Source organism: Vidua macroura, chromosome 1 (assembly GCF_024509145.1).
Source record: "Vidua macroura isolate BioBank_ID:100142 chromosome 1, ASM2450914v1, whole genome shotgun sequence".
NCBI lineage: Eukaryota > Metazoa > Chordata > Aves > Passeriformes > Viduidae > Vidua > Vidua macroura.
In genome coordinates this window covers 139,907,166-139,979,254 of record NC_071571.1, presented here as the reverse complement: position 1 = coordinate 139,979,254, position 72,089 = coordinate 139,907,166, and the positions used below count along the sequence as shown (strand labels likewise).

General features: G+C 40.7%; 1 protein-coding gene across 1 annotated transcript; it reads right to left on the bottom strand.

Moving 5' to 3' along the window:
• Nucleotides 1-19,703: 19,703 nt before the first annotated feature.
• On the bottom strand, nucleotides 19,704-39,833 carry SLC30A8 (solute carrier family 30 member 8). The gene is made up of 8 exons (XM_053986936.1): nucleotides 39,754-39,833; nucleotides 31,452-31,660; nucleotides 27,503-27,649; nucleotides 23,783-23,936; nucleotides 23,077-23,266; nucleotides 22,592-22,697; nucleotides 20,862-20,996; nucleotides 19,704-19,849 (listed from the first exon to the last, which is right to left on the bottom strand). The coding sequence occupies exons 1-8, from the start codon at nucleotides 39,831-39,833 to the stop codon at nucleotides 19,704-19,706; spliced, it is 1,167 nt and encodes a 388-aa protein (XP_053842911.1).
• Between the last annotated feature and the right edge of the window lie 32,256 nt (nucleotides 39,834-72,089).

The following is a 72,089-nucleotide window of genomic DNA, read 5'->3' as shown; positions in this document are numbered from 1 at the left end:
CTAAAGGTTTCTCTGTGTCTACATAAGTTATCTTGCAGAGGAAGATATTTTGTTTCATGTGAGCACTACCATAGGCTTTGGAGTTTAGACTTAACTTCTTAATAAAGACATTTCATGGCATATAGAGCAGAAGGTTGCCCCAACAGAGGAATACTTTTTTCCATCCCCATTATTTGCCAGACAAGGGCCAAGGTGTATTTTCAGTGATGTTTGTCTCTCTCCAAACCAGTTTTCAGTTTTGCTGAAGTGAAATACAGTGGTGTGCTGATGGAAGGAAAGCGTTTCAACTCACTCCACATTCATCTATTAATCTCTTACTTTTACATTTCTTTGCTTTATTGTTATTGGGTGCTGGTCAGCGTGCCTGTGGCTCTTTCAGAGCCCTGGTGCTGTGCTGCAGCAGGAGTTTCAGCTGAGCCCCAAGGTGCAGCTCTGCGCTGCGCCGGCAGCGACACCGGCTGAGCACACGGGTCAGTCAAAGGGCACGGCAGAGACAAAAGGTTTATTAAAGTTTAAGTGACATGGTTGCTGTGATGATATCTTTTACTTTTTCTGACGTCTCCACTGTCAGCGGGAATGACAAAGTGTTCATCACTCACTCTCTTTCTGTAGAGCTGAGGCACATGGAAATCTGAAAGGGTTTAGCTGGGGCATCCAGTCAAGAAGAGCTGCTGAGTTTGATGGTATTACAGCAAACATTAACGAACAGGCAGGGCAAGGGCTGCCAAGAGAAAGTTTAAAGGACACCAAGACAGCTTCACTGTTGATGTCCTCAAGGTGCCCTTCTTAGGGAAACTTTGTGGCATGTGGTGAGGGTCTCCAAGCAAGAATATGTTTTGGACCTGCCAGAAGAGAATGGGCTCTCAAAAAGGCAACCAGGTCCTTAATATTCAGTGAAATCTGCAGCTCCAAGGATCAAAAACTGAATTCTCAGTACTAGGAGGATGACTGACTGTAATTGTGACAACATAAAACAACTTTGTTTTTTTTCACATCCTTTTTATGCTTCCTCAAATTCTCAGTTACCTTTGTGTTACCTCATTCTCACCCAGTTCCTCAACAAGAGGTTTCCTGAGGTGCTCAAACACATTCATCAAGCTTTCTGAGGTAGAAATATAATACTGAATGTCAGCATGCCCTTTAGGCCATACCTCCTCTGAACTGAAATGAGCATTTGTAAAAGAAAAATTATTCTGCCTTCTCATTCAAGCTCAGGGGCTGAAGAGGAATTTTCCAGCTTTACCCCCAGGCTTTCCCTTTTCCAGACTTTGCAAGTCAGTACCACACTACTCCTAGCCCAAAAGTGTTTGCTACATCAAAGCAAAGACATCTAAGGACTAGTAGGAGTTTCCTTGTCTCTAGCAAAAGATGCTTCTTGCTCTCAGTCATACAGAGCAGCTGGCAAAAACATGTATCTTCAGTAGATGGCCATCCAAATGCAGATGTCAGAGACAGGGTCTTTTAAGGCAGAAATCTTCATTATGGGCTTTTCTCTTGTTTCTTGCTAAGTGCCAGCAGTGAAACTGCAGTCTAAAATTTGTTGATATTTTGCCATCACCTTGAGGAAAGTAAAGACTTCACCTTCAGAATTTGAGACTTTTCTTCTCTGCTAATGTGTACAGAAAGGGCAGGGTAGACTTCCTGGGGAACCAAAGTGAAGAAAGGTTTTCTTTAAAAAAAAACCACTTTAGTTTATAAAGCTAATTTAACCTTCTGTTTCCCTTGCCATGGAAAGGACAAAGCAGTGACTACTCTCTGTTTGATATTGTTAGGTTAGAGCTGAAATAATTTTTATTAGAAGTGACTTTAGGCAAGGATTTTTACAGAGGTAACAAAGCACATGCTAGTTATTTGGGATGTCTTACAAGTAGGTCAGACAAAAAGGATAATCTTGGATCTTGAACCTTGTAATTTGGTATTGTAAGAGTTAAAGACTTTAATACTTATTCTGTTATAATAAATAATTAATATTTTGTATCACATCATAGTTACTGTTTGAGTATTTTAGATGACCTTTTATTTCTGTTCATTAAGACATGGCATATTTGACTGTAACTTATTGAGATCAATAAATGCTTAATGTGTTAACTTCTCAGTCTAATTTTATGTGACAGCTTGCTGAGCCAGCAAAAGGAATGGAGGACAGATTGGGATGTGCAGTGATATCTGAAGGTATTTATATACAACAGCTATGGATTTGTGGTATGTTTACCAGGGTTATTAAACTATTTTCACATTACTAAGTCCTCTAAATACCTATCCATAACATGAAGAAAGGGTCATTTTGCAGTTCAAATGCAGATTTCAGTAGATCATTATTTATTTTCTATCCATACTATAGATTTTAACTGTGACCTTGGGCAAATCACTTATTCTCCCTGCCTCTCATTTCTCTGTTTGCTGGAATAGGGATAATAACTCCTTAAAGGTGAGAATGAATATGTCAGTGTTCAAGTGGCATTCACACTGTTATTCAGCTCAGGTTCCTACCTCTGCCTTCAGCTAAGACAGAGCTGATCAAATTGTATTTTACCCACAGTTTGTTTCAAAGTAAATTTCTTGCTCTTGTAATTTTGATACAGTCATAGATGGTGATTGGCCTGAGACTGTTTACAAAATGTTCAGTCTATAGCCTGACAGACTGAAAGACCTTTGTCTACCCTGCCTTTGGTGTGGAGTCTCTTCTCCTTTCCCAAACCTTAAGCCAGATTCTAACACATTTCAGAAGCTGAAGACTTTCTGGGTGCTCAGCACTGCCACAGAGCCACAAGTAGGACTTCATTTCATCAGTGTAAAAGGCATAGTTAAAAGGAAAAGACAATCCTGGATTTGTTGTTTTTTCTTCAGTGTAAATTATTTACATTATTCAGTCTGGTCAACAGAATGCCAGGGCACAGGTGTGACAGTAGCTCTCTGGCCACAGAGAGCAGGCACAGACTTTCTCAGGATTTTCCTGAGAAAAGCAGAGAAGAGAATCAAAACAATTGTTATCTCTGCTCTTTGTTGTTCTCATGTGGATTATATTCTGGAGATTGTTTACCCAAGGTGATTGCTTGATTGGATTCTGGTGATGGTGTTTAGATTCAATGACCAATCAGATGCACAGCTGTGTCAGGTCTCTCAGGAGAGAGTCAAGAGTTTTTCTTGTTAGTTAGTTAGTTGTTAGTGAGAGCTCTTGCTATTGTAATATACTGTAATATAGAAATATAATACAGCATACTATAAGATGATATAATAAAGCAATTGAGCTAGCCTTCTGAACCATGGAGTTAATGCTAATTATTACCCAGCTGAGGACCTGTGGCAACAATTGGCATTCCACATGAGAACAACAAGGAGCAGAGATAATAATCATTTTTATTCTCTTCTCTGCTTTTCTCAGGAAAATCCTGACAAAGTCTGTGCCTGCTCTCTGTGGCCAGAGAGCTGCTACCACACACAGGTGTCTGCTTATCTGGACAGCAGTTAGCCAAGGCAGTCAGCAAACACAACACAGTTATGTTTTGCTGTCAGTGAAGACTGAATTATCTCCCTGAACATTCAAAATGCCCAAATGTTTGCTGTTGGAAAGATTATCAGAAAGCCTTTTTATAATTGTAGTGTGTTATATATCAATCACTGCAGTGCACGTGCTGTGCTTCTCTGCTATGGTCATTGTGGGCTCATCTGTTTCCCCTTTACACAAAGTCTTCTTCATAATCTTATGCCTCTGGCACAGGAGTTGTTTCATGCCACTACATCACAGGTTGTGGAAGAGTTCTAAGAAGGTCATACCTGTGACCTTCTCTCCTTTTCTTTTTCCATACTGGATAAATAGCTCCTATAGATTGCTTCTTTTTTTCCTTCTCCAATGGACATGTTCCAAAAGACATTTAGGTAAAATTAGCAAAATTTCTCTATGGTGCCAAGGTCACAAACCCCAACCACATGATAACTACATGGTTTTGCCCCAGAGAAACTCTAGATTTTCCATATGCCATTACATATCAGTCATCCTTAGATGCAGTGATAAAATAAATAATATTTTGTTAAGTGTTCTGCTTTTAAAATCCCAGAAAGCATCCAAGGCAGCAGGAAACATGCTGCTCTGATCTTGTGAACAAAGTAATTTCTGTCTTCTCTCCATCACAAATGCCAAGCCACTCTGGTTACCCATTGAGTCAGCCCTCATGCTACCTGAGATATTAGCAATTAAAATCTGTACACTCTGAACTGAAGGGATTTCTCTTAGTGCCAGGGAAAAGAAAAGCTCCAAAATTGCAAAAGTCATACTGAATCCATCAGCCTGCCTTTGAATACAAGTACACAGAAAATTCCCAGCTGACATAGGATCAGTGCAGAGACCAACACTGGAATTACAGAATATAGCTGGCAAATTATTAAAAAATGAAAAACTGGAACCAGTTCTGCCTGCTTTATCTCAGATGAAATGATATTTTCTATTGGGGAAGCAAACTATCTTAAAACAAAAACAAAGATTAAAAAAGAAATTTTGGATAAGAAATGGGTACAATTCTTTTAGGTCATGTCAAGCATACTTCATCCTGAAATAGGAACCATGATTTATAACTGTTTGTTACTGGTGGCTTAAGTTTTTTAATTAGAATTAAAATCCCATTCTTTTTCTAATTTCATAAAGGGAAACAGAGACCTTACAGCTGTCCTGGGGCACCTCTGTGGTCTAGAGTGGCTCAGGGGAAGTCTTTAAAAGTGCCCTTAAAATTAAAGAGAGGGGGTTTTATGTCAAAGGGGACAAATGGCATGTTGAAACTGTCCAGATTTACACAATGCAGTGTAAAAGAAAAGGTTGTGAAAACCAAATATGAACTAACAAGCACAGTTTTCCAAGTGTGAACCAGATGTTTGGTCAGCTCCAGCCTGTGCCAACACTCTCAGAGACATAATCCCTACATCCTTTTGGGTTTCAAAAGCAATAAGAGGAGGGCCAAGGAGATTCTCCATCCTTTATTATATGGTGGGGGGAGTATGGTGACAAAGGATGAGGGAAAGGCTGAGTTATTTAATGCCTTCTTTGCTTCAGTCTTTAATTGTAAGAACAGGTGGTCTCCAGGTATGCAGATCCCTGAGATGGAAGAGAGAGAAAATGCCATAATCCAAGGTGAAATGGCCAGTGACCTGTTCCATCACCTAGACACACACAGGTCCATGGGGCTGGATGGGATTCACCTGAGGGTACCAAAGGATGTGACAGAAGAGCTCACAAAGCCACTCTCCATCATTTATCATCAGCCTTGGCTAACTGGGGAGGTCCTGGTTGAGGTTGACTGGAAGTTAGCAAAAGTGACACCCATCTACAAGAAGGGTCAGAAGGAGGATCCAGGGAAAAACAGGCTGTCTGACTTTGATGCTGGAGAAGATTGTTCTGAGTGCCATCAGGACAACCAGGGGATAAGGCCCAGTCAGGATGGGTTTGGAAAGGCAGGTCCTGTTTGTCCATCCTCATCTCCTTCTATAACAAGGTGACCCTCCTGGTGGATCAGGGAAAAGCTGTGGATGTGTTTATGTGCACCAGTAAAGCCTTTGACACCATTTCCTGGAGAAACTGTCTGCTCATCACTTGGACAGGTGAACAGTTTGCTGGGTAAAAAGCTGGCTGGATGGCTGGTCCCAGAGTATGGTGGGGAATGGAGTTAAATTAAGTTGGCAGCTGGGCCCTGAATGTTCCCAGTGCTCAGTTCTGGGGCCAGTTCTGTTCAGTATTTTTATCAATCATATGAACAAGAGGATGGGGTTGCCACTTTCAATCACCAAACACCAATTTGGTAGGAGTGTTTCGGTCTGCCCGAGGGTGGGAAGGTCCAAAGGGATCTGGACAGGCTGGATTGATGGGAAAAAGCCAGTAGTATGAAGTTCAACAAAGGGAAACGCCAGATCCTGCATTTGGGTCACAACAACCCCCTGCAACACTACAGGCTGGGGAACAGTGGCTGGAAAGCTGCCCTTGGAAAAGGACCTGGGAGTGCTGGTCAGCAGCGGCTGAGCATGAGCCAGTGTGTGCCCAGGTGGTGAAGAAGACCAGTAGTGTCCTGGCCTGTGTCAGATAGAGTGTGGCCAGCAGGACCAGGGCAATGATTTTCTCCCTGTACTCAGCACTGGTGAGGCCGCACCCCAAATCCTTGGCTCAGTTTTAGACCCCTCACTACAAGAAGGACATTGAGGGGCTGGAGCACGTCCAGAGAAGGGCAACAGAGCTGGGAAGGGTCTGGAGCACAAGTCTGATGAAGAGCAGCAGAGGAAGCTGGGGGTGTTTAGCCTGGAGAAAAAGGAGGCCCAGGAGAGACCTTATCAATCTCTACAATTCCCTGAAAGGAGGTTGTAGCCAGGTGGGGGTCAGGCTCTTCTCCCAGGTAACAAGGGACAGGGAAGGAGGAAATGGCCTTAAGTTGCTCCAATAAAGGCTTAGATTGGATATTAGGAAAAGTTTCTTTATGGAAAGGGTTATCAAACATTGGAACAGGCTGCCCAGTGGTTTAGTTGTCATCCCTGGAGGTATTTAAAAGATGTGCAGATGTAGCACTTAGGGACATGATTTAGTGGTGGACTAGGCAGCAATGGGTTAGGGGTTGGACCCAAGGATCTTAAAAGTCTTTTCCAACTGATTCTATGATTCTGATGTAACATATAACAGTGACCTTGCTACTTGCACGTAAGTTGTGTGCTGATGAAATTGCTAACGGTATTAGTGAGAAAAGTCAAAACAGCTTCTTCTGAACAAGCTCCTTCAAAATCAGCCTTTGCCTTACAAAAACCATCCCACCTGCATCAGGTCCCCTCTAGTCTTTTCAGTAAATTTGTGTCTGGAAAAGGCTCTGACCTCATCTGTGAAGAGTTTGCTTCAGTTAAGCTTGGAAGAATAAAGATAATGAAACACTTTGTGTGTGTTGTGTCCCCTGAGGAAGAAGGACTGATACTCATAAGAGAATTAGAGAAACAACTTCAGTGAACTGATGTGGATTGCATTCATCTTTATATTAAAATTTATATTAAGGCCCCAATTTCAGCTTCTAATGAGAATTCATGAGTAAGGTTGGTGCTTCTTGGAAGTTTGTACTCCAGACTGATTCATCTTAACCTGTTAAGATCTTAATGCTAAGATAGGCATGTCCTGGTATAAGACCGAGGAAAATTTTGATACAGGTTCCCAAAGCTCCTACTGAATGTTTTTTATTCTTTTATGGCTGATTCCTTTGGTCAAAGTCTTGTTTACAATTATAATTTCAGACTCCCCAGTACAAGAAAGGCATTTACAGACTGAAGAAAGTCAATGAACAGAACACCAAAATGGTTAGGGGTTCAAGCACATGACTAGAAAAAAGGCAGAGAGGGCTGGATTTTTTTCAGCCTGGAGAAGAGATAGCTTAGGGAGATCTTACTGCTATCTGAAACTGCTTAATGGGAGGGTGCAGAGAAGACAAGACAGCTCTTAGAGCTGTGTGCAGAAGCAGGATCAGAGGGCAACAGACTCAATATGAAATTTGGGAAATTTTCCTTTGATATAGGGAAAACTTTTATTGTGACAGTGATCAAATATTGGAATAAGTGGCCACAAGAGGAGTGGATGGACCATCCATCCTTGGAGACATCTGAAACTCAGCTGGAGTTGAGCAGCCTACTGTAATTAGGCCTGCATTGAACTGTATGTTGAGCTGGGTGACCTCCACAAGTCCCCTCCAACTTAAATTATTCTGTGGGTTTAAGAGCCAGGAAAACAAGATGTTTTCACCGGCTAATTCAAAGGCTTTTGGCTTCCACACCTGGAGATTCTCTGTTTCTGAAGTGTAGGCAGAGTGCAAATCCAAGGGGAAAGTGGTAAGCCTTGCTCCCAGCTTTTGCTACAGTGGGCACTAGCATGACCTGCTTGGATCTTCACAGTCCTGAGCAACCCGACCACCTTCAGGCAGAGGAAGGGGCTGAATGGCAGGACCATGGGTGATAGCTAAATTCAGCATTTGGAGCATAAAAGCTTTGTTCATTTTGCCGTGCTATACCCCTTAAGAGTTTTTATTCAAGTGGAAGGATAAGGTCTTTGGAAGTCTTGTAAAATGTTGCAGGTTTCAGCTGCAGCTGCTGGTTCAGAGGACAAAAGTGATTAAGGCTATTTGGTATAACTATAAGAAAATAAAAATATATAAATACTCTGATGTTACCAAGCCTGCTTCTTTAGAAGTCTGAGGGAAGTAAGCCAAGTGAGATAAACAGAGTAGATTAGACCTGAGAGCATTTCACCTTGCTTTTCCCTAAGAACCAAGCATTACTCTGTTTTTCAGGTTAATCTTGGTCCTTCATCTCATTCCACACTGGCATGCTTACAGATCAAGGAAATATTTATACAATAGAATAATTCACAGCACTCTTTTTCTTCCTTTATGAACCTACTTCTTTTTTTTTTTTTCCTTTTCTCCACACTCCCCATACATATTCACCAACCCAAACTGTGCTTGTTACATAAGCTGTCAAGTTATCGGTATAATATTATGTTAAGGATTTAGCTGGAGAAACAAATTCCCTTGGTGTGTGAGTAAGATTAGAACAGCAAGTGTATGTGATGGATTTGTGGACTGAAAACTCATTCCATTTTATTTTGATTATAAAGGCAAGGTTAAATATGAATGATATTAGCAGAAGTATAAGCATGACTTCAAAAACTCATGAACTTTAAAATCTCTGCAAACCTGTGTTTGGCACAGCAATATCACATTAAAATTGGCATGTACTTCCTCACTAGTTTCCATTTCTTCCCTTAAGCAACTAAAATTGCTAAATGCTTCAAGAATCAGCTTTCTAGTCCTACTTACTTTTCTCAAAGCCAAATCTTCTGCACACCCTCACAAGAAGAGTCAGTGTGTGCTTTTTTGGAAGACTAGAGAGGGCAAGACAAAAGCCCTCACTGATGCTGCAGCTTGGTTTCAATGATACCATTGCCACAGAGACACACTGAAACTTTCCCAGGAGTGCCCCAAGCTCTGGAAATGGCAAAAACAAGCACTGATGCAAGAGACTATGCAGCAGCAGTGACTCTGAAGCCCATTGAAAATGCTCTCAAGCCCCTATCTACTCTTTCTGCCTTTGAAGCAGACAGAAAACGTAAGTCAGGAAGGACAGGCTTAATGTCATGTAATTTATTGCTCACAGCCATCCCCAGCCCAAAGGCATCCTAAGCATCAAGAGGCCACTAGTGTTAGCTATGAATGGGGCACATATGACTGAGTGAAACACACTTCCCATCCTAATGTCAGGTTTATATAGGACACCAGTATAATTAGGCCTGCCACACCGCATTTCATGGTGATTTCAGATGCAGAAACTTGTCAGCTGGAGTGGTCTCCTAAGCCCAAATTCCCCACAAGTCTGCATGTGGGGAATTAAACTTAGAGAAAAGTCTGGATTTGATCTCACTGTAAAAAGTAGATTTTGATAGTAATTTTAAATAAACACTTTCATATTGCCAGAATCAATCTAGTCTGCTGGTTGTTGCTACTTAGATGACTTTCTGCAGGTGTTTACTTCTAAATAGAAAAATACATTCCTCTGTTAGAGAGCAACATGACCACTGACATGGACTTCAAACCTCTTTCATATTCCATTACAAGAAAAGTGAGTAAATAAATCCATGCTTATGACCTGTGGTGGCCTATTGCCTTTCTTGTGTGTGCTCTTGTTAATGATCAACAGAATGATGAAAAAACATTTAACAGGCAAACTGAGACTTGAAGTCTTCTCCTTGCAAATCTTCTTCTCTAGGTTTCTGTAGGAGCTAGACTGCATTTTGCTCTTTAGCTGTTGGAATAAAAGCCTTCCAACCTAAAAGCCTTTGCACTTTGAACACCTCCAGTCAGAGGAGACAGCAAAGTTGACAACACCGCAGTTTTAGATCTGTTATAACCTTTTCTATCACCTGCTTTTGTGGTACAAGGAATTGTTTTCAAATTGGAATTGAACACTGCCAGCCTCAAAATTTCTTCCCAATATGCCAACTGCTTTGTCTCATTATCTGTATTCTGTGGTGGCAGAGATTTCAATCCCTGTTACTTGTCAGAAAGTTTGGTCATCTGCAGAGGAGGAAAGACATGATGTATGCTTCACTGTGGATTTACTGTTATTTCATGTCACAAAGTGCTCTGTTTTGAAATACAACCTTTTGGTCCTGGATTAAGGGCAGATTCATATGCCTTTATGCTCCAAGTTATGTCCAAGTAAAGCAGCTTTGTTAAACACAGTTTTTAAAGTAGATAACAAGTAATTGGTGACACCTGCAGCTGTTCTAGGAAGTGGGGTAAGTGTTAAGCATCAAGGGAGCAAAGTCTGCACTGAAACAACAGCCTGTCCCCTGGCATCAGTAGGTGCAACTGATGGAAGCTCCTTCAAGTTCTGGTACACACCTGGGAGACACTAAAAGCAAGAGAGAGCTCTGCCTGACATCTCAGATACTGGCAATTACAAGACAAGAAAACCAGATTTTCCAGGCTGCTTCTGACTAAACCCTAACAGGTAGCTTGACACATAACTTGAAACTTCAGCACCATCAAAAATGAAGCTACAAAAATGTCATTTTGAGCAACCAAAGACCTAGAATCCACTGCTTCTCATCAGTATGTTCTCTCCATATTACTAGCAGAGCTAGTTCCTGCTGTGAACTGGTCAAAGCTTAAGAAATATTGAAATCTCAACAGCTATGCAAGATATTAGCATATAAATATGGGTCATGACATTTTCAGCTTCTTCTGGTCAGCCTTATATTCCAGTAGGAGTATGAGAAGTGAAGGACTTAGGAGCAGAGCCTTTTGACAGCAACCATGCTTGTTCAATATCTATGACTTTGAGTATCACAACAAAATTTAGAGACACAGCCTTTTTTTTTTTTTTTTTTTTTTTTTTTTTTTTGGGTGGTGGTGGTGTTTGTTTGGGGGTGATTGTGTGGGTTTTTGGTTTTTGTTTGGTTGTTGTTGTTATTTAAGAAATGAGAGAAATATTAGGTTGGACTTTCTCGGTTTATCCCAGGGTTTCTAAACCTCAGAGAATTAAAGGCAGAGGTGTTTCTGGAATACAGCAGATTTTTTTCCTTATCATTTTTTTTCATATAATAAAACAAAACTACAGTTTGAGCTAAAACTGCAAGTAAAAATTATCCCTACCTTATTTAACCAAAGCTGTCTCCTCTGGTACTAGCAATATTATAATCCTGTTTATTCTCCAGTGAGTTTGGTTTGTAGGTTCTTTCAGGGGAAAAGACTTTGCTAAAGCAAAATAAAACACTGAGGGAAAATTCCACATTTTTATTCCTTAAGGAAAGAAGATAAAACCCCCGACTTCTCCCCTTTTGCAAATCCTCTTTGAAATAGCCCAATGAATTCAAATGGTTTAATGGTTCAAACTGAGAACAAACACATACCCACTTACTCTTTTGAACAAACACGTAAAACATAGAACTATGGTGATAAGGTTAGGTTACTGAGGCACTTTGTACTTACCAGAGACTTAGCCTCTCTTATTTGATGGACTCCTAACCAGCTTTGACTTTTCATTGACTTTCCTCACCTTTAATTTAAGACTGCATTGACTTTTCCTGTCACCTTAATCCATTTCTAGCATTAAATTGCTGCACAGCTAGCTATAATGCTACTCAGTATTGATTATATTCTTTTCTCTCAATAATGTTTTGCTACATACATTGAAAAAGAGTCCAAGAAGGCTTTGCTGGTTTTTAGTAGTTAATAATTCCACTCTTTTTTTTTTTTTTTTTTTTTTTTAAATGTTTCATTGCTCACTTAAACCCAGGTCAGTGTTTTGGGGAAAGGAAAGCTCTAAATTACGTGTGGTGCAGTGTCCATACAGAATGTATTTGATCTCTGGGGTTGGCCATAAAAGTGAGCTGCTTGAAAGTAAATCCTCACCAGGTGCCAGTAGTGGCTTTCCAAGACACCGAAATCTTGTTCCCATGGCTGATGCACAGCTGGTGTCCAAGCTGGCTCACCATAGAAGGAGTGGGTGACAAGGAAGAATGAAAGCTGTCTCAGCCTTGGGACTTCCCAAATATATAACCTGCCAACAGGAAAACACAGCACCCCTGGGGATTTGAAGTTCAAGCTTAAGACACTTGGAGGCCCCTCCACTACTGAGTAGCTACAGACCAGCTTCTCAGGGATGCAGCAATGCTAGAGAAGTGAGACCTGTCCATGTGCCAGGTTTGTACAGACAGTGCCTGCAAAGCCAGGACTAATCTCCTCCATGTCCTTGCCCTAAAATGGTGGCAATAGTTCCTTTTTATGCGTGCATTTTTTCATGTAGGTTTTTACGCTAAGGTAGGACCTTACCTCCATTACAATAACCCAAGCCTGATTAGTAGGCATTTAGTTCTTACGAAAAAACTGGAATTACAGAAGTGAAAGGTTGAAACAAAATATACTATTCTGCAGACAACTACCAAACGGAATAACACTGTGTTAGTTGAGGCTTGAAATACTCTCTGGAAACTTAAAAGTTGCCTGAAGAATTACACAAAGAAAGATAAAATATTTTTTTCCAGCTCCAGGATTTAAGCCTGAATTTATTGTTCCATGACAGGGTGTCTCCTCTCACCATTTGTGGATCATAAAAAGAAAACTTAATTTTTCTTGTAAAAAAATGACTCATGCTTTCAGCCAGGCTCAGTTATGTGTCTGGCTGGGTAAGTCTTCAATGCTTTTTTGGTAGAGAAAGGATGGGACATATCCATGATAAATATAAAATTGTTTTTATATTTTTTTGCAGGAAGAAAAGTACTGTGTTCATTGCTGTCTGTATCCTTGACTGTGCTGTCACTATGCAGATCATTCCCTTTCTTGGACATTATGCAGGGGATGTAACATAGGGCTCATGGAGAAGTCTGCACTCTCCCAGGGCAAAAAGGTGCACCTTTGGTTGTCCTCAAAGTCAGCCTGCTTAGGTGGACACATTGCTAAAAAATAAAGTAACATGAGGTGATATGTTCTAATACACCTTCCTTAGCACCTTTAAAAGAAGCTTTTGGCTTGTTGGTTTTTTTCCTTCTTGTGTCATGTGTTTGGTATCCCATTTTTTTTATCATGGACGTTAAGTCCTCTCTGACTTTCCTTTCTTCTTTCCCATAATATTAACATAGCTGTCTAATGCAACCCAGTCTATACAGGTAAGTGCTGATAGGTATTTGTGGTTATGTGTCTGTTCCTGGGCAGACACATTCAGAGAAATCTGGTTTGCTTAACAGCTTCACCACAGACCTCAGATATGACCTCACAAAAATCACTCTGACTTCCTTCATTATGTTCCCTCTCCTGTCCCTGGTCTCTCCAGCCCTGGTAGGGCAGAACCCATCTCTGAGCATAAAAACCTGAGCTGTGCCTGCTGCAAACTCTGTGTGCTAGGAGAATACAAATTAATGACATTAAACTACTGTTGAAAAGCCTTATTGACTCACGTCTTTTATACAATATTGAAGCCTATATGACTCTTAAGCCTCTGTCACAGTTAATACCAGCTTTCAGTCATATCTTTGCAATTGAAACTCAGCAGGGGACTAATGGATGACCAGCTATTTTCTGCTAATACACCATAGAAATGAGTGTGCCTGATCAATTCTTGAAAACACTCAGTGCAGAAAGTGCTCAGAGAAAGTCGAAACTATTCTTTTTAAGAGAACATTTTTTATGCTCCCTGATTCTGCATTTAATTCTGTAAGTGTAATTTAAAGGGCAAAGGGAGTTTTTAAATTTCATTTCACATTCAGACTCTTCTCCTGTCGGCACTCCTGTGGAACTGTTGCTGCAGCTCATGCATATTGAGGGGCAATGTGCACCTTTGCAGGCAGAGTACATCTCTGCAGCTCATTCCCAGCCATTTCCCAGGTGCATGGTACCGTGATAACATTGCAGCCCAAGGGGTTCCCTGTTTATACCCTTATAATTTTTTCTTCTATCCTACAAAGGATTTGCTTTTGCAAAAACTGTCTGTATGGTAGAGAAGAGCTGGATGCAATGTCCTCAGCTCATTGGCATTTTGTGCTGCTCCTTCAAAGTGCACCACATCCTTCAAAGCACAGCATGTCTTTCAAAGCACTGCTAATGCTTGCCTGTCAGCAAATGAGAAAGCAGGGCAGGAGCCAAAAGTTAAAAACCCAGGTTGCAGGCTGCTGCTGGGAAACACACTGTTTCCAAGCATTTTGATATCAGAATTACTACCTAGACCAGGAGCTAGCCCACAGTGCCTTGTGCCTCTTTGTGGATTAGCAGGTTGTGCCATGATTAATGAATTCCAGCTCTTTCTTATTTAGACAGAAGGTACAGGAACTGTTCCAGTCAGCTTCAGTCTCCAAGAAAAAAATTAGTGCAGAATATAATGACACAGTAGGAAAAAAGAAGTCAGTGCTTCACCAAAGCCTGGGTGATGGTTCTGCCCTTGCAATTCACAAGGAGTCCCAGGAGGTGGGAAGCTCGTAGCTGGAGCGTGCAAGGAGTCACATGGCATGTGTCCCAGCAGGACACCTTTCACTGCGTGCCATGGCAGTTTCTGTGTGTGTGGCAGGAGAGACAGCACAGCTGGCAGTTTGGGAGGCAAAGCTACAGAGCCCTGCTGTTAGACTGCAAGCCATGGGGTAAAATGTCTCTGCTGCCACCAGGAATGTGTCACAATACAACCTTTCTAGCTTCTGTTCATTCATTTCTTTTCATCTTTTTTTTCAATAATTGGAAGTCCATCCCTGAGACTGTAGTGAAAAGCAGACATGTCTCTCATCAACATAGCACCAGGGATGAAAAATCCTGAATGTGCACCAGCAACCATGTTAAAAACCCTCTGTTGTGCTTCTGTTCCAGACACTGTTCTCACCGGGCTGCTGTCCAAAACTTCCTTTGCTGCAGTGCACTCTTGCTAGACACTGAATGTCTGACACAAAGTCCAAGCAGAGAGAAGTCAAAGGAGGCAGTTAAGCAACTGGAAGTCTGTAATTTCTTTCTTGATTGAACTGTGTGTACTCAAGTAAGAAAGGATTTTATTTTTTTTAGCTGGAAGAGATTATCAGAAAGCTTGAGAACATGAAAGGGTACCTTAAGCTGGAGACAGTTCAGATAATTTTTTTGCTATGAACATTCTAAATCACTTTTAGTACAAAGTAAATATATAGCAGTACTACTGGACATGTGCTAATATGTGATGTCTGGAATGGCTGTTGCTCTTTGTTTTTATTAAGTTCCTGTTGTGAAAAAAAGATAATGTCATTATGCCACATTTTTAACAAACATGGAGCAAAAGGCAGTTTCTTTCTGAGGAGCTTTTATCTACCCACAAAGCTTGAAGAGGAATGGGAAGAGTTGTAATTAGAAAGGATATGCTCCAAGTAGATGTTGGCATCGAAATGCGAATAGGTGGGTAATAGAGGCATTGATGAAAAAAGAGAAATGGGCAAAAATAGAAGAGCAAAGAAGAAGGGAGCAGTAGTCAAAGGGGGTGGAAAAGGAAGAAGAATGTATCTGCTGTGGCTGAGGGGAAGGCACTGGGGAATGTGTGTTGAGGCATGCTAGCTGTTACAACACAGGAGAAAATGCTCCAAGACAAAATTGATATAACCTCTGGACTTTGGAAAGAGACATATTGCAGACCTGCACAGTTCTTGTTCCTTAGACCACCATTTGCTGCCATGGACAGGGATATCTGTTTGCCTTCCTCTGGAGTTGACAAATTACTGTTGTGATTTCTCACACTAAGTGGACAATATAATCCTTGATTTCATATACAGTTCTCATAATAACATCTCAGGAGAACACAGAACTATGTCCATGTTGCAGTAAGACACTTTTCTATTGGTGATGAAAATAGATTTGTTCCTTAACTGCTCCCAGTTTTAATAATTATAAATACTTCTGTCAGTGTTTGGTGGTCATCTCAGTGCACTATTGGCACTTAAGCTTTTTTTCACTGCTGAATGAGGAAAATTTTGCTTTGCATTTGACTATTTCAAGATTTCTACTCCAAAATGTCTTGAGTTCCTACAAACTCCTTCTCCTTGTGGAAAGTGAAGCAGAGAGAGTACTTTTAGGGAATCAGAGAAATACATAATTTACAAGCTGCATAATGACTACTTTAAAACTTAGAGGAAAATGAGTGTATATATGTTCATAGAATTTCAGCATGAGCTACCTAGTAAGGTCTATGCTTGCCCATATGAATTGAACTCCATCAGAAAACAGTCAGCCATGGAAAACAGACCACTTACATGAGAAACACTTTTCCATTTCTCAGTGGTTCCAAGAATAATTTGGACATAGCAATTTTTGATCAGTTTTTGTATAGTTATTCTTCTGACAATCAAAAAGATGTAGAGTTAATAAAAGCAGACAAGTCTAGAAATTGTCTCTGACCTCTGCATATCTCAGTAGCATTTCTGCAGAAATCCTCCCCAGTGAGTCAGACAGTATTCTGAAGACAACCTTGTACCAAGATCATATCCCTGAGGATCAGACTAGACAGGAATGAAGAACAAACATACATTTTACATTCATATGCATAGGAGGAACATTAAAAATTCAGTTCCTTATAGCAATATTTATAACTACAAGTAAATATTTTCTCCAAATTCATCTTCAATCTATCATATTTAGCTAAAATTCCCTTAGGTCTCTAGCTTTAGCTAAAGGCATGTGGTTAAATTATTTTTGCTTGAAATAAATTTACTGCTGCTAACAAACCCAGACTTCTCCTCTGCCTCCCTAATCCTGCCCTGACCTTTACCATTCACATACCCAGGTTACACTACTGTGGATGGAAGCTGCTGCCTCACCTCCTTAAAACTTTTTTACCACTTTCCCCCCACTCTCTTTCATTACAGATCATTATATCCTACGAACTCCTTCTTTCTTTACATCCCTATATTTCACTGTTCCTTTTTCCAAAACATAATGAAACACTTTCCCACTTTCCCTTTCAATTAATTTGCCTGATAGCCTCAGCAGTTCTGGTGCCGACTGCTGAATCTTCTTTTTTCCAGCCCCTCTTTTGTTGTTTCCATCCAGACTTCTCCCAGCTGTACTACTCAGCATAACTTTCTTAGTGGACCATATCACTTGCCTGTTTAAATCCATTCCAAAATCCACTCTTGCTCTTAAAATTCTGGTCTTTTTCCCTACCTCAACCTTAATCTCAGAACTGAATCTATGTCCTATATGGATGTTTCTGTCATCCACACGTTATCTTTTACAATGTCCTTGACCACAAAACTCTTCCTCAGAATTCCCTATTATATTCAGGTCTATGTCCTCCTTTTATTCCAAACACTTGAAAAGACATTTTCTTTTACATGAAGGCCAAACTATTAACTTGTCCTCTTTAAGTAATGAGAAGAATACTCAGGTTACCTGACAAGCACAGCTGACTTGCCTTTGGAAGGAGGCAACCATGCTAAATTACACCAGCAGAGAAACTGGCTGAAATACAAGTTAACTTCGTCATTTAGAATTTCTTACTGTGCTTTGATTTATTTGTGTCTTATCTTCTGGAGTTTCAGCTGTGAAGGGCAAGAATTGTCTTTATCACTGTACTGAATATCACTGCCATAGCCTCAGCTCTTTCAAGCTGATAAATAATGAGATACTCATGAAATTCCTAGCGGGTGTTTTGTTTTAATACTTCATCTGATTTCAGTGGGAGGTTTACCTGAGTAAGATCTTCCACTAAGCAGAATAATTTCTTGTTCCCCCTACCAGGTAACAAATGCCAGCTTAATACATCTATCCATCATCACATAGTTATGTGTTATCTGTAGTCAAAAGCCCCAATAAAAAAAATTTCATCTCCTTAGAATTATAAAGGAGAAAACTAATGTGAACCTTTTGCTAATAAAACTGAATTTCCTAAAAAGCAAGGCCTATTTAAACCTTAATAACACAATGGTCCTTCCATCTATCAGTCTGGAAAGTCAGTACCACTTGGTATCACATAATCTATTTTGCTCTAACAAACCTGTTAGTAAAGTGAGCTCTACAGCTGTTGGAGAGAGAGCTGTGGAGTGGGAAAACATTATGTCTAGTTCTGCATGGTAAGCACTGTTAGGGCCAGGGGCAGAATAGAAGTTGGTTTTTGGAGCACTGGAGCATGCATTTTGAAGTGCAACCATTGCTTTTGCCAAGAGGTAAGAGTTTAATGCAGTTGGTTGGACAAAAATAGAGCAATTGCAGAAAGACCTGACTCTTTGTTCTCACTTCTGCTGTAAGCACTGCCAGGTGTGTAAAAGAGGATGATTTAACACATTCTCCTGGTTCTGGCCAGGACAGGGTTAATTTTTGCAGGTGCCAGGAGGGGGCATGGCCAGGACCTGGAGGTTTTTCTGTACCACCTCCTATAATTTCCCAGGGATGGGAAAGGGTCACTTTGGAGTCATGCAGTGTGGCAGCAGGGTGGGATATTGCCAGGGGTGAGCACTCACATGTGAAACATTTGCCTCTTGTATACTCTGTCATTGGTACTGCTGCTGTAATTGTTCATTTTCTTCCTTCATTGCTGTTTCCAGTAAATGGTTTTTATCCCAACCTATAACCTTTACCCTTTGTGCCTCCAATTCTCCTCCAGTCCACCACAGGGGAAGGGGAGGGGGAATGTGGGAGTGAGTGAGCAGTGGTTGGGAGTGCTTTTGGTGGAAATACTCAACTGGGGAAGCCATGACTTACATCTTGTTAGGAAATGCGGGAATTAGTTACCTAAAGGAGAGGCACGTCACTTCCCTTTACAATGAATGGCTGTGTGATGTGCCAAAGGCTTTTATAAATTATCTGATATAACTTCAGGGATGTAGTGTCACTGGTAACACCCCACAGGGCATTCTGAACTGCGACACCAGCTAGTAGGTTCACAACAGGTCCCAGTTTTTCCTTTTCTAACAGACCTGGTCTGTTTTATGGTCATGACTCAGTGGTACCTTGTGACATGGACACACAGAAATCTTCAAATTCTCTCTCATAACTTATCATGGTGCAGCACTATTCAAGATATGGGTTAATAGTTCAGGCTCATGCCTGGCAGAAAAGAGGTTGCCTGAAGGCTAGCTGAAACATAAATAGGGCTAGCTAAAAAAACAAAAAGCTGTTTGCCAAATATGAATGGAATTAACTCTTTTGTGAGCCATTCTCTTGAGATCCATGGTACCTATTTGATACTTCCCTTAGTAGGCAGGAAGAGGAGTGTCTGCCAAAAGACAGGGAAAGCATCATCACTTTCTTCCCCAGATTTCTTCAACTCTTGTAATAATTAAATTTTTCTCTTTCATCCTGAGTGAGTGCTGAGTTTGCTTACACGAAACTCACATTTCATTACACCTGTGATAATTTGTCCATTGGTAATTTGAAGGTTGATTAGTTTTTTGTTACCTGTAATTACAGACAGGCACTCTAAATGTTGCTTTACTGCCAATATGCTGGTCTAGTCAAGAATAATTTAGATATTTCTCTTGTAATTGAAAGAAACAGCTGATGGACAAGCAATCTAGCAAATGGCTGGATTTAATACTTGTTCTCTCATTGTAGATGATACCAACAAAGAAAGGCCCATGCTCTGCTTGCAATGGCAGGGCTTGTTATGTCAGCTAATTACCATTTGTTGTTAATCAATTACATTCAACCAGCACATATAGTCTCCATTGGCCTGTAAGAGGGGTGATGGTTATTTGGCATAGCACACTGCTGCCTTTAATCCTCGGGCTCTTGGCAGAAGACACAGTCTGGTTTCTGATCCTCTCCTGATTCAATCTGAATGGTGATGGAGTGGAAGCTGTAGTGCTCAAAGAGGGCTTGGGTAACATCTCTCAAAATCTTCTGGCTGTCTGTTGAGTCTGCTACAGATAGCAAGCAGAAAGTAGTCAAAACATACATTTTGATAATACTTTAAAATATTGTATACTTCTAATATAGACATTGATATCTAATATAGATATTGTATACTTATAGGATAGAAACTTTTAACAAGAGGTTTGTTTGAAAAGTGTTTCTTGTCCTTTTTATCCTCCTTTCAGGAACCTCCATGTCAGTAAACCTTTGTTCATTCAAATGTGGTTGGAATATGCAATTTTGGCAAGAGTTAAGCTAAGTTAAATAATCACCATAGAAATTCAGTTTGGCAAAAGACTGGAGGAAAGCAGAAATACTTAATAAAGATTAGTTCATCCAGTCAGGGAGCAGCAGCAGTGTCAAGTGATTTGGGTGGCTGATAGACCCTCTGTTTTTGGAAAGTGGGGACTCCATGGAGGACTTTACCTCTAGCCCTGTCCTTGGCCAAACACAGCTGGCTTTTTTTTTTTCTTAATACATAAAAAGCTGACAAATAGATAAGAAAATTGACCTGAGTAGTGGACAGTTTGTCAACTGGAATAAGAACTACAATTTAAAATAATATTTTAAAATATGAACTGGAGCTACCTCTAAACTTCATTTATTTTTAAAGATTGTTTTACTTCTGGAGATACATCAGGAATGCATATTGGCCCTGTAAGAATTTCTTGTAGAGATCAACAGTTTTCAAGTTTGATAAAATTGTGATAAAAATCCGGTTTGAGTCTAATTCTTTTAATTTATTTTAAATATCTTGTCATTTACTTTGTTGTCCCACAGCCTCTGCAGTTTTCAAATTTTGGGCTAAGTAGAGGTCCCTGTTGTTTAGACAAGGTTTCTGGGAGGAGGATCTGAGAGCTTTATTTGTTATTATTGTTGATTTTATTTTTCCAACTAAATTATGACGATTTTTTTTTAACAAGCAACAGATATACAGTCATCTTAATCTAAATCAAGGAAGACTGACCTTTGCTAGACAGCAGCTGAATAGTTACTCCCTGCTTACAGAAATTTACTGACCTGTGGCAATGTGAGCAGAGAGAGCAGTTTGATTAATTGTCAGAGACCAAAGATGAAGGTCGTGAACAGACTCCACTTTGTCAACTGTTAAAATTCTTGCTTTTACAGCATCATAAGCAAATCCTTTTGATGTTCCTGGAAAGGAGAAATTGATGTAAAAACAATATTTTTAAGGGATAAGAATTGTGATCAATAGAGGAAAATGAATCATGAATCTTTATTCACTTAGATAATTTTTATAAAAGTATTCAATGCTTTGAAAAGCCCATCTATTTTGGAGTTCACTGTGCTGTATAATCTTATTCCTTGTTTTGAACTTCTCCATGGAAGGGTGAGACCCATGCATGTTTTAGGGGACAGTCTGAATGTCCAGTTTACAAAGGGTAGTGAGCTGTTTAGCCAGACCGTGTCGTGGTTTTGTACCGTCTTTTGTAAGTGCATCTCTATGCCTACATGAACAGCATGAACTCATCATGCTCCACTTGGATCAGTAAAGTGAAACAGCAGCTCCAGCATACAATTTATTTTCAGAAAATTCTGGGCAGAATATTCAACTTAGGAGATAGAACACTGCCCAGAGAGTTCCCCAGGAGGACAATGGGCTTTGTGCAGAGGGGAGCAGAGCACTGCTGACTTTGGCATGTCAGCACTGCTTACAGAAGCTGGGAGTCACTGCTTTTTGAAAGAGACTCCTGAGTGTCAGGGGTTGCTCCTCCTTCCTGGTAGTTTGATTTTTTTTTTTCCCCAGTAACCATGAGATCTGCTATTTTGGCAGCCAAAATACAGTCAGTTGCCATACTCTTGCCTAAGTACACTTCTACATGGAAGAATCTCTATCTCACAATCACTGAAAGCAAACTAACACTCAAATGAAACTACTGTAATAGAATTTTATAACAGATATTTAACTTTTTTTGACAGATATTTTATTTCTTGAAACAGCAGTAGGTGCAAGTGAAAGAAGAAATAGCCATGCAGGCAATCACACTGAGTCCCCATTCAAAACTTGCACTTTTAGAGCTACTGTTCCCTTTAATCCTCATGTCTTCACAGTTGAGAAAGAGGTTGCATTATATTATTCAATGTGAGTAAGGTAAAAACATGCATCTGTGACTGCTCAAATCATTTGGCCTTGCAAATCAAATATTCAGGTCCACAGCTGACAGGATTAAATATTGCTAAGCCTGTCTCTTGCTGCTGCTGTGCTGAGAATTGTCTATTCTCATGCACTGGAATGCAACTGGAAAGCTCCAACAGCTTGCTTTTCTGGACTCATGTAACCAAAAATCTTTTAAACTTCTGTCTCTTGCATTCAGCCTATTTCACATACACAGTTCAAAGCACAGTTCAAGCACTTTTTCTTGGCAAAGACTTATATTTCACATGGGTAAAGGAAATACACAACGAACAAGGTAAGTAGGCATCTCATATGCCAAAGGGGTGATAGAAAGAAATGCTACACATATGGCAAACAAAAGCAACTCAGAGCTCATTAGCAAAATACCAGTACAAAGGTTTTTACAAAAACTGGCCTTTGTGTAAACCTAATGTAATGGAAGAAAACAATTTTAATTAGAATTAGAAGTAGGTTTAAAGTGTGATCAGAATCATAAGAATATCAGAAACTGACAGAAATGTGCTATTATACTTTTTTTTCAACATATGTAAGCATCATGGAGAAAGCAACAGAAAAAAAATGCAAGTGTATTGATTCTGGAATCAGGTCCTACCTTCCATTAGCATAGTTAAAATATCCCTTAAAATCGTGACGGTAGTTGCCAAAACAAAGATGGAAAACACAAATGTGCAGATTGGGTCAGCTATTTTGTACTGTGGCTAGAAAAATATGAACAGACCACTGTGTTAATGTCATTATTGTAATTTTTAATTAGTTACCATGAAAGAATAATAAATTCCATTCATCTAGTACAGAACGAGTGCTTGCCTCCTTTGCCTGTTAGGGAGCCTCAGCACAAGGAATGAAGGTGTTACAGATGAAGAAAGGGAGACACCAAAATATCCAGTTGAAACAGCAAGAAGCAAGGGTTACACTCTCAACAGTTATTTCAGTTCCCAAGAATAATTCTCTTTAATACAATTACAGTGTGTATGATTAAAACAGAGGAAATATTTACATAGTACCTAGTGTCACAACACTGTGAAAATAGTACTTACCCTTGATTGCAAGGCAGGCATATGAACTAATAAAACCAACCTTAAAGAAGATGATAAGTGCACTAATTAGCACACTAATACTCTGGAATAGATCTCCAATGGTATGCACAAAGGCTGCCTGCAGGCTGGCATTGCTCAGAGCTGGCTTTTCCAGAGGGGCTGACATGCGTTCCCTGGCTTGTAGCCCATGGCTGTGCCTGTGGCCAGTCTGGTGCAGAATTAGGCTTAGTCTGCAAGAGATGTAAAGCTGCAAATATCAGAGGATATACTGCATCTCTGAAAGCACTGAGGTCATACACATCACCACCCCTGTGACTTATGAATGCTGAACAGTAAAATCTGACACATTAAGTAGAAATGCAGAGGTGGCTGAGCAGACAATTCCTAGGTTTTCAATGATTTGCATAATCAAGAAAGTCTGTGAATGGGATAATTAATGAGGCCTCATTTTCTATAGAGTTCTTGAATATTCTGACATCTAATAAAAAGAGAGATGAAGAATAATCTTTTCCTGGGGTTTGTAGATTCATTTGCCTTCCCAGTGTGGCAGCTAACAGAAAGGAGAACAACTGCAACTTCCAATGAGAAGCAGGACCTCTCTTTTTGACCCCTTTCCATATCCTCATAGAGCTCATCAATACTTAATATTTTTGAGGCCATTATCTCTCTACAGTTTTTTTTTAATTGAATTACAGCAGCAGGTTCAAGGTTCAAATGTCATATGAGAGGAGAACAAAATAACTTACAGGATGTTGACGAGCACAGCACAAGCAGAGGTAATGAGCATCACTGTAGCATCAATATCATAATCTGGGTGCAGCAGCCTCATGCAAGCCAAATATGTCAACACACCAGTCACCATCCAAACTATTATCATAGACATCAAAGCTCCCAGAATTTCTAGGAATGAAAAAAAAAAAACAAACTGATTTTAACAGTCAGAATAAGAATGCAAAGAAATTTAAGAGGCTGATGATAATGGTTCCAGGTGTATGAGCTTTATAGCCAGGAGAGCTGCTTCATGTATGCTGGCAGTCTTAAAGCTCACAAAGAATGGGCCAACCTCCTTTTTGATCATAGTAAATCCAGTGGCTATCCAGGGTAGCCTTGTGCATGTGATGGCCTAACCCTGTTCTACCTACTCCTGCTTTTGTCCCCTTTCCAGTGCTGAGTTCATGCAACATTCTAAGAAATTGGAGATATGTAAAGGATCATTTGGGGAGTTCTGGGAGGAACAAAAGGAGTTTGCCTGGCCCTGACTGCGGTGTGAAACCCATAAAGACCAGCCCTCCTCTCTCAACAAGATTATCTTCATCACAAGAGCAGAGGTTTGAAGGAAGGAGAGAGGCACAGCCTCCCCTGTTTCTGCACACCTCTCACCACTTCACATTTCAGAAAGACAGTAGCAGCTCCCAACGAGCTCCTGTCAGCAAAACTTATCCTAGAACTCATTCTGCCAATGCCACAAAGTAATTTTTGTGCCACCAGCTGTGATGAGAACAAAAGAAGTTATTTTTTTCCCTGAGGTAGCAAAATTTAATTTTGTCTCTATTGGCTTTGAGTTGGGCTCAAATAAATCCAGTCCCCAAGGCCAGCTTTTATTGCACTGTTACAGGAGAGGTGCAGGGAAGTGCATATGAACGTGCAGCATGCTTTTAATAGGATATGGGACTAGTAATTGCCATGTGACTTGAATGGGTAAATGAGCACAACTGAGACAATACCAAAGAAAATGCAAGCTCATATTAAAGTGAAAGGCAGTAGATAGTCAGAAAGCATTTGCACAGACCTCCACTGACAATCCATTAAAACAGCTTATGATTTTTTATATAATTTTATGGGGATCCCCTCTTTTGCAGGCTGCAAAAGCTTAGGCAACTGTTTTGCCTAAAACTGGAAAATAATAGATCGAAGTGCATCCACAGGGGAATCTAGTTTTGCTTACATATATCCTACAATTATTTTTCTCAAGTTGCAGGTTGAACCTCTGCAACCTCTGCAACCTTGGCCCACCTGAAGGTGTTGATGGCAGTGCCATCATTGGCTTGAAAGCAGCCAAGAGCTCTTGTGAACACATGTATCCACCTGTGTGGATTTATGCATATCTTCAATAACAGGACATGTTAGTGGTAATCTTTACATATTAATTTTCAATGGAGTATCTTGGCAAAAGTTTAGTTAAGCTTGCAGATCAGTTCAGCAGCATTAAATACTTCACTTGAGATGTTCTCACTTTTTTTCAGAACTATTAGCACTAACAGAGCACAGCAAACAATAGTGTAGGATTGTGTGAGAATCTCTGAGTACAGGTGAGGAAAATTAAGGTGCAAGAGAGGTTTTGTATCTGAAAATAGTTTGGCTCACACTATCAATTTTATTCAATATTATGTTTCTGTGTTTGTGAAAGTAGCTGCACTGCTTTGGCATGGAGGGCAGGAGGCATTCCGATGGCTAAACCTGAGCACTGCCATAAAAAGTCTTTTCATGACAATCTCTATCAGTCTGAGGGAAGCAGTGAAGAAACATCCTCCAGTGTCATGGAGGGCTGCACCTGCAAGACCTTGGTAGTCAGTGAAGAGTGACTTTGCCACCTGGCTGCCCTCAGCTACTCTATTAAGGTGCCCACCTGCATATTAAACTGAGAATATAGCTGGGAAAATAAGCAAGAAACAGGATAACAATTGTGGAATGCAATTAAATAGCTTCTAACATTTGATGCAAGGCTCTTTTTGCTACCAGGATAAAATGGGCAATAAAGGATTAGTTTTGAAGTTCTGCATTGCAATGACAAAATAAAAATAATTTAGTTCAGACTGAGGATGAAGTTACATGAAGTGGCTGAACCTGCCTACATCAGTAAGAGAGGTCTCTCACTCCCCCCCCCCCCCCCCCCCCCCCAGGATAAGAGACAATAAACATAATAAAAGTAATGGTAGATCAACTGATGTTAAGTAGTAGTTTACTAAGGCTGCAAAATTCAGCTGTGTGTTGTCTACATAATGTCAACCATGCTTGGGCCATACTGAACCTCCCACTCACCCAGCAGCCCGTTTCCAACAGAGCTGGTAGCATACACTTAGGGAGCTACAGAAAGACAGGAACAGTATGGCATATGCCTTCCCTGGTACCCTCTGCTGCTACAATCAACCTTGGCCTACAGACATTGGAGTCAGAAGCTGTTTTTGGACTTTACTACAAAACATCCTTGAAGCATTTATTATCTGAGTCTTTGACCCTGGTGCACAGGTGTTCTGAGTAATTTGAGGTACACTAACACCTCTATGCATGGCTTGACAAGGTGTATAATTGACTTCCAGAGTGGTAACTGGATTTCAAATGGCACAAATCATTTACATATAAGCAACAAAACTGAGCCCTGAGACATCCAACATGAGACTTACTTTCAGACAGAGATAAAAAAATTGCCTACCTGTAGGCATTACCTAAGTGTCTAAGCTCCCTCTGTGGACAGCGGACATCAAATTAATGGTGATTGACACAGTTCCCTTCTTCACTGGCTGACTGGGAACACTTACCGGTTTCTTAGCTATGAGTGTCTGGTCACATTTGACAGGCCCTGGTTTTGTGCTTGGCACCTTCTGCAGGTTCCTACAGGTGTTGTGCAACAGCTGCCATTCCCATGCATAAGCCTCTGACATCCTAGGGAGGTACCACTGGACCTCCATGTTTAGGAGGCTGAATGGAGTCAAGATTTCTGTTGAATATATCAGAGACTTTGACCTTGTGCTTAAAGGTGCTCACATGCATGTAGGCATTGATATTTAGGTGTCTAAATCTTGAACAGACTCATAATCCCAGAAAATGATTCTCATTGTTAGTATTTTGCCAGTGTCTTGTCTTTTGTAAAAACACTTGTGTTTGATTGTCAGGCTTTTGGTATTAGGTATCATCTGTAAAATGGTTCTTTTAGGTTGAAGACAGAGTATTTTAAGAACCTGTTTGCATCTGATAAAAACCAACAGCAATAAAGAGATATGAAAGGAGAGAATCTAGAGCAGGGTAAATGTTAAAGGATCTCACTTTTCTACAAATGTAACATTGTGGACTTTTAAAAATAATTTAATCATTTGCTTTAGAAATGGAGCAAACCCTAATTTTTATGGTTATTGTTGCTTTTATAGAAACTTGTTGCATGAGTTGAGAGCTCAGTTGTCTACACACTCAAGTCACTGAGAGAAGTTGCTGTTATTTTCAACCAAGGTTAGCACCAGCCCAAAACTATGGTAAATAATGAACTGAAAGACATGCTTGTAGATGAGGTGACTCTTTACTTCTTTGAAATGCACTGTTTTACTGTGTTTTGTGTCCTGAGAGTTGTGGGAGCATTAGTGCACTATCTCTAAATGCCTGAAGACCTGTGTTGGACATCAGCTTGTTCTCTAGTCCCTGGCTATGATAACTTCCTTTTCCCATTCCACATGTTCATGATGTGACATGTTTGCTACCTGCTCGCTGCCACCCAAAAGTGAACTGTTTGGTAGGAGGTTTGGAGGTGAGCCACAGCGAGAAGAGGCTGATCAGGAAGCTTGTCAGGTCCACCAGGATGTGTGCTGCGTCGCTGACCACTGCCAGGCTCCCGGCGATCTGCCCACCTGTGTGAAACACCCGTCTGGATCACGGCTCTGCTCAAAAGGTTGAGCCAACCAGATCAAACTCAAGACCTGTTTTGCTGAGAATCAAAGGGAACACTCAATTTTCAGTCATCATACACAAGACCCAAACCTCTTCAAAAATATTTCATTTCGTACCTCATTCGTGCAGTGAAAGGGATGAATTAATAGAAATACATAAGCCAAATTTCTTAGAGAGAGACCTAAGAACAATAAGAGTTGTGATACATTAGTTCTGTAGGTACATTACTGTTGAACCGTTTGACTATTTTATTATCAGATTTTTTTCTGAAAAGCCATATTTTTGTGAAATTCCGTATTAGGAATCACATTTCCAGTATCCTCCCACTATCTTTTCACAGAACACCGATATTTTTATGTATGTACAACAGTTCAGAGACCTAGCTTATGGGATTCATTTCCTATTTGTTACAGGAAAATATGCATGTTCTTCCTGCTGACTGTTTATTTGTCACAGGCAACACTAAAACAGGAATACATGGAAAGATCCCAGTAGAAGAACTGTGATAAGCAATCAACCATTTTAGTGAGGGCATAGAGAAAAATGTTCTGTTCTCAGGACCAATCTATCATTTTGAATCTGTAATGCATGACTTAACTTTCCTGCTAGAGCCCAAAAATGTGGATGAATATCATTTTACTCTGTGGGGGTTTGGATTTATGTGGATTCTGAAGAAAAAAAACCCACCAAATTCAAATAATTTTGGGTTATTTTAATTCACATTTCTTTTACTCAGTAATATCATTATTTTGCCAAATTCTTCTAGCCATATTTCAGGCCTAAAGGCAAATCCAAATAAACTAAAAGTTTGCATTAAACTATCCCAGCTCCTGGTGGCTGCAGAAGACAAGGATCCCAGGCAGGACACTGTCCTTCCAACACATTACAGCAGGGGAATCTCCTCATCAAAGCACAAATGTAGAGAAGTAGAAATGTGAAATAACAGAGCCAAAACACCTAGTTTCTGTATCTGACAATGCATTTCCATTCTTCAGTCATTTAATTAATTTCAGCTCACTCATTTCTCCTGACCACAACCTGTATGAGAATTAATGAATCCTGAAAACCATCATAAAATACCTCATTCAAATCTCTGGCAGCATACCACTGCCAAAAGGACATGTAGATATATTTCTTGTTTCCTTATAGCTGGAGCATTTTCATGCCAGCAGGATGGACTGTTTAATTTCCTTCTGTATGCCTATTTTAGATTAGAATACCTAACACCATAAGTTTTCTCAGTGCAGAATTTTGCTCAGTTACTTCCCAAAAGGGAGAAAGCATGGCTGCAGAATCTAAGGGCACCTCATTCCTTGTGGTAAAATGAAAAATTCATCAGAATAAGTATTTCCCAGCACATGCTCAAATGTAAATGCACAGATACTTTTTCGTCATGGCACATCTCTTAGACTTTCACTGTTTTCAGGGTAACTGTAATCTCAAGAGGGAGGTGGTTCTGCTTAGCAGGGGGAAGAAGGCTTGTCTGGCAGTGCCCACATGTTAATAACCCAGGCATCAGGTATTTTTCAGCAAACAAATATGCAGGTCACAAGCTGTGGCCAAAACCATATTGCATTTTATATACTCTATTTCCGTGTTCTGTGGAACAGCATCTCAAAAACTTGCTGCTAGCTTGCTGTCTTTCAAAAAGTGTCTGCAAATTATTATTTTATGTATTGCTGGCATAACTAATGGCTTGGGTGAGTTTCAGAGATCTCAGTTTGCTTAGCTTAGCACTTGTCTCACTGATCAAGTTTTTATGTCCTGCTCTGACATGAGACCACATGCAGTGTTTATCTTTCTTTCTACTGCCCAAGTGGAAGTGCTTGGAAATCCATTTGGTCCTTAACCACCAAAAATCATTGGAAATCACTTTCATATCTGGGCTACACACTGGGTGGTATTGGTCTGACTGATACCTCCAGATCTATGGAGATTGTGATGGATCTGCCTTAGAAGAACAGAAGGTAATTGTCTTTCAAAGAGAGTTGGTAGTGTATCAGGCTCAACCAGCAATGCCCTGTTTGGGAAACCGGTAAAGGCCAGCACAGATGGTTTGAGAAAAAATATCATGGAAAGATCTAGGCATTCAAAGAAGCACAACTTTTCAACTTCTCTGAGAGTGATACAGCTTTGTTTCTTCTGTTTAGCAGAATAATTCCCATGGAAGCTGTTTGCCCTCAGAGGGCAAGGAGAGGAGGGGAAGATACTCTTTATCTTCAGGAGTAAAATAAGTGTCATAGTTATAGGCTTTTACAGCTTTTTATCAATACTCCCAACAAGTGGCCTTTAAGACTTACCATTCCCTATAATGGATGTTTATAGATTTATAGACCACAAGCAGTAGAAATTGTCAGTCACTCAATGGTCAATCATCAGGCACAGCAGTCTTGCCTAATGATTAAAAATATTAAATGTATGGTTCATAATTACAAAAATCTCCACAGAGAGCTGTCTGTAACTGCAGTTAATAACTGGTTTGTCAAAGTTTAATGGTCTGAAGCAAAACGGTCTTCAAGCCTGTTACTTAAGCTGTCACTGCAAAAAAGCTGCATGATTCATTAAGCAAAATGAAACATTTAGCTAACATATTATCTGTCCTTCCAATTACCCTCTAGCACAGCCACATTCACCAAAGTTAAACCTACTGATTATATGGTTTTGTTAATAATGCATTACTTCTGGCACTGGAAATTACTGCATGGGGATTAGCAGTATGCACTGGTTTTCATGGGGGAAATGCACGTGACTGACAAACAACAGGGCTTCATGCAGAGGGAGCACGTGGGAGGGAAGCTTGGAGAAGTCCCTCCTGGGTTTGGCAGCCAGAGGAGAAGGCAGAAATGCAGCAAGTCTTTCAGTGCCTCCACTTCTTAATTGCAGGGAAGACAAACTCTTTCTGTTTCATTTTCATGGGGCTCCAGAGATGTCTGAGCTGGGAAAATATGGGTTTCAGAGGCCTTCCTGGCTGATTTTTGTTACTGGAACACATATGGCAAAAGTCTGTGGGATTCCCCATGCCTTCCCTTACCTCAGCTCACTGCAGAGAAGGGCAAATTAAAGAGCCAGGAACTATCAGGTGGATATAAACATCACAGAATCCATGGAGAGAGCAGAGCAGTGAGACAAAATGAAAGCCAATATTCTATGAGCAAGCCAAATACTTATGTGGGATGTTGTAGGGTGGCTCCAGAAGTGAAAGCTAATTAGGGAGGGGAATAATCTTCCATTGATCCAGAGACACACCAGCAGGACAATTTAAAAGATAAACGTGCCCTGATATAAATACATTGACTTAACTGTAGAAAAACAGATGGTGAATCTGGCCCTGGATTTACCTGAATTTTGAAAAGACTCTTGCATTTATTTTCAGATCCTACTGCTAGCAGCCTCTATCAGTGCTGAGGTCTCATTGGCCTGGATAAATACATAAAATCTTTTAATCTTTTAAAAAGAATGTAACTCAATCTATTAGAAAACCTTTGTGATGCTAAGACATGCATCAGTCAAGCTTAAAGACCTGGAAGAACAGTTCAGACCATTTACTGATCTTTGCATTCCTACCAGATGCAATCCTTGAATGAATATATGAAAATATTTTGATAATTTCACTTAAACCCTCTCCTCCCCCCAATTCTTTAATGACTGGGGACAAAGGAGAGTTATTTAATGCCAGGTGGGTTCACCCCTGTCAGCATGGTCCCTGCAGTCCCAAGGCAGGAATGTGGCTGTGCTGGGCACCAGACTGGGCTCTTTTTGAACACGCATACTTCCCTGTTATCTCAGCAATCATGAAGAAGGTGCAAATTACTGATGCTACACAGAGCTTCCTCCTGGCTTGATGCTGCTCCCTCTTTCTGTTCTCATAGGCCTGTGAGTAGCTGTGACAGTGATAGGCTGGATTAGCTCCTGCAATGTCTGCTTCCTGCTGCTGCCTCTCTTCATTTGGATTCTTCTGAAGCCAGCTCATCCTTTGGGATAGAAAGAAATACAAGGTTAAAAAAGAAAAACCTTGGCTACTCAGGTATCTGGCCCTACAGTCCCAGAAATTATGTAATTAATGCTTTCAAAGGGTAAAAGCAGCATTGGGAACAGCAGTGCAGGTCATAGAAGAGGCTTGCTCGCACAAGCAAGGCTCTGTGGGAGGGAGCTGCACATGAAATGAGTGTTCTGACTGTGTTTCCCAGCTCTTTGGCCTCTCCTACATCATTTAGCAGTTTCTGAAGCACAGGGTGGCTTTCTTAGGCTGCGTATCTCATGCACACCACATGATTTTAAAAAATTATACCTCATGCAAATAGCTACCAAGTTCAGCATAACATGGAGAAAATTCTACTAAAAATTCAGTATTTTATTCCCAACAGCTTTGTCAGGAAGACTAGTCAAAAAAACACCCCAAACTTCTTTTTCTTAAATATAATCATCTAAAGATATTTGTCTCCTCTCTTTGCACATAGAACTTTTTTATCTTAAATTTCCACATAAGTACAAAATCTACCAATATTCCAGTATAGAAATAGAGACATTCCAGCTCAGCATAGAGCCTGAGCATAGAAAATATTAGCCAAAAAAATCTCAAAGTATTCAAAAATCAAAGAAATCAATTCTCCATAGTACATATAACCCATAGTACATGTAGAATTTGTGCCACTGAATTCATGGTAAGGTGAGAAGTCCAGCAGAAGTGTCTCTTTGAACATTGCTCCATCACAAAGTGATTTTTCAGCCAAGTCTGCTCTGCCATAAAACCTCAGTACTGTGCCTCTCAGTGTTCCTGCACAGGAAACACAGGATGGGGGTAGAGAGGTCTGGGGCCAAGCTCATTGCACAGCAACTGTGGAAGCTCCTGGATGACCATGATGTTTGGGGCACTCAATAGAACAACCATGAGATTCCCCCTGGGAGGCCCCAGGGTGGTTTGCTGAGCAAGGATATTCCCTTCTCCTTATCTCTCAACAGAAAAGAGCTTAAATTGCAAAAACACCCTGTCTCTCCCAATACAACGCTTGTTGCCAGAGCTACTCCTAATGTGATGAGTGTGCTGAGACTGTGGCACCAGAAGATGAATTCTGCCAAGATGAACACACACCCCGTCCCTATAACCACGTGTTGCAGCTGCTTGAGGTCTGTGTGTCTAGCCCTTGCAGGAACACAGCAAACTCCACTGCTTTTTTTTCCAAGTCTGAAATTAGCCTGGGGGCAGGATGTGAGACTGGGCTTAGTTTCCCCAGTAATAACAGTGGCTTTTCCCCATTTTGATTTCAGACTTTCCGCTGGGACTAGGAAGAATTGTTTCTTCAGTTGAAGGAAACCTGTGCTCCAGGAAGTAACATGAATCCTGGTGACTTTCTGTAGTGTTTCTGCACTGTTTATAGAAGTGTCAAGATGCCTAAAATCTCACTGGAAAGAAATCAGCTGGTGGCTGCCAACCTGAAGTAGTCAATGTTCAGAAAAAAAAACTGTACTGAAATCACAAGCTTTTTCCAGCTGCTTTTTTTGGGTGGCCTGAGGGGGCTGCAGCTGCTCAGCAGGTTTGAAGTTCTGCCAGATGCCCCACACTGGTGGGCAAGAGGCAAAGACACCTGCAGAGCTCATGCCTTGGCCTTTTATGTTCATCAACATCACAGAGGTACTGACGAAAGAAGAGCTGACCCACCTTGGCAGCCAAGCCCTGCAAGTGAATATAATCAGTGTGGATTTGGTTCTGTAAATATTGAAATGTTCCAAGGGTGCGATGTTCCCCTGAGTCAGCCTGTTTCCCAGCCAGATTAGCATGTGGTCTCTGTTTGCTCAGTCGAGGTGACTGATTCCCCCTGTACGTGAGGAGCTTGTGTGAAAGAGCAACTAGTCAGATTTAATGTCTGATGCTTGGAGACAGTGAGTTTTCTCAGTTCTTTTGTCAGCATTTTCCTTTATTTTCCTCACAACAACAAATAAATAGGAGTTGGACTGTCTAGGGAATGGGCTGCCCATCTGGCAGCTGGGGTCCCCACCAGCCAGTCCTTCTCCAGTCCTTTAGTTTTACATTTATCAGGTTCCTTATGTGCACTGTGTCATTTTTGTACAATATTTTACTGATGAATTAGACACAGAAGGTACCACAAATTAATTCCTTCCAGATGGCTGAATAAAATGCTGTAGTTCTCTCACTCTCCCCTGGAGATCAGGGCAGGCAAGATTTTCTTTCTCATGATCTCTCTCTGGAGTTAACTTCCAATGCTTTTCTATAGTTTGCATGTAAAATTAATTTCCCCTTACCTCAATTTTCATCAGCTGGCATTGAACATTAAAATCATCTTAATGACATCAGTCATGATCAGCTCAACAGCCTCTCAGGCAGGAATGCCAAAATTACCACTGCATATTCTGAGCCACCAAGTCCTTTCCTTGTTAGCAAAATAGGTCGCTCTATGATCTCACTCTCTTTTGGTTTTTGTCTTTCAGTCTCTCTGTCAACTAACAAAGCCTCAGGGCATCACTGAGGGGCAGGAAAGCTCTGTCCGCAGACCTTGCTGGACAGATGCAAAAGCAAACAGAGACAGTATAAAACCACAAATGTCACATTTTTCTGTCTAAAGGGTACCTAAATAAAAGTGCCCCAGTTGCCAGAGGTGGCAAGCATTCACTGCTCCCTTTGAACTTGCAGAACAGCATCTGGCCTGATGAGTTGGGAAAACTCCTGCCAGCTCCTGTACGTAACCATTATTTTTCTCTTTCAAAAGCTGCCTGCCACTAATTAAAAGAATCTAAGAATCTAAGAGGCAGTTTTATAAAAGTGTGAATCAAAAGCTTAAGGTGCAAAGATCAGCTCTGTTAGACCAGAAACTCCTTCATAGTATTTTAGAGCAAGATGTAGCCTTTGAGTTTCAGGTCTCTGTGCCAGCATATTGCAGAGTCACTGATTAAAAAATAATCTTTTCTCCATTTCAAATTCTCTTTTCTTTGTAAAAAAGATAGTCAGGGGAATGTCACTGAAAGGCTCCTACTGAGTCATGCCTGGAGGGGGGAAGCAGAAAATATTAATACATATTGCAGATTTCACACAAATCATTAGGTTTTTATTACAACTTCCTTTCTGTTTATTTTCACTTGTTCTGCTGGGTGCCTTGATCTGCAGGCTTGTGGGAATAATTGCTATCCTCCTAGACCATTATGAGTTCCCCCGTCACAAGAGGAAAATGTGGAATCACTGCGCTTTCCACAGGAGATCATCTCCTTCATGAGGGAAAATAGTAATTTTCTGGTGCCTGAAAGGATAATGAAACTACCTTCAGAGAAAAATTCATCAAAGCCATTGTCACCTCCCTTGTGCTGGCGCCATCCCGATTTCAATTGATGTACCAATCTGGAATATTTTCAAGGTATTTAAGACCCTGTTAATAACCTGGCTGTCCAGTTTCTCCTTTTTCTTACTGTGGGCACAAAATAAAGGCAAATGTTTATATGTTTGCATATATTTAGATGTCCAGTAGATAGGAATTCATGCCTCAGTTATCTTATTTGGCCTCATTTTGAGGGCCTAGCCCTGTATGCATAAATGTATTGTCAAGAGTTTTCCTTCTACATAACACTATAACAATAGCTGCCTGGAGGCAGACCAGAAGTGCATGTAGCCAAGTATCCAAATTCTGTCATGAACATGAAGGAATATATAAGGTCAAAGTACCAAAGAGGAACATTCCCAGAGGGTTACTGCTCCCCAGTTCTGAACCAGAGCTCCTGTCCAACATCTCTTTGCAGATCTTTATTCTACAAACCCGGCTGACTTGAAAGTATCGAGTTCCACAATTTAATTATGATGTGTGTAAAAATAATGTGTCTTTTGTCACTCTGGAGCTGTCTGCCTGCTATTTTAATTAGTTCTAATACTGTTAGAAATGACTGACTATTCCCTGTTTACCTGCCTCACATCATTCATGATTTTGTGTATCATTGTTATACCTCTGAACCATCAATTTTCTGAGCTGATGCCCTAGCTATTTAATTTCTGTTTCATATAACTTACTACCTTGGTTCTAATTTTCTTTCTGGGCAAAACTGAATTGGGCATAATGGAGATGCATATGGCCAGTACTGGGAAGACACAGCCCATTCTGCAGGGTCCTAGTGTCATCTGCAGGGGGGCAAAGCCAATGGGTTTGAGTTTGCTGAGTCTGCTAAGTTACTGTGTGCTACTGGGCCAGCTGGCAAGCCAGTGCAAAGGAGACAACCACAGGCCTCTCAGCTAACACAGTCCAGAGATCACAAGAAACACCCATCATCCTCCTAAGCATTGATTCTGTAAAGGATAAGGAGTGGTGGAAAGCCTATATTTGATGAGAACTCTTTGATCTCGTAAGAGTTTTCATATCACCTGCAGGAAAGGAGAAAAAGAACAAAATATTTCTTATGTGCTTGCTATAGAAAATCACTTGTCACCTGAAGAAATCATCTCCCAGGTTCACTTCAAACTTTTTGCTTGCTGGTATGAGCCTGGCAGACAGGAACCAATTAGGAGTCTAAGGCCTATAGACAGGAATGCCTACAGGTAAATGTCCTGTGTTACAAACTTTTCCATGAAGACAAATCCTAACATTTCCATGCAACTTTCCTGCTATCAGCATTGCCCACTGCTGGGTTTTTCCCCACCTTGTCTTTTGTCTCAGAGACAAAATAAAAACCAAAACTTTGAGACTTAAAGCCTTGAGTTTCACTTGCATGATGGTATTCAAAATCACAATATAAAGACAGATAAAGAACATAATAAGAAATCCATGCTGGATCAACCCAAAATCTAGCTTATAGCATAGCTGGCACAATCAGATGCAAATCCACTGATTTATGAAGTGGGATATTGAATATTTCTGGTCAATTTACAGTGATCTGTTGCCAGCAAGAATTAAAAAATCTCTTGCCTGTCTTCATTCATGGAAAGTTGAGGAATTTGGTCAAGCCATTACCTAGACCGTGATAAAGGGTTGTCTAGATCACTATATAGGTGATAACAAATAGAAAAAAAAATAGAATATAAATGATTAGTCATTAGAAGAACTTATTCTGTTTTAATACCAGTACTGACTGCGAAAAGACCAAACAAAACTATCTCAGAGACCTAGTTCACACCTAATTTGAAGACAAATGATGTATGACTTATGGAAGTATGAAGCAGGAAGTTCTGAGTGCTCAGCTTCAGACCCTGTAACCATTATGGTTCAAACCCTTCCTCAGGTCTGGTGGGAAGTGATGTACTGTCCTGAGACCCATCCTGTGCAATGACTTCCTCTGTTACCTGGAGGAAGAGGTGTAGGGCACCCTGATCACATTGGCAGATGATGCCAACCTGGAGGTGCAGCTGATGGATTGGAGGGCAAGGCTGTCGAGTCTGCAGGAAGAGCTCAACAGGAGCCATCTAATTTCACAAGAAAAAATACAAAGTCCTGCACATGGGACAGAAAGATTTGTGAGACCATATCTACAATATCGTGTCCAGCTTTGGGGTCCTTAGCACAGAAATGATCAGTAAATCAGTGCAGGTTCAGCAGAGGGTGGCCAGGATGATTAAAGGCTGGAGCACTTCTGGGGGGACTGGACTTTTTGTGAGCACCTAGATGCAACCTGCCAATATTCTTGAGGAGACTATTGAGAAGATGGAGCTTTATTGCTCTCCATGGAGGAAGGATGAGGTCATTGGTCATAATTGAAACAAGTTCTGATTGAATTTAAGGGGAAAAAAAGTTTGTGAAATTAATTCCCTATTGAAGCAGATTGCCCAGAAAGGTTGTGGAGTTTCTATCCTGAGAGATTTTTTTCAAGACTAGACTGGAGACAGCCCTGAGCAACATTATTCAATCTCTTGGTTGGACCAGAGACATTCTTAAGGTCCCTCCCAACATGAATTGTACTATAAACCTACAACTGATCTGACTTTCAAAGGGCTCAGTTGAAGCCTATTCCCTTTTAAGCATTTCAAGTTTGACATGGGAAGCCGTAATACATCCAAACTATCTAGTGAAAACAGACTGGTCTTGCATGTGCAAAACATTCTCCTCCACAACCCTGAGTGCAGGGAAAGGGGTCAGCTTTCAGGCTTCCTACTCACATGGTCAAGATAAAACTATAATGATAAAACTATATAATGATGGCATTTATTAAAAAGAAAGAGGCTGGGAGATGGCAAGGAAATAGGCAATCTGTGTGTGAAATAAATTCTGTTGAAAGCATTAGAGCTGCTTATTAAAGCTACACATGGGGGACAGAAAAATGTGGTAATTAATACCAAAGGCTAAGGTAAGCCTATTGCTACTATTGGCTTAAGACAGCTGCTCTGTGAGCCCAGGCCCAGAGGGCTGCATCCCCTCATGGGCTGGCTGTGGCTCACAGGCTGGAACCCTGGGTCACTGGGCTGGCACCCCAAGCTGCTGGATGCAATGGGAAGCAGGGCAAGGGCTTCCCCTGTGTTACCAGCTCTTTCCAACAGGAGGGAGACTCTGGCTCTCGGGGCCCATTTTTTGTTATTTCTGGAACAGAGTAATTAAATTGTGCAGTTAATCAAATTTCATCTGGCAGAAAAAGCAAAATGGAGAAGCAGCACAAAAGCCACATGGCTGGGTGACAAGTCCTCTTCATTTTGGAGAGCTGTGCTACCACCTCCATCATTCAGCCACCTCAGGACCACCACTGTGGAGCTGTCCTGGGACCAGCCCTCCAGCTCAGGGGCTATTGCATGTAGCTGCAGCATAAGTCCAACAATTGCAATTGCTGCAGCAATTCACCCCAACTAATTTCAATCCTAAATTAAGAAATAATTATCAGAAAAAAATTGACTCCAGAAGGTGTGTCTCACATGGGAGGGTCAGCTGCCAGGGATTCTTGCCCCCATTGTGTATCCTACCCTTCTGTTTAGCAGGGATATTCCCCATTACCAGTGATCCAGGGGAAAAAATACTTCCTCACAAGGCAGCCTAACAACTGTCCCTGTCTCAGGGGACCATATAATTGGTTTGCCTAGTGTTGTCCTTTGGGTCCAGAGGTTGCAAAGGGCCAAAGGACCTCAAGCACTGAAGCTGTGCGCACAAAATTGCAAACTTTCAAAAAAACACTGAGTGTCTTCAATAACTAAAATGAACTGCAGAATCATATGGGATCTTTTTGAAATATAAATATTACCACAGAAGTAATTTTGGACAGTGCCATCTATATTTATGGAGCCATGTAATAATATTTAAATAATAACCCAGACATTCAAATGACTAAAATACGATGGCACTGACCCCAGTATAAGAACATGAAGAGACAGATTTCCATTTGAACTGACAGTGTTTACGCCAAGTTTCTGTCCCACATGTTTTAAGAGAGCCAAGCAATAAATAACCTGAAAACCAATGAGATAATGGAAATGTCAAGAGGTGCTAAGCTGCAACTGAGCAGCTATTTTCTTTTAAAAATACTTGCTAGTCTGAGTCAAGAGGAAGAATGAAAAAAGGTTAAACTGCAAAACTATTTTGTGATAGACATTTATAGTCATCTTTTTAACCCCATCTACAGTATCTCATGTTTTCAGAGGATCTTTCCTCACTCAAGCAAACATTTATTCACTGGACCACTGGCATACAAGCGGTACATTAACTCTAAGCCAAACAAACTATCCACAAGAATAAAGCATCACCATTCTTTCAAACCAAATGGATAATTTAGACATTCAAGCATGAAGGAACCTTGAGCCAAACATGGTGTCAATAGCACAATTATAATTCAGCCTAAAATTGCAGCATAATCTATGAGGTTTTGCATCCTACAATAAATCTACTAAGCTTATAAAATACATAGCTAGAGACACTTGCTTCAACAGTTGATTGGTTCGATCCATCACAGACACAGACACATCAGACTGCTGTCTAGTAAATGCTTCAAATATCTAATAAGAAAGTTTGGGAAGGAAAAAATTGAACAAAACATTTTGAAAGTAGTAACATGTATGCACAGTGAAACTTTCCAGACTTTGACTGCTGCAGCCGGTTGGCAGATTGGTGGTCTCATATTGCTCTAACACAGAAATGTTAGTGAAGGAAACAAAGAGTTGTGTTACCTGTCTAGGGCCAACGTGTACTTCTTGATGTCCCTCTCACTCACAAGACAAGTTCTTTCAAGACCCTTTTCAGCAGCCATGAAGAAAGTCAATGGGATTTTGCTTGTATTTTCCTTTTAAATTCTCTTTTCTCTATCTGAAGCGATATGGGCAGAAATGTCCTCTTGACTTATGCAGAAGTCTCTTCCAAATATTTTAAAATGAAAATGTTTTAATAATTTTCCCAATAAACCTGAGAGAAACTGCGAGAGAAAGCTGCTTTCCTAGTGCCGGTGGCGTCACTACCATGCCAACCAGTAGCTTGCTGAGCATGTCAGATTGGAGACTTTGGGCCTCCCTCCCTGTTTTTCTTTTTTTTCCTTCCATGTTTGATGGTGGATCTGCTCTTTGTTCACGCAGGGGGTGCGTGCTCTCCCGGGCGCAGGCCCAGGGTCCAGCACAGCGGAGCACTCATGGATGTGCACAAAGGAGCTCGCGTGGATGCACTGAAAGAGAGAACCAAGGTCATTAGAACAGCCTGATTTGCCTGGAAACAGCCAAACGCCTGTTTGCCTTTCTGCATGCTTGGCTTGGGAGGAAAGTCAACCTCCCTCACTCCAGCTTTGTGCAAGCCTTTTAATCTGAGCAATCACTCTAAGGACTGATTTCTTCCCCTGGCATCTTCTCTCCTAAAGGTTCGAAACAGAAGAGGCTGCTTAGTATTGCCTTTTGCAGCACAGGTTATTGAAATCTTCATTTCAGCAGGAAGGACTGCAGGTTGTTATTTCTGCTTTATTCAGTTTGTTAGTTCTATCAACAGCTGCAGTCCCTGGAGGGGCGGAGAAGCCCTCCAGCCTCACCTCTCTCACAGCCTGACCTCAGACATTTCCTTCAGCACTAATGGGAAATCTTCCACCGGTGCTGGTTGTGTTTTACCATCTTATTGGCAGAAGCAGACTGTGAGTGAGAACCCTACCTGTGCACTGCTTTCGTGGGAGAGATCAGAATACGGCAGTGGGGGGCTGCACTTAAATACTGCAGTCTTTTTTTACCAGAGGTACTCTAATATGAATATGATTAACTGGGATTGCCCCTTCCTTCCATCAGCTCTCAGAGCACATATTCTGTCTGAAATTCATGGGGACAGGTGGCACATTTGTACATATAAATGCAAACAATTGGGCTTATGCCATCAGAGATCCACATGTTGCCTCCCACATGTGAGCTGTGCAAACATTTCCCTGGAACCTGTGAACCAAGGAGCTGACTGTATCTCAGGCATTTTTCTGATAAGCCACAGCAGAAATGCATTTTTTTTTTTCACAATGTGCTGTCATCTTTGCTGCTCTAATTCCCTTTTCTTGAGAGCCTTTTCCCAGGTTCTTATACCCACTTATGCACCCTTATTAGGTGGAAGAGATTGATTTTATGACTCATTCCTGGAACTTCCTATCTTCTTCAGAACTATAAAATGTTGCTCTTTAATGTTTTTTATAGTTGATGCCACTTAGTGGACCTGAAAATGTGGTTGTCCAGCAAGGCTGGTTTGAGAATAGACTCGGGTTCAAGGACGTGTAGTATGGACCCAGGGCATTTGCAAAAATCTTACAAAACAGAAGTACCACATTTCTTGTCACCCCAGTAATACCACTAAGGGGCAACTTCATTCTGCTTCCAAGAGGGAGTAAGGGAGGAAAACAAAGGTGGCCTTTCCAGCTGTGCACCCTAGAACCTGACACAGGCTTATAATTCACACCCATTGAGAGATTCTCCTAGCTCCTTATCCCATAAGTATCACCATTATTGCAGTGTCTCTGTAAGCATCTCAACTAATCTTTCCTTCAGAAATTACCAAATAGCAACATCCTGTTGCAGACTCAGGATATCAGAAAAATAAACCTGACCTGAAACCTGATTCACAGGTTTCTAGGATTTTCAGCTTTTCTAGGGTGCTAAGTCAAAGTATCAGGTCTAAGCACCTTCAGTTAAGGACAATTTAAAATCCACCTCAGAAGATTGGTAAACTGGTAAAGCCAGTTTCTGTTTCAAATCACTGTAGGCATGTAACTTTTGTTAGTGAGATAGATGAGTTTCCATCATTTTGCAAGAGGATCTTGAGCCTCAGGTGCATATCAGCAAACCGAAGCCATAGATCATTCACAGCATTTAATCTAGACTTCTGTTTTATGTTTATTATTGTCAGTGCTGATGGCTCTGCTTCTCAGGAGACAGGCTGTGTGGCAGGATAGAAAGAAATCTCTTCTGAGCTATCCACAAAGACTTGGGTTTCCTCTTTATCAGACTCTGAAACTCATTAAGAGAGAGACAGCCGCTGTCTGTGGAATTTCTGTTTCAGAAAAATTATTCAGACCATCTCAATAAATTCAACTCAGGCTTTCAATAATAATGCAGTTTGTTTCTGAGTCTACATTAAAAATGCCACAAATCCAATCATACCAGTTTTAATGACCCTAGTCAAGGACATTTCTCAAGATTTGCATCCAATACAGACACGTGAGGCATCACACTGGCTTTTGCAATTGAAAGCTCCTTGTCATTATTATGGAAAATCTCCATTAGTAAAAAAGCATATTCTTGATCCCTTTTCAACTTTAATCAGCTACACTTTAAATATGAAAAAAATCCAATCCCTCTCATCCTGTCATTACAGGAGCAGATACTGACAGCTTAAATGTACAGAGGAAAAATCAGTGCATCTATTAATTGAAAATGCCACTGAAGTAGATCATTTTTATGAGCCATGAGACATCGCGAAGATCATCTGCAAAGTGTTTCTCTACCTTCCTCTGGCATCAGCTTCATTGGCTCTGTACTGCACCACTGGCAACCTAGGGATCCAGGCATTTGTGATTTCTGGGGCTTGGTTATTACAGTTTTCACATTTGTAGTGAGAATATGCTTTTTTCACCCAGTGAAGCTCCAATGCCTTCCAGCCATCTGTCATTTTGGGATCCAAGGCTGCAAGCAAGACAGATTTAAAGAAAATCTACGTTCCTTTTCTTGTGAACCCACCAATGCAGTAACCCATTATAAGTCAGTGTCAAAAGGAAAATATCTACTGTGATTTAGATCCAATTTCAAAATCATTAAAAGGATGTTAATATTCAATATCTTAAAATATTAAATTTTTAAACATCAATATTTTTATCTTGGGTTTGCTGCCAATTTTTCAAAAGAATGGAGACTTTTGATAGTAACTGACTGAGGGGTAAAAGTCATCTGCAATGTTTTAGATGGATATTTTAGATTGCACAAAGTCATTAAGGAGAAAAAGACTTTTGAGGCCCTTGCCAAAGAAATTCAAACTTGCATTGGGAGGGTGGATCTAGAAGGAACATGGTACTCCTCTGGGGTGTACACCTTTACTTCCAACAGTAAAAGTATATGCTGCTACCAAATCAAGTTGAAATCCTTCTGCAGAGCCTGGAGCTTCAGGTCAGGACATCTACTCCTCACATGAGCAGAGTTTCCAGAGCGTCCAGAGTTTCTCCTGGTGAAGTCAGTGGTATGAGACAGCCCTTCCCAAGACAGGAGTCTCTGGAGGAGCTCAAGGCCTTGCTATGGATGGTGAGAGAGCCCAGGGTGTCCAGGCTGGCCAGGAAGCACTGGTAAATAGATGAGGAGATAGGGATGAATCTAGACCCCAGCATGGGAATCCTGAAGGACACCACAAATATGACCCTTGCACAGCTACAAACTTCCTCTGGCCCATGCAAGGCCTCTTGAAGGCTTTTTTCCTCCAAGCTGTGATATGAATATGGGTCTAATCTGTGTGGTGGAATGGGGGAAGGAGGGGAAGCAACCTTTAGCATTTTTTGTCCTTTTTATCTTACTTATTCAAACTTTTATCTTGATCACTTATCACTTATCACTTTCTTAGGGCCAACATTTCAGAAATGCTCTGAATTAGCTTCCCAGTGTCTCAGGTCTCACATTTGAACTTCCATTGTACAAAAAACCCAGCTGTCATTAAGGCCCGTGGAGAGACCAGGCCTTCAGAAGTAAGTAATGCCAAGAAATTTTATTTCGATACGAAGCCACTTTGCTTTTCTGAGAGTATGGCAAGGTACTTTGGTGTCTGAGTGTACCAAAAGTGCTGTCCAGGAGCAGCACAGCCTAACTTTAGAAGAATTTTTTCATTCTAGGCTGTAGCTGAAAAGAAAAAGACAGTGCAGTTGAAAAACTAATGCTAATGTCATCTCAAATGTTACTGTCAAAGACTGTGTCAGCTTTTGTTATAAAACTATATTATCTTTCTCTGAACACTTAGTGGTTTTCTGTCTCTTTTCCATTGCAATTGCAAAGAGATTCTGCTTGGTTTTGTTTTTATGATGTCTGAAGCTGGTTGGGGAATTAAGCCTGTAATTGCATTGATAACAAGTATTTCTTAGATACATTTATTTTTCCTTGGGGAAAGAGACTGTTAGGAAGAGAGTACACATATTTCGGCAGCAAAAGAGACAGCTATGACATTTAGCTCCTAAGTTACTACCTGGATATCATTTTAATTGTTTTCTTCTACTAATAAAATATAGTAACTTTACTGCATTAGTTCCTTTATTACATTTCCAACATACATTTCATTGTCATGCTCTTCCTAAGTACATTTGGGTCATGAAGATACATTACAATATATATTGAGAGCCAGTTTGTTAAAAATACAAAGAGTTCTGCATTATTTCTCACCAGTGCAAAACTAATTGGTTTTTCTCAGCTACTGCATATATATTTATTTTCCATTTTATCATCTCTATAATTGCAGTTTGAATTAGGAAAAGGACAGAGCGACCTGGTAAAAGCAGTTGCAGGGACAATTTGTGTTTTGCTTCCCAGCAATCAGGATTTCTCAAGCCTGTTGAATTGCAGTGGTGTTGAAACAGTGCTCACATCCTTCTTGCCTGGGCCATACTGGCCATTGCTCAAGCACTTTTTCTTTCTTCCACGACTTCCAAAATTTGCTTTGCAATAATGTGTATTACTGGGAGGAAGGAAACCAGGGCTCACAATTCAAATGTTCAAGAACACTGAAACTTTGAAGAAATGAGATGCTTTTTGCCTACCCCCTTTCTAGTTTCTGAGTATGTACAATGCACTCAGGGACCAGGGCCAGGGCAGCTGAGCTGTAGTGTGAGGGCTCCCCAGCCACACCTGAGCCATGGCACAGGGATGAAACACACCTGAAAATTCCTGGGGGGAGGTAGCCCTCTTTGCTCTGTCTCCTGGAAATTGCTACCAGGTAATATTTTCTTTGTAGCCACATATTTTCTCTCTCTTTTCTGCTAAAGAAAAACTGAAAAGTCCAGTGTAAGTTCAGGGCTGGGACTTCAGAGACTGCCACTCTTGCACTGCATTATGGCATGCAGCACTGTACGCATGAGGTAAGGGATCCAAATGGGACACATTCCCTGTCTTTCAAGGCAGAAAACACATGGGAATTCTGCATCTGGCATCTCAGAGGGGCAGCACATATGTGATCCCCAGGTAGTGCCCACCTGGACTCCTAGACAACTTGAAGGGACATCAACCTTGCAGCCTGAAGCTAAACCTGTGGAAATAGTTGAAACACTTCTAGTTTAGGGAAGCAAAGCACACTAGATAAACTATAATTTTAATGGCATTTTCCACACATGCATACCTTTGAGCTGCCTACCATAAGTCTGTATCCTGCCTGGATTCTCTGGATACCTTTTATGCAGTGCATATGAAGCATCTGGAAATTAAATGAAGAGTTAAATAATGGCTCTCTTGTGTATGGAGCACAGTAAAAATTACGCAGAGAGTTTTTATAACTTTTTTATATAATAAATTTAAAGAGACTGAATGCTGGTTTTATGATATGAGATTTCCAGATTGCTCCCAAGCCAGCAACAAGCTATTCATAATCTTTTATTATAGCATTGTCATGATGACTGTAATCAAGTCCCTGAGCTACCTGACGATACCAGGGGTAGCATCAAGCTGGTGAATATGGATAACTTTGCATTTAATATGATGTTTAAAGACTCTGCCTCCTGCTTTTTTCTAATATTAAAACTCTGTTGATAGATTTGGATCTAGTTTTCTCTTTAAAAGTATTTGGGTTTTGTAGATACCTGCAGTATACCAATGTATGAGCTGATTTGGTAAAATACAAATATGTGCTCCTACTAGAACAAATTTATTCACCAGCCTCCCTCTACTGTCCCCCACTGTCTGGGGTTTTCAAACACCAATAAAAATTTGATCTAAGCAAAATCTGTTAGGAAGGCATCTAAGTAAGAGCATGCTGATTATTACAAAGGTTGGTAGCACTCACCTGCTAGGCTTTTTGGCTTTTTCTGGCATATCAATAGTAGAACATTGCATCAGCTGGACCCCCATTCCTGCAGAGCATCTGAGCTGACCTCATACCATGGGCTGAATCAGAGGATTTGCTTTGATGCCCTGTTTAAATATGTTAAACATTTTGAGGTGCCATCTGCAAAAACAGGCCTTCTGTTAGAGTTTTCACACATCAATAAATTAGGTAATTGCTCCAGGTCATCTTGTGCTAGTGCTATACAGACAGCAGTGTGTTACAGCCATGAGATTTGCATTTGGAAAATGGAAACCTTCTCCTCTTGCTAGCACCCAAATCAGAACAACACTTCCCCGTTTTCAGCCCCATGGCTGGGCTGCCCATTCCTGTACAGCTTACACAGCCTTCTCTTTAAGCCTCCAACGATGGATATTCCTCATGCAGTCTATTTCTGTGTTTAATTACTTTTGCTATTAGAAAGCTTTTCCAAATGCCTAACTTCAACCTCACTGTAATTTAAGCCATTATTTCATAATGGAAAATTAATTCCTTCCCTCTCTACAGCTACCTTTTATATGTTAGAAGCCGCAGTAGTTCCTCTCCTTCTCTTTTAGCAAGCAGCTCCAGTTCCTTCGGGCTGTTGTTTTGGACCATTCTCCCCTGGACACTCACCAGAGGTGGATTGCTTCTGAGCATCAACAGTTGGGCACATGTTCCAGCTGGGGCCATGCCACTGCTGGAAGAAGAAAGATTTCCACCACATGTCACATAGACAAAATCCTGCTTATAAAACTCATGACAATGGAACTTCTCTGGAAACAGTATAATGTTACTTATCTTGTTACATCTTGTGATTTACTAAGTGTCCTTTCCACCCAGACATATCTTCTCCTGTTATACTGGTGCTTATGCTATAGCATATTTGAGGAGACAATTGCCACTACCTGTGTATAAATACTTTTCACTCGATCTATTTGCATCTTCTATTTTTTTTTTTGTTTGTTTTAATTGTTTATTCAATTTGTCAAAAGTATTCTGAATTCCAGTCCTATTTTTCAGTCCTTCAGGTAACACTTTTCAGACTGGGGTCATCTGAAAAATTAATAAACACATCCTCTATGCCTCTGTTCATAGCAACAATGAAAACACTGAGTAATGGCGGTGAAGGACAGACCACAATGAAACCCTGGCTTAATGCATTAAAGTGCATGTGTACACAATCTGCAATTGATTTAGCACGGAACTCACAGATGTGGATGCCTACCTGTGGTCGCTATGGTGATGCTGTAATAGAGAGCTGCAAGTCCAACAGAAGTAATGATAGCACATTGCTATAAGGAAGTTATCCTTTTTTTCTAACAGGAGTCTAAATGCTTTCCCGGAACCATGTTTTGACCAGGGTAATAGATGGTGTCCTGGAAAAAGGCCTCAGGACTTAATTTTTAACACCTGTGCCCAAGAACATGGGGGAATATTGGTCTGTATCTGTTATTTTGCTGAGACTTTGCCCTTCACATTTGCCACATGGAAAGACTCAGGTCAAGGCCTTGAGAGTGGATTAACTGTGGAGATTTGGTGGCTGCAGTTCCACACCTGTAGTTCAGTAACCTGCTGAGTACATGTTCCTGCTTGTGTGACTCTGCAGGATCCCTCTTTATATTAAGCGTCCTTCTCCCTGAAACTCACAGGTCTCCTCACCTTATCTACAGGGTCTGCAAAGAAGTTGATTTGTTTAAAAAGAATTATACTTTAAACTGAGATTAATAATTCTTTATTTCTTTTTATATATCATGAATTAGGCAAAATAAAGGGGAAAAAATCACCTATGCATTCAAGAAGCTTTTCTGTTGAATGAAGTAGAAGAAAACAAATGAAAAGTTACTATGAAAAGGGTTGTTTTGCTTTAGGAAAAAAAAGTGTTTCAGACAGAAGTTCAAGTGTTTCTATGCAATGTCATGTCATCTGCCTCTGAAATCCCTGTAATGACTTTTGCTGTTCTTGATCAGCAGACAACATATAATGGCTTAATACGTGAAGGGCAGCAGTGTCAAAATCACCTTTGGAAAGCATGCAAAGGAAGGCACCAATGAACAGGAGGGAGTTCAGCTGAGGGCCACCAAGATGCTCAGCGGGGGGGAGCACTCGCCCTGTGAGGATGTGAGGACAGGCTGAGGGAAGTGACAACTTGGGAGGTACCTAAAAGTAGCTCCCAATGCCCACAGGTTCATCAAAGAGATGAAGCCAGGCTTTTCACAGCTGAGTGGCTGGTGGGAGGATGAGAGATAATAAGCATAAAATAATAATAAGAAAAAAAAAAGGATAAATTCTGTCTGGGTATGAGCAGGAGAACCGGGTAGAGAGTTCCTGAGGTCCCTTCCAGCATGAACACTCCATGATCTTGTGATCTGTACACTGCCCAAGACATGGCTGTGATTTTAACTTCCACTTTGAATCTCCTCATTCCTTTCGGTTGGGATCGCATGGAATCAAATACTTAGTGTTTCTCATGGTGTAAATTTTCTGAGCAGCACTGAGTGAGGAAACACTGGTTGTAATGTAAAAGTAAACAGCCTGCTTTGAGAGAGAGAAATACATCATGCAGTTTGAGGAAACATCTGCAATTAAAATAATCACTGTGCTGGAACATGGCAGTTATTCAGGAAGTGCCATAGGTAGGGAGAAACAATTGTAATACATCATTTTCCTAGCACCCAATCTACAGCAGTTCTACACCACAGATCTGCAGTTTAAAACTTTCAAGTGCAGTGAAAGATGATTTATCTGATATATATGGTACAGTTCAAATGTCTTGTGATAAAAATGAGCTATTGATCTGAGGAGATTCTAATTTAGATCTGCTCACTTAAAAAGAGCAATAAACTGAAACAGTCTGGAAAGCTTATGTTTCAAATGACTTATCAAGGAGTCAAAAAATTTAGTAGCCTGAGCCAGCAATAACTTTAACAGTAGCCAGAGTCCCAGATTTTACTGAGCTGCTTTCCTGAATTATTCACAGAACTATATGGATAACAGTTCTTTCTGTTACACTGATGTCAAGAGAGATGCTCAGTTGTAGTAGATATTACGAAAATACATGAAAAGTAAAATACATTCTGGAGAGTTCAAAATGTAACTGTAGCAGTGATAGCAAGTAATAGCTTTACAGGCATAAAGTGTTGTTAGTAAAGGATGAAGAGATGAGCCCCATTTTCCAATAGATTTTGCACTGCTGAAACTTGAGGTTTTGCCAAGGATTTGGTGAGATTTCTAGAAAAAGCTTGATTAATGTTTTATTGCTGAAAATCTGACCAAATAGGTACTTTGGCCATCCAGTTCTCACAATCACACTGTTTTTAACTGTCTAGTCTGTATAGCTCTGTTTTTTCAATGAAGTTTATGAAATGAGTATGGATTTAGTGTAATCAAACACTATAAAGGTGAATGTAGTAATTGCTGTGAGATTGCACTCAATTTTCAATAACTTGCACAGGCTGTATCCTACACAGTTGGGTGTACTGTGCAATATCCCCATTAGCAACCTGAATAACAAAAAAGCACAGACGTCCTCAAATGTGAAAATAATGAACAAACAGGAACTGAAAGAACTTGAGAGGGTTTGACTTATAACAATACATTGGAGATGTGATGTGAAGTTGGGAAGATGGAGCATGGCATAGACAAGAGCAAAAAGTGCTACACTTGGAAAGAAAAAAATGGAAAAGGAAAAATAACTGGGCAGCAACACAACAGAAAAGATGGCTACAGGGAATTGTAATGTAAACGTAACTGATGTCGTGCTGTTGCCAGAAAGGCACCTTCAAACCTGGAAAATGGACAGTAGCTCTCCTCTCATCATCACTTCTGAACCTTGACAAGGAGTGTCTTGTCCTGATTTAGATGTCACACATCCAGAGATAAAGACCTTTGGCTTGATGTCAAGAAAAGCAGCACTTTGAAAATATTTTCAGTAGAGCATGACTGAAATAGAATAAGTTTGACTTAGATTAGCAGACTGGTAGAAAGGCAGAAGTAAGGTGATACTGCAGAGGGTGTGCAGAGAACAAGGACAAGCAGCAGATTGGACAATTTGCAGCAAAAGAGAAAGCTGAGCAAGAAACTGTCTAGTTAGAGAAATAGTTATTCAATGGAACAAGTAACCAAGGGCACAAACGTTCCATCACCAAAAGTTTTGAGAAGTGTTTAAAACAGGTATTTATTTCTCCTTCAAAATGCACTCTACAAGGGGAGCCATGACCTCCTAGCTCTTAAGTAGACTCTCATTAGTAAGAGGAGTCCCAAGCAAGATGGCAGAGAAGATTGCAAGAGATCTTACCCAAAGTTACAAAGATGGACTCCTGAGATACGAAGGATACATGTTTAATTATCCATGATAAGATTCAATTCTCCCTGTTGGGAGACTGTTTAATTACCACATGATACCTATAAGCTGGCAGAAAATATTTCTTACAGATCTCACTTCCAGTAAAGTAATTAAATATGCACTAGCACAAGAGCTGAAGTCCAAAACAGGAGTATCAGGAGTAAGATGGAGGCTATCTTGCTTTCTATGAAAAGGACAGCTGCTCAATCAGAGGTGAAATCATGTTTCTCTTTGTGTTGAGTGTGTTGGGGGCTGCTCTATGCAAGTTCTGCCAGTGACCCAGGAGCATTGCACCACTGTTGCATGGACACTCACAGAACACTTGTTGAAACTAAATAGATTTGAGGGGTTGTTTCCATGGGGTAATACTCCAATCCCTCAAACAGCATGGTTGGTTACTGTCCAGATGGTGATGGGAGTCTCTGTTGTGAAGGTCCTTTTAACAGCATCTTCAGCTGGACCTGGTGAGGCTCCTCAAACTTCTGCTCATGTTTTATGATCCATCTGGGCATTGGTCCTGCATGACCACTCCAGCACATGTATGGTCTGTTTCTACTGATAGTATTAAATTATGCACAAAATATGTATCTTAACTTTGTACCAAATGCTGAGCTATATGCCCATTTCTGCATCTGCACAGCTTCCACTATTTACAAGTATCTTACCTGTGCACAGTCTGGTCAGTTCTGTACCAGAAACTGCCTGGGTGAGTCATTTGGATGGCTGGGTTCCTGGCCAGGTTAATCAACACATCTAACACATAAATATTGCCTGTCAGTCCATCCAGGCACAGCAGAAGCTGCCCAGGGAATTTCCAGGCCAGTCTGACACTTCTGGATGCCTCCTGCAGCAGTTGCCCAACAGCTCTGCTATGCAGGGGCTGGAGTTCAGGAAATGCCTTCCTTACAAGGCAGTGTCTTGTCTTGGAAGAATCCCTTGTTTCATGCATGCAGCAGCTGGCTGAGAGCTCTGGAACCAGGAACCAAGGGTGAAGTGTTGCACAATCAGGCCAATCCCCGATCCCCAGCTACACCACATTTACAGCTGTAGGAAAACTTCAATTTCAAACTTAGGTGTTGTGTTTGATTGAAGTTCCATGGCTTTTACCCCACATATACTCACAGGACAAAGGGTACAGCTAAGTTTTGGTGGAGCCCTGGGTATGCTGAGCATCTTCTACACCAATTATCACCTTAATTCCCAGGCAGTGCTTTTACTCTTTCCCAGAAAGAACACATTCCCTATGCTTTCATTACTTGTCATGGTAAAACTGAAGCTCTTCGTTAAAATCTTCACTTGATGGACAAATGTAGAAGCACATAAACCTGATAAGACAGCAAATTAATAATGGCTTGACTGCATCAGGAAGTAATAGAAACATTTAGTTTAAATTACTGTTTCAGGGTTGGTAGATGAGACCTTTCATCTCCTTTATGCAAACCAAACGTCCCGACCCAACAACAATGTCTGTTGTCTCCTTTATGCAAACCAAATGTCCCGACCCAACAATGATGTCTGTCAGCAGCAAGCACAAAGCCTTACTTGTATTTAATCCTTGTAAACACTTCTCAGAATGTAGACTTTAATACATCCTTGAAGGTTCTTTCCCCATGACTTTTCCTACGTATGTAGAGTAGGTAGGACAATGATGGCACTAAATTCACTAAATTCAGTTCAAAACATTGCAACTCCTACTTCACAACTCCACCAGCCATGTGAGAGCTTTGATACTTTTCTTAGTATTATCTGCGCAATTAAGTTAAATTAATTTAATTACCTGCAAATGAAATGGTTTCACATCATGACTGGTAGTTTCAAAATAAATGGCCACACTGTAGTTTGAAGATATGGATGGGAAAAAGATTAGAGGAAAGCTATTTCAAGGTGGGGGAGAGAAGAAATTTGCCATTATGTGAGAGAATAAAGAAATGTCTACTCCGAGAAGGTAAATAAAGGTTTTTGGTTCTGAAACATATTCTCCAGTTCTTGGCTAGACACAGAGTGGAAGCTTTGAAAGAAGGAAGGAGATCCACACTGAGAAAAATTCAGAGAATCAAAGGTCAAGTGCTTGGCTTTGTACATAAAATAAGATAGCTAATTTCTTCATTTTTTTCCTAGTTAGACAGCAAGCTAAGTAGTGGAATAATTAATTAATAATTAATTAATTAATTAATTAATTTTTCATTTACAAACCGGAATACAATCCCCTCTACTACAGTGTAAATGTATTGATACTTTGAGGCCAGATATATAATCATAAATCATAGAATCATTTGAGTTGGAAGAAACCTTGACTATGATTTAGTTCCAACCCCTTGCCATGGGCACTGCCATGGGCATATTCCACTAGACCAGGTTACTCAGAGCCACATCCAACCTTGAACACTGCCAGGGATGGAGCACAACGTCTCTGGACAACCTGTGTCAGTGTCTCACAACCTCACAGTACAGAATTTTTTCCTGATATCTAATCTAAACCTGCTTCTTTCTGTTTGAAGCTGTTTCCCTTGTCCTGTCACTACGTGTCTCCTGTTGGTACTGGGAGGTGCTATAAGGTCTTCCCGGAGCATTCTCTTCTCCAGGCTGAGCAATCCCAACTCTCACAGCCTGTCTCCACAGAAGAGGTGCTCCATCCCTCTGATCATCTTCATAGTCCTCATCTGTACTCACTCCAACAGGTCCATGTCCTTCTCCTTCAGGGCCCTGGAGCTGGATGTAGCACTGCAGGTGGGGTCTCAGAAGAGCAGAGTAGAGAGGAGAATCCCTTGCCCTGCTGGTCACATAATATCTTCAGAAACATCAGTGACAGCTCTTCAGAAGAGCCAATTCCTAAAGGAGTTCATTTCAAAGTCATCCACTGGGAAGTCCAGTGAACACAAGGCTGCATGGCTAAGAATTTTTGAACTGAAATATACTGGGATACCTCATGGGGATGAAATTCTGAGGATTTGAGTTTCTGTAGCTGTAAAAGCCAAAAAATGTCACTGGTCTTCTCAGGAAAACATTTGAGATAAAAGCAACCTGTTAGCATTGTAGGAGAAAAACCAATTTGGAATCAGGAAATTGCCATAGTTCAGTGGATACTCCAGCCATATAAATATCCACTGGCTGCTGGAAAGCTGCTTTTAAATAAATGGAAATAACACATTTTTGCAGTATTTTAAGGGAAAAAGAATCTCCTTTTTACCAAACAGACTTTTTATATGAGCCATGGGGATTTCTACAGCTTTCAGCATCACACCATCTGAATTAAGGATTATATTTATAATCATAAATACAAAGAAACCCACAAATGCCACTCTTCATATGCTTCATACTCAGGACTTCACAGATGCAAGCAGAAGAGAGCTCCAAAGCCCACTGGAAAAGACTATACTCATTCCAGCTATTTCAGTGGCCTTCAAATCAAACCACAGGGGCACAGGCTGCTTCAGTCAAATCATTCCTCTTTTGTTAAACCACTGTTTGATCCTCACATTGACAGTGCTTTATGCCTCACATGACGCTATAAATAAAAAAATCTCTGTGTGTAGTCTTATTGTTGCACTATGTGACAGATAGATGCTGCTGGTTCCAATAAGGGTGGGCAGAAAAAGGGTTAATGGCCTGCAGGAAAGCCCCTGAAGGTGCCTCCAGCCACACAGGCATCTGCCTTTCAACCCATCAGGGGTAGTCACAGCAGCAGGACTGGGTACTATAGGGACAGAGACTGAAATATTAGACCTTTTAAAGCCATATTCATTAGCAGACACTTCTGTCAATTTTCAGAGTATTTGGGATGCCAGCTGGAAAAATACACCTAATTTTCTGCACACGAAAAGACACTAGATTTTTTTAAGTGCAAACATACCAGTGTTGTAGCTTACATAGCAGGAGAAAGTCATGTTGTTTTCCACAGCTAGTAAAGGGGTAATAAATACCCCACAAATAGCAACCAAATTTCCAGATTTAAGGAGGAATTTGACCACTTCATGCATGAAGGATACATGCATGCAATCCACACACTCATGGTTGGGTGTCTAAATCAGCCTGAATTATTGCAAATGATTTCTAGTAGGAAGGTACCCAAATGCAGTGTATTGAACTGCATTATTTATTTGAACTGAAGTATGCTGGGTACCTGTTCCATCTCCTGAAGCTCCCACCTGCTTGCACTTGTGAGCTGTATCAACACCACTCTGTCACTTGATTAGTTGTATTTAGTCAGGGGGTGTTTTCATTTGTGCCTTATTTTCTCATTGTAGACCAAATTTTACTGTTATTAACAGAATGCTACTCTCTTGACATCAGTGCAGTAACTCCAGTGCAAGAGGAAACAGGCTGTGTTTACACTCACTTTGCTGCTGATTATTTAGGCCTCATAAGGGAAATTGGGAAAAGACCAGGCAGTCTATCAGCTATTTACATACAGACTATTTCACACTTCATATGCCTTTTCTCTGCTGTTAGAACTGTGTTGCTCAAAAAGGCTTGTCAAATTCCACTGACTTTTGCAGCTTGTGCTCAGGCTGCCTGTGTTAGTTCACTAAGTATGGATTTCCAATACCTCTTTTACATTTTCATGATTTTTTACAATTATACATCTCTTCTATCATTATCTGGAATAGCCAGGTGCCAATTTTGTTCTGTCCTAATTGCTGCTAATAACTTATTGATGTAAGCAGATGCTTTCTATCTCTTACTGCCTTAGAGGTATTTATATATAGCTCTTTAATGCAGTATCAGGATAAATACTTCTTGGTGAGAACTAAGGTCTGGCACAGCTTTCTTGATTCTATTTCAGTACAGGTTTACTGAGTACCTATCAAGATGGTGGAGGACAAAATACTTAGAATTACAGGTCCATTCCCTAAGTATGTTTTTGTTCATAATGAGTAAGCATGTCGCTACTAAACGTGCTACAAAAATGTTACACAAATAATATACCCTACTCTGTGCCTATGGTGTTCAGAGCTGGGATTCTATGTTACTGGCAGCATTATTAATGGGACAAGCACTTTCATGGCCCCATGTGGCTCCTGTTGCACTGTAAAACTCCACCAACACCACAAAATTTTCCATCAGATCAGATGAGGCAATAAGTGGGCCTGTGATATCTAAAGCCATTCCTATTCAGGTCCCTGATTTGGGATTTCTAGAAGGCTGTTATCTTTCACAGAAGCGAGTTCCTCAGTGGCAGCTCTACAGAAATCGCCAGAGCTTCTCACTACTTGCCCTCGAGTCTTGTTGTTGGTGCAACTATCTCTGTGAGCGCTCCTGACTGCAGGGTGATACCTCAGAAAGCTAAAATCAACCTTGTGGAGGATCCAGCACATCACCACAGAAAATCTCACTTAGGCAATCACAGGAAGAGTGAATACAGAAAGTAAAGCAAGAATCTTAGACACTCAGACTAAGTAATGCTTGGTTGAATACATGTACCAGGGAACTTTTGGATTTTTATTCCAAACCACAGAATAACCTCTGATAATTATCTCAATAAATGCAGAGGTGACAGATCAAATAGAACATAATTTTATGCCCTTAAAAGGAAGAATATATTTTTTAAATGTTTGCAGCATTTTAATACTTAGGAAGGAGCTCTTAAGTTATCTTTCATATTGTTGGTATGGCACTGTCTTGTAAAACTGTTTATAAATAGTTGTTTTTACTGCTAAAGAACAGTGCTAAAAGTAGATATCAAAAAAGTTAAACTCACTGAGTGGTTAAGAGAGAAAATGGGGTTTTGGCATGTACAATTCAAACTTTTGCCAATTTTGCAAACTATTCCGTTTTACATATATTTGTATTAATTTCTGCAATTAAGCACCCCACACGACGTACATTTAATGCAGAATTTTATTTTAGCAAATTTGACTTTCATTTTTAATTTCTGGGTAATTTTTCCTTTTACTTTTGTATTTCATTTAACACAAACTCCTACAAATTAAAACTCTTAAAACTCTTAAGTTTTTTTCTTCAAGTTATATTTAATGTTTTAATGCTGGTTTAAACAAGGACAGTAGTGGCATCTGTCAGAGAGATGCTGCCAATAAAATTCAGTGCACTTTTTCAGCAGAGACTATAAAGAACATCTCTGACTATAATGTCATTCAGAAACATGGTTGTAAAAGAGGCTCATATCTTCCTGTTTACTCTCACCTTGAGATTTATCATGATGGAAGTTAGTGTCATAAGAAAACTCAAGGTTGTTTTCTTCCAAGCACCTCCTGTAAATTGCATTGAGTAGCAGGAGAGAATTGTTTTTAATAGTGTAAGAAACAGGAAGGCTAATTTTGGAAGCATTTCAAATATTCTGCCATTGAATATTGTCCCTTTCTGTCAAGCATGTGGTAGATACTCCTGACTGAAACAGAAGGGCACAATCAAGTTCAGATTATTTTCAATGCAGTGATTGGTGCTTAAACCAATTGTATTAATAAAAGAACAGAACAATTATGAAAAAAACTGTCCTTGTATTTGGCCTACAGCTGCTCACTGATATAAGTCTTCCATAGAAGAGGAACTGCTTAACCTCAAGCAGTGGAAGGTAGAAAGAGAAAGTTGCCCTTTTGTAGTCACCTTTGTCTTAGACACGGCATCCACTGAAACATTTGGAGGGGGACTGGTGCCAGCTGATATTTGTATCGCTTGTTGAGCCCTTGCAAATACATACATACAGTTTCCTCCTTTCAGCATGTTCTGCCTTCCATTTCTGAATTCATCCTTTGTTGCAACAGACATGTCATGGGTTGGTCTTAGTTTGGGATGGAGACACCCAAAATTAGGTGTTTGCAAGTAAATGTCTGCATGTGAACTTGGTGCCCAAATCACTGCTATAGTCAATACCCTTAGGGAAGATTAGAAAGATCCAGCTGCCAACCTGGTGAGAGCTGAATCTCTCTAGTCACTCTTTCTATGTTCCTCAATCTAAGAGTAGTTAGGGTTCTTTTCAGTAAGTAAACATGTGCCATTTCAGATGACTAGGACACCCACACAGCTGGCAGATACAGCCATGACCTGCAGGAGACCCATCTGCTTCTAGAATTGCAGCTGAAGGCCAAATGAGCATCTCAACAAATTCACAAGGGCAGCATGAAAAGCACTAGGCACCTATGTTTAGGCACCTGAATCAAGATCTTACATTTAGGCATCTTAATTTAGATGTCTTGGTCTTGAGCTAAATGCCTGCACTGTAAAGGATTTTTGAATCTGAGTTACCTTTAATCACTAAAGAAGTTTATAAGAATCACGTGTTCCTCAGAGGGAGGTAGGGACTCCTCCTGTAGCACCACATTATGGGGAAGACCTTTATGGATATTAATTTTTTCCAAGTGGAAAGCACTGTTGTTAAGCTTAAGATGCTAAAGAAATCCAATCACAGAACTGGAGAATTAGAGTGGCTATATACAGCTTCATCTGCTCATGCAAAGAGAGGATACTGACTGCTTCTGTTAAACTGGGGATTAGATAAAGTATCAATGTCACAATTATTTTAAACAGTCTTAATACATTTTTTTCAAATTACATGAATCAGTAAGTGGGGAAACAGGTTTTCAGACCACCTTTAGCAGAATACTGTTTGCATAATATTTAACAGCTAGCAACCCACACGTTCTTAGTGAATAAAGGTTTACTGAAGCAAAATGAATAAAAATAGAAAATGTCTATTCAAATTCCAAACAAAAAGAAGCTTCTTTTTTTCCCACAAGAAATGAGAGATAACTAGCGTCTCTGAAAATTAGTTCATTGATTTTGATGACTACATATGATTCAGGTACTTCAGCCTAAATTATTCTATCCTTACTGGTCTCCATAAAATACTACCATGGAAATAGAAAAAAGACATGGCTTGGATTCCTAGAAGTGGCAAGATAGACAATTACTCTGATTAATAAACATTTTGGTGCTACAATTCCATACTGAACCTCTACTGGGTCATGGCTCAGGTGGACAAGGAAATGCACTGGATCTGTTCAATTGTCAAACCATTCTTACTGCTTTAAGTATATCCTCATCTTTACCCTGATTTCTTCTCCTGAGCTCTGTTTTAAATCTTGGTAAGTCCCCAAAGACAGCAAACCCAAGTTTCAGCCTGGCTGTGGATACAGACTTCATTCAGGATCTACCTCAGAGCTGAGAAGTTGCAGTCTATCAGCTCTCCACTGGCATGGTTTGTTGAGGCTGTCTTGCCTCCAGTCAGAAATCAAAATTTTGTCTTCAGCTTTCTTCACCAGAAAAAGAATGAAGAAAACAGCAACTACTTCCTTTACTTAACCCACTGCTTCATTTGTTTCCCAAGAGTAACCATGGCCAGAACGAGGAGGTCAAGGTGACCAGTTCTCCCCCACCAAGAGCATGAAGAACAGCTGAAGGAAAGATACCTTTTCTTCCCAGAAGGTTTTGTGGTAGGAGCATCGAAAACAGTATCTGAGCAGTCATCTCTCTCTGTGTATGAAGGAAACACAAGCATGTTTCTCCTTAATGTATGGTGAGCCAATATATGCCTTTGTGTCTGGCTCTCGGCGGCCACAGGATGGAGGTTCTCTGTCTCGCTGTCCCTGTGGCCGCAGGGCAGACACGCGCGTGGCCGTCCCTGAGTCTGCTGAGACTGTCGTGGGTGGCGGTGATTGCTGCGGCGTAGGTAGCACAGCAGAGGCACAGGGCACGAGGAAACTGAGGCAAAGGAATAAGGGAGAGACACTTCTCTGAGTCTCCAAGAATTTAATCCTGAAGGGGAGAATTCCCGAAGGAGAGGCAGAGCAAGTGACAAATCTGAACCTGAAGGGGCTACTTTTAAAGGGTAGAGGGAACACGGGGAGGACACAACCTCTGACCAATAGCAGGGCATTAGGGGAGGGGTGCAGGGTAAGGGCTCCCCAATAGAAGCCAACACGGGGAGGGAGCAAACCTTACAATCCAATTCTGCTTCGAGGAAGGGATGAAAGACAGGGAACACTCCAGAACCAAAGGAGTGTGCTGTCTTTGACAGACAGGGGTAAGACAGGGGAACAAGGGAGGTATACAGGTGGATTGACATGTGGATTGACAACATTTTGGCAGGGAAAACTGTGGTAAACAATGCAGGACTGAACCATTAGGGAAGCCAAATGGGGTACAGAGACTGAACCATTACAAACTTCTAACAAGGAATATTAAAACCTACTACAGAAGAACCAACTGTAAAATAACAGACTACCACATGCATTCATGCAATGTGTGTTGAAAGCACTCTGGGTTTGGTGAGTAGAAAATCTCCAGTAGGAGTCATGGTTGCTCCATGAAACAGGAAAAGCAAGGTCACACAAAGCTCACTGCCTTCTCTCACATCTCAAGAAGATGGAAAGTAGCCAAACAGATGAGAAATGGTGTGTGGGAGTGTGCAGCACATTTTCAGACAATCTTCGCAGGTCTCTCGGCCATGGCATGACTGACGTGAGCTTCACGCACCCACACTGTGGAGCTCTTTTTTTGTCTGAGGATCACTGTCCACCTTCCACCGTACCTATTGATGGGGACCTGGTGAACCTGCTTCATGGTCCTGCTTAGATCTGATCCTTTCAATAACAAGGATCTGAAACTTCAGATATTTTCAGAGGCCCAAGGAACAGACGGGCTTGGTGCGGTTTTGATATCAGACCTTAGGAAGAGAGCTACTTCTGGTACATGAGGGGGTGGTGAGACATTTTAAGTAAGTAGTCAGATGTATTCCTGTCTTCTTGAACGTGCACAATGACATTAGAAGAAAGAGTGTTAGGAGTGTGCTTGAAAAGGGAAGACAAGTTTTTTAAAACTCTCATAGAAAACAGTCCATAAGGAATTCTGAAAGTTAAAAAGAATTGAGGGAAACTGTAGGAGAGATTTGTGACCTGAAGAGAGAAAACGAAAGGAGGTGAACTTACTTAGCTTTTGAAAGCCAAAGACTATTGCAGAGTGGTTAAAAGTGTCTGTAAGAGAATGATATCAGATAACAGCATGATTTTAAAAGAAATAGCAGGTCATTCCTTAACAACAATATCAAATGGCTGGAGGCTGGAGTTTGAAAATAAATTGAAGAATTAATTAAACTGCCAGCTAAAATAATTGAAAATAGAGCAATTCCATTTGTTTTCCAGATAAATGACTTTGCAACCAAAAGTTTTCTCCGTGGAAATGTGGATGTTTTCTATTTATTTTCAGTACAAATTTGCTGTTCCATGCCTTTGTGGTTCAGCTTTTACTAGCATGTTGCCCTGCTGGCATGAAGATTACATTTCTCATTATGGCCTGTTGCAAAAAGGTCTCATGATATATATGGCTTCTCAAAAAGAAAGGGAGAGACAAGTATAATGAAGTAGGGAAATTAATCAGATTTGATTATGGTGAGTTTGAGAAAATCACACCTCCTGTGTTTGAAGTTGTTTTCAGAAGCATTCTGAGAATCAATTACACTGATTTCAGGATTCAAAATAATTAAAAGAGGGGGAAACATTTTTAAACAGTTCTACTTAGTACATGCTAGCTGAATAAGCACATGATTAAGTATTTGTTGCTCAGACCCCTCTTAATTGAGGCTTGTTATCTCTTTCTCTTAGTTAGGCTTAGTTAGGCTTAGTTAGGCTTGTTATCTCTTATTCTCTTAGTTTCTTTCATATACATGAAATTCTGGTTGAATATAAATCTATACTCTTGAAAACTAGGCAAGTAGTCGATCTGATTTTCCTTGAATTAAACTGTAAATAATGGAAAACTGCAGAATCTAATTTTTTTTTACATCTACTTATCGATGCCAACTTTTCTGTCAAATATGATTCAGTAAATATAATAAAAGAAGTCTGTATGTCTGATGATATTTCAAAACTTCACACAAAAAGAACATGAGGACAGGTCAGATGAACTTTATGGAACATAGGTCAATTTTCAAATTTAAAAAGAAAAATGAGAAAGAAAGACAATAAAGAAAAGAAAAATCAAAGTTCCGTAGAGAGAAGGGACCAGCAACATGGAAACCTGGTTAGATCTGTCTTTGCTGAAGTTCCTTCCTTTGCACTATTTAGGTGCCTTCTTCAACTTGGTTCCTAGTAATGCTCTAGGTAAAAGTTAGAGATGGCAGAAATTTGCTAAAAGAAGAATTTACTGTCATTCCTCCCATTAATAGATAGGAATGTAATATTCATTAAAAAGATTCCAGACTTCAGTCATCCCCTAATGATCATGCAAATTCTCTCATCAATGCATAATAGAACAAAAGAGATCTGTGCATTAGGAATTACTTCTACCACTTTCCATGGCATTCATTAAAATGTCATATTTCAAACAACATTTTGCAGAAGTTACTTATCAGATTTGCTTATGGGGCACATCAGAAAGAAGAGAAAATGACAGATGTTTCCCTGCAGTTCTACTTTGTTTTTCTTGGCTTGGCTGGACTTCGATGTGCCACAGGTAAAATCCAGCATAAAATATTTATGCTTGGTGTTGAACTTTATTTCTGCAATATAAACAAAGCATCAGGATTTCCTTAGGATGTGGGAAGATTTCATGAATATCCTTGCAGACCCAAGAGGTAGAAACCAGCAAAAAGAAAATCTGTGCTACTTGTGCCCACACTCTCTTGAGCAATAACAGGAAGGTATCTTTAGCTGAGGTGCTGGTTTGTAGTGATTTTTATGTCTTAGGTTGCTTTCCATAATGTTTTTACTCACAGTAGTACAGATCTCTCTCCAAAAAAAAATTTTTACATCTTATGCCCCGTCATCTGCCCATACTTATGGATAGTGGTGAGAAAAAGGTGCAGTAAGTTACACTTCAGAGGTAAATATTGACAGAAAGAATCTCAAGTCAAAGTTAGTCTGGGAAACTGGGCTGCCAGTAGGAGGGAAGGATAAGAAGGATGGACATCCAAAATTTAGTCCAGTTTAGGCTCCTGCTCTGAATTGCTTTCAGGATGCACTTTCCCTTGATTACCTGGGAAGCCCACAGACTAAACCTGTAACATAGGTAAGGTGTATTAAAACTCCTTACATTGACCAAGACTTCTTCTTGCAAGTACATTTCAGCTATTACATGCCTGGGATAACTGTGAGGAAATCATATATGATTGCTGCTTTCGTTCTGCTGGAAAAACCTAAAATTTAATTCACCATGAAATAAGACCATGAGCTTAAATGATAGCTAAAATGTCTGTGAAGCTGCTCAAGCTTTGTGAGAAGTGAAAAATCCATGAAATGCCTGAAGGAGGATAGTAAAACAGTAGTCCCATGATGGTGTGTCCTTCTGGTTAGTGTACCATGCTCAGGGGTTAGGAGAGCATCACTCAGGTCACTTCACACCAGGAACAACCACCCACTTAGGGCTGACCTGATTGCTGTAAGAAGATGTCTAGAGCAGTTCAGTGAACAGCAATAATATTTTTTAGGTGAGAAATGCAATGTAAACCTCTTGACCTTGCTGTGCTTATCCACCTCTGAGGATAGGAATTTCATTTTCTCTTTGTTTGTTACAGCATGAGGGAAAATAACAAGGCAATCCTCACCTGGATTCATCTCAGGTGAGGTTCATTTATCAGGTACCAAGTTGCTCTCAAAACAATTCAACTTCTACATAACAGAAAGTCAGTTAGCATTAGATTTTTTGCTAACTTTCTGTCAATGTATGTGAGCAAAAGAACATTTCAATATCAGGGTTTTTCTTTATCTGATGATGACACTATTTAAAAGGGAGCAGGGTTGAAGCGAGGAATACAAAGTCATGCTTGAGTAACTTTAATCATTAAGAACTTGCTCATTCATAATTGGCTAAAAATCCTCCCATGTTTCAGTTGTTAGTTCAATGGATTAACAGCACAAGGACACTGACCTGCCGTGTCTTTTCAGGAGGAACTTGCTGAGTGGAGATCCAGGAGCATTGAGCTCATTATGCATCCTAGGCAGGGGAGGATCAATCCTACTTCAGAGAGGGAAGATGGAGAGCAGAAAATGTCAGAGAATTAATGGAAAGGCACCTTTTTTCTTCTTTTTTTCTTTCTTTCTTTTTTTTCCCCCCAAACTTTCTCTAAAGTAAAAAAAATAAAAAAGGAATCTGTGTTAGGTCTGAAAGTATGACTAGGTGTAAAACCAGCTTGTGACATTTTAAGGGAAAAACATCACTGTAAGAATTACTTTGGCTTGTCAAAAATTTTGGGGAGGAAAGAAGATACAACCAAGCAAGCAATGGATTTAAACCATATCGGATTTGGGAAGAAATGATCACTGCAAGAATTCTTCAAGAAAGGAAATGCTTGCCAAGTAAATGATTTACATCCACTTCTGGTTTCCACAAGTAATAAAAGAAATCTGATTTTCACTATCCTCTTGCTGCAGTTTAGAAAAGTGAAAAATTATGACAAGGGTTTTGCTGTGGGACAGCAACAGGGTTCTTGTGGCTCAGCACACTCCTGTTCTCTGAACCAAGAGCTAAAGCATTAGAAGTAGGTGGCTCTAATCTGGCATTACCATTATAGGGCTCAAAGAAGTAAATCTGGTTACTGGCTTCTATCAGCCAGGACCCTGTACCAGAGATTAATGACCCTACAAGAATTGAACTCAGAAAAAGAGTTTGACCAAAGCTCTGCAACTCTAACCCAGTTAGATTGCTGCCAATTTTTAATACACCGATTTGCAGGATCAGAATCTTTAAGCTAGAGACAGCTGATGAAACAGTTCTTCAATTGGTAAATACATTTGTATTAAATTTTTAGAGGACAATTTGATTGCATTTTTCAGAGGGAAAAAGTCCAGCTGCCTTGTTCTGACAGTGTTAAAATGCTTTTTGTATTTATGTTTAAAATGTATTCAATAAATTAGATATTTTGCATTGTAGGAAACTTTTTTTCCTAATACATGGCATTATCACAATTAAAAGCTTTTGCTGTTTTTAACTTAAACTATCTGAAATTTTACTGAATGGAAGTTTCACCATGCTGGCTCTAGGTTTTTGTTTAGAATTGAGAATAATGACAGGGAAGTCACCATTTCCAAGAGAACAACAATAAACCCATGGATTTTCATCCAGGTCTACCACTAACAATAACTGGAGAGAAACTGGGGAGAAATTTGAAAGGGTTTTGAAAAAGTAAGCAACAATCTCAAAGCAATAATATCTTTTGCATATTTTTATTAGTATGATGGCTCATTCTGCTCTGTCAGATGCTAGGTTGATAATCTAGTGGAAAGCTGCTGCCTACTAGAGGATAAATTTTCTTATCTAGTATATACAGACATTTTCATCCCTATTGCTTATTTTAGGGTTTATACCTTATCCTCAAATCTAAGTAATGCCAACATATACCAAGCCTCAAACTGAATTCCTTACTGGAATTCAATTTCAGTACTTTACCCATCAGTGTTCCTGGTGTAGAGTGTGGTGGTGTTCTGCTCTGATGTTGGCATCCAAAAGTTACATGGTTGTGTGTAACTCAGACAAAGCATCATTGTCCCAGGAGATAAATGGGCTCAAAGGATCTACCAAAGGTGGATATTTACCACTGACTTCCATTTAATCAGGAAGATTAAGGTAAGTAAATACAAATCTGTGATAAAAACAACCTCTGAAATTTATTGTGTTTTTGAGGAAAGTACAAACATCTTTCAAGCAAATCTAGAACTGTTTTCAGGGCAAGAAAAACAATGTTATTGGGTGTCACCCTGAAGCTTGATTTTACCTGGGTGCACAGCAAAGTTCCTGCTCTAAGGAAGGAAACTATGTAGATTTACAAAAGACTGGTATTTTGTACAACAGAACCATGCCATCACTTACAGGCTGTTGTCATAAAGAACTGTGGATTTATTATTTGAGAGACAAAAATGCAGTCTACTAGACTTGGTTTCCTTAAGTCTATAGACTAGATTCACAGACTTCAAAGCTCTAGGGTCAGCACTTTTGCCTTTTTTACAAGATAAGGCATGATAACAGAGCTCTGGCCTTCTACTGAGTCAGAGAATTTCCTGAGACAGATTTACATGAGGACAGACTGCTTGCACATGTCCGCCACAGATGGATTTCTTCTGTTTTCCATATTGCTGTTACTCATAGCTACTTTACACACCACTGGTTTTAGTTTTGATGCAAAGACAGTTTTGGATTTGTTAAGGTACAACCTACAGTTTAATCACAACTCAGTTTTCAATACTCAAAGGAGGTTTATAAGACAGATGAGTACAAACTTTTTAGCAGAGCCTGTTACGCTAGGACAAGAGATAATGGTTTCAACCTAAAAGAGGGATGGTTCAGACTAGATATAAGGAAGACATTTTTTACAATGAGGATGGTAAAACACTGGCACAGGTTGCCCAGAGAGGCTGTAGAAGCCCCATCCCTGAAAACATTCTGGGTCAGGTTGGACTGGGCTCTGAGTAACTTGATCTAGTTGAAGATGTTCCTGCTCATTGCATGGAGCTAGATAACCTCTGAAGGTCCCTTCCAGTTCAAACCATTCCATGGTTCTTTGAATTTATCTGAAGGTTGCTTTTTACCCATTTATACCAGTGCACCTCAAAACACTTAGCTAAGAATGAAATAGCTTTTGAGACAACTGAAACATATAAAACCCACATATGTTTATATGTTTATAGTACATGGTCACCATCACCCAGGAGGAAGTGGCAGAGGCTGGCTGCAGGCAGGTTTGTGTGCAGTTTTCCAAGCAATGCTGCATCCAGTATTTATTGGACTGCTATTTGGGGCTTTTCTAAAAAATCATGAAAATAAGAACAAATACCAGAGGGTGGAGCATGATATGAAGGCTGTGAGGCTGCCAGAGGTGCTCAGAATTGACCTGAATCGTTCCTGTGGGACAGCAGCTAAAAGGGGCTGAGTGTTGGGTGATGAACTTTCTCTCAAATATACTTGCCATGTGAGCATATAACATGGCCTTGCCCTCAGTGCATATCTTGCAGCTCTATTTCTAGGTATGATTTACAGCCAGTCTATTTTTCACTCATGTAAGAACTGAAGAATGATTAATATTTCCAAGTGTTTGTCACATCAAGAAGAAACAAATGTGTATTTATATTTGTCTTGTATTTATGGATAAAATTCCTAGGGACTCTACTCTCTGACATACAGATGCAGATATACACAGGAACCTGGCACAAAAAAAGATTTCCTAATTAAGGTGTGCTGCAGCATGCTGGGCCAATGAGTGTCCCAACAATATTCAGTGACAGAGATGCTTGGGAAAATGAGGGACAGCAACCAAACAGCATTTAAGGACTTTGAGAAATGTTTGCACTGAGAAGATCCTGCTAATCAGGAGATATTACCCAGGAATACAGGAGTCCATAGACAACAGGTCGCATTTCACATAAGAAATTATTTTCAGCCTTTCTCCAGCCTTGTCAAAGCAATAAAGAAATAGAGAGGATGGAATTACATGTGACCCCAATAATGTTTGATCTTGGCTGGGAGAACCACGGTGAGCAGCAATCAGGGCTGATGTCAGAAGGCCCCCTGTGAGCTGAAAATCCCCTGATGGGAATTTCAGGGGGCAGAGCTGCAGCTCACTGCATTGCAGTGGCTCCTGGCAGCTCCCACCAGCCTGTCCTGCTCCAAGTGCTCTCCAGCTCTGTTTGGATGATTTCCTTGTGCTGTTTAATTGCAAGATCTTTCTAGCTCCTTACACTCCCACACTGTGGGTTCATTATCTAAGCCCTCTCTTTACCCAAACCCTGTGCTCTGAGTGGTGCCATGCAAAGCACACAGCAAACATTCGCAATTGCACCAGAGCTCTTTTTATACTCAAGCCAACAAGCACCCTGTAAAAAAAGCCACACAAAATCTAGTTATAAGAGGGAAGTTGTGAAATAGGTGTAGCATGAAGAGAAAGGAAAGGAACTGGCTTTATAAGTGTATTAGCGAGGAGAAACACCAAACAAGGAAACCTCTACAGCAGTGAAATTTGGAGCCTAAATCAAGAAGATAGCCACAAAGAGGCAACACAGATCTTGCTGGTCCTGTGATTGCTGAGGCTGCTATTAGGCCTCCTGCCATTCAGCAAAGCAACTGCTGTTATCTTTGGGAGCACCAACTCAGAATCTGCTTCAGTGGCTGTAATTTAATAGTAAAGACATCAGAGGTTGAAAATGGGGAACTTGGCAGGAATGCCTGGGAGAAGAGGGTTTTTTGTGTGCGAATCACTGAACCTCCAAATGCCTTCTGCACGTCTGCTTCCCTCAGTCTTTTTTTTCAGGAAATGTACAGCCTCAGCATGTCAAAAATGAGAAGCATGGAAAACCAGCCACTGTTAAAATCACAGAGGTTTATACTGAGGTGCAAAGTCAATTTGACAAAAATTAGGGAGTCCCAGGAAGCAGATCCCTTCTTTCTGTCCTCTTCATAGCTGCTCCTCTTGAACCGGGCTCTGGGCTGTGCAGCTTCATTACAGATGTAGGCAGCAAACTCCAGGCTCCAGGGCAGTTTGGTGAAACTCATGGCCGTGTATCCAGGGCTCACAGAGATGCTGTGGCTCAGGTGAGTCACAGCTTGTTTGCATTCCCTGAGCCCTCGGTGAGCATGAACCAGTACAGCTCAGCTCCACCAGCAAAGTGTTGGGCTGTGCAGAGCTGGAGCAAAGGCTGGAGCACCTGTGAGTGATCTAACCAGACTGGGCACTGTCTGTGCCAACAACAGCCAAGAGACCCACACTGGCTTCAAAGGAGCTAGCACTGCTCTGGATGCTTTATAAGTCACTACTAAATATCACATGGACAGCAGCATCAATCTCTTCTTCACCATCTCCTAATTCACATATGAAATTAGCATAATTTTATTGGGCATTTTTCCTGGGTGACCCAGCTTTGGGCATAATTTTCATTTGTCTGTGGTCTCTTTGCATCATCCACAGACATTTGGCAGCTTGGCTGGTGTCTAAGCCCACAACAAAGGCCAGTGCAGTGAACTTTTCCTGGTCCCAGGGAATGTCACCCTCTTATGCTTTTTCAGTTCTCATTCAAATAAAAGCTCTGGCAAGTCAAGAAAGCACTAGTGCTGCTGAGCCTTCCCAGGCCTCTTCTGTCAGGTTGACAGTCATGATGCAATTGATAAATTTTCAAAAAGACTGTGTATCCTGTTGGTGCTGTCTGGTGTTTAACATATTAGGATGATGTGTTTTGCTAGGTTAAAAACTTAGATGAAGCCTCAGCACTTAAGTCTGATGCCATGGCACTGAGCTGAATGCAGGATGTGGCTGTAACTGAGACAGGTTATGATGGTGAGCTTCCCCAGGAAAATGGAACACAAAATTCTCCACTCCTGTGGACAACCACATGACTACATAGAGTGGCTGCTGCTGAATTTTGCTGTGATAGAGTGAAGTCCTTACAATAAAGATGAAGAAAGTGAGAGGCTTAAGTGCCTGTGTGCATGTAAACCTCATGTCCACCCAGAGTACCTGCTGGTGGAGCTGGGCTAGTCTGCAGCTGTGCTGGCCAGGGCCTTGAGCAGAGAGCCTAGCTAAAGGACAGGGATAAGATCTCCAGCCAAAACTTTTTTATTTCCCATAAACAACCTGCATAAAAAAATATTTTTTTAAAGAACTCACATTTTCCAAAGAACCTAGTTTTCACTGGAAAAAAAAGAAATCCAAAATTGGGTCTGTGACTGATGCTACTATATGTACAAAAATATACAAATACATTCCCCCTTTCCCCCAGTTCTCTTCCTCTGTGACCCATGGAGACAAGGCAGGGCTCTGCAGATGGAACCTCCTGTTCAGTTTATAGAACTTCTAAAATAAAAAGAAAGTACATTCTGGAAGGGTTCTTTAATACAAGGGCACCTAGAGCTGATGCTGAATCATACTCTGAGGAGCTTTAAAAAGAAAAGAAAAGAAAACCCAAGTGACTTTAAACACCACTGCAACTGTAACTGATATTCTATTTGAATTAAACATTTCATTTACTCTGCCACAGTGACTGTGACCTTTTCAACTGCAGTTTGGCTCTAAATGACTGATGTTCTTCACGTCACACATGAGGCTTAACACACTTGTTCTGTCAAAGAATGAAAATAGCTCTGTGGGTATTTTGTCTCCCTGTTTCACAGAGAGATAACAGTGAATGCAATAAAAAGTAATGGTGTGGAAGAGATCATGCTGCTGCTTTCCAAGGGTCATGTATATATGGCTGATGAGGAACCTTGGCACTTCAACTGCCTACTGAATTAAAAAAACAGTGACGGGCAGCAGCCACTGTGCAATGTGAAAACGTGCTGCACAGCTCCCGTGTCTTCAGAGTCAACGTGACCTCGGCAGAAAATTCAGGTTATACTCCTAGGGAGGAACTTTCAGAATAAATGTTCTCCGAGTTGGGTGAACTCTTGAAACCCTTAGTTTTCTTCATTGCCTAGGATCTACAGGTGGATTGAAAGGATTTTATGGGGAGAATGGCCCACCTGTCCCCCTACTCTCAGCAGCATGCAGCCCCTTATCAGAAGGCTGCAGTGCCAGAACTTGAAGGGAGTTTCAAGTAGTTTGCCCACACTGTGTAACTGGTGATTTTATTTGTCTCTCCTCAGAAAACTGAGGCATTTTCCTCCAGAAAAGAAAAATAACAAAGTATTTTAAAATATCTCTGTATTAGTGAGCCCCACGGATTATTTGGTTGGAACAGCATCAAAACCCATTTTCATATTGTACTTTTCTTATTTTTCAGTTTAAGTCTCTTTCAAAGCACCTTAAAGAGAGAAGTAAGGTCCCTCTCTGGATGTCAGAAGTCCCCGTGGCACAGGGAGAGGTGACATCCAGTGCCTCAGCAAGACATACATAGCCTGGAGCACCTGAAAAACAGACTTGGAGGCTGTTTCTTTGGGATGCCACAGAGTCACCTGTGGTTACCTGTGTCACTCTCTTCATCACAGACAGCAAAAGCCATAGCTGAATGCAGGTGGATGGCTTGGGGCTGGAATTGAACACAGGGAAGGAGATAATCACAGAATCACAGATTCAACTAGGTTGGAAAAGACCTTTGAGATCACCAAGCCCAACTTCACCACCTTGTCAACTAGACCATGGCACTAAGTGCCACATCCAGTCTTTCCTTAAACACCTCCAGAGACAGTGACTCTACCAGCTTCTAGGCAACCCATTCTGATGCCAAATCATCCTGTCTGTGAAGAAATTCCTTCTAATGTCCAATCTAAACCTTTCCTGGCACAGCTTTAGACTGTGTCCTCTTGTTCCTATTGCTGGTTGCCTGGGAGAAGAGACTGACCCTCAGTTGGCTACACCCTCCTTTCAGGGAGTTGTAGAGAGCAAGGTCTCCCCTGAGCCTTCTCCAGCTAAACAACCCAGCTCCCTCAGCCATTCCTCATAGGACCCTTCACCAGCCTTGTTGCCCTTCTCTGGATACTCTCCAGCACCTCAACATCCCTCCTAAATTAAGGGGCCCAGAAATGAATGCAGTCCCCAAGGTGTAGCCACACCAGTGCTAAGAGGAAGAATCACTTCCCTAGTCCTGCTGCCCAAACTGTTGCTGATACAGACCAGGAAAATGTGGAGGCAGAAATGGCTGAATAGGGATGAGAAGGGACAATACAATCTCTTTTAGCAGCTCTGCTGGCTTTCTATGCTTGTTGAACTATAGCCTGATTTTAACACACAGAGATCAGCTGCTGTTCAAGAATGAATGGCCCAAGAGTGAGCATAGGCCAGTGTCAGGTGTACATGGAGTCATGTAATCAGCAACAGTAAAGCACTGACAGGTACTTTGCAACACTGTGAAATCCCAGCTCGACATAGGAGAAAATATCAATTCTGGCAAGGGTCTACTCACTTTTCCAGTCAAGGGCTGCTGCAATGTTTGCAAAATGATGCAATTGGAGAATACTACAGGAAAAAGAAGAGTAAGGAAACAGAAATTATTGGATCTGATATGCACTATATATGCATGGAGACTGATGTCTTCGAAGATGCAGATGCATCATCCCATGGATGCTCACTGAGAATCAAAAGGCTTGGTTATAATCATCATTACACTCTGTGCTGGTGTGGATAAGCTGGAAAGATGAGAAACTGCTGGGAATAGTGCACTGAGACCCCTCAAAGGAACACAAGTAGGACTCCAAAGCAGCCAAGAGGCTGGAAAGGTGGGAGGCAGCCTTTTCCATGACATTTCCATTTACTGAGGGGGAGAGCCAGAGGTCTCTGGACAGAGGTCAAAGTCCAGCCCTTAGAGACACACCAAGGAGACCAGAGGAACCACCAGAGGAAGTAGAGTAAGCTGCATTATAGCATAGGCCATGATATTAACTTCATACTCTAAAAATAAGGGGAAAGGAAACTGAGGAAACGTAGGTCTGGAGAACTCACTGTCAGATTGCAGATTGACATTAATGAGTACAGAGTATCCAATCAATCTTAATGGGCCCCAGCCAGTACTTTAACGAATTAGTCTTTTTTAATGGATTTCATGGACTAGTCCTTTGAAGCAAGCACACAAATTCCCCATCACACACAGGGGGAAGGAATTTCACAGGTTTCCAAAGGGAGATCCAATCTGCCTAATATATATACCTAAAATCATAACCCATTTGGCTAATTGCTCATAACTGACACAAAAACTCACAGGTACCATGGTTGTTGCCTCCAGAACTAAGGCTTGTACCAAGTCTGACAGTCATCTGGGGATGGAAACCAGCAACATGTAATACCACAAAGGTGATGTCTAATGGCCAAGACAAGCCCCA

Coding starts and splice junctions, on each gene's coding strand:
- SLC30A8 (XM_053986936.1), bottom strand. CDS start 39,833: ATGGCTGCTGAAAAGGGTCTTGAAAGAACTTGTCTTGTGAGTGAGAGG. Junction 27,650..31,451: donor GATAACAGGGAAGTATGCGT/GTTCAAAAAGAG, acceptor TGTTTCACACAG/GTGGGCAGATCGCCGGGAGC. Junction 19,850..20,861: donor CTCTGCTCACATTGCCACAG/GTCAGTAAATTT, acceptor TGCTATCTGTAG/CAGACTCAACAGACAGCCAG.